This window comes from Lygodium microphyllum, chromosome 10 (assembly GCF_053477565.2).
Source record: "Lygodium microphyllum isolate KBCC chromosome 10, Lygodium_microphyllum_v1.1.10, whole genome shotgun sequence".
NCBI classification, from domain to species: domain Eukaryota; kingdom Viridiplantae; phylum Streptophyta; class Polypodiopsida; order Schizaeales; family Lygodiaceae; genus Lygodium; species Lygodium microphyllum.
The window spans coordinates 101,606,626-101,678,714 of NC_141144.1; the positions used below are offsets into that span (position 1 = coordinate 101,606,626).

The window sequence follows — 72,089 nt, forward strand, 5'->3', positions numbered from 1 at the left end:
TGCTCCCGCCGACACAAATTTTTTTACCCTTGCCCCGTGCCTATGCGCAAGATGGGGGGGCTACCTTGTTTTCTTTTACAATAAAATTATCTTTTATATTTTTATTTTAAAAAAATTCAAACCAATTCATTCCCCTCCCTCCCCTACGGTTTTCCCCCCCATCTCCTTCCTCCTTCTTCTCTCTCCTCTTCTTTCTCTCTCTTTCTTCCTTCTCTCTCCCCGACCCCTCCCTCTCTCTATCTCTCCCTCCCCTACGTCTTCTCCTTCTCCACCTTTTCTCTTCCTCCCGCATTTTCTTCTCTTTCCTCCATCTCCTCCCCCTTCCTTCTTCTCCCTCCTCCTTCTTCCTCTTTCTCCTCCTCCCTCCGTTCATGCGGGCTTGTGCAAGGCTTCATGCGGGAGTCCATGTGGTTTTTTAGGCGTGTTCGTTCATGGACGCACTTGCGGGTTCCTCGCGGTTGTTCACACGCTGCTGTTACATGCAAACTCGGGTACCTCCTGTTATTTTCCAAAAAACCTGAGAAAACACCTAGATACACCTAAAAATACTTTAAAACATTTAAAAAAATCATAAAAATTCCTATAAATCCAATAAAAATCCAAAAATAGCTAAAATTTTCTTTGACAAATTGAAAAGTTTTTTGGATTATTTTCTTGGTCATAATTATAGAAAATTAATTACAAAAAAGAAAAAATATTTAAAATCCTTTTAAAATTAATTAAAAACAAAAAATAATTCTTTAAAAAAAAACAAAAAATCCTACAAATCCATTTACATATTTTTGGCATGTTCCATCCACTGAAAAAGCTATACCGAAGGACAAAATATTATTTCAAGGCCAAAATGCTAAAATTTTTACCTAAATTCATAAAAAATCCATTTTATATTCCAAAAATAAGCTGAAAACTGTTGAAAAATACAACCACATTGTTGAAGCCTAATAGTTCAGTTCTCACTCAGGGTTGATGGTAGAAAGCTCGTTATTAAATTTGTTTTAAAAAAACCATAATAAATAAAAAAAACAACAATAAAAAAACCATAATAATAATAATAATCACAACACAAATCCTAATTACCACTAACCAAACTCAATAGGACCACATTAACCTTGCCTTGATATTTCATTTTTTTTAAAAATCGGGTGTTTATTTTTTTTCCAATTAATGACTTTTACTTTTTTGTTGGACTCATTGCAACTTGGGACTAATCCATGCGCCCTCAGTTTCTTGCATACACACCCCTGCCAAGTATTTATTTTTTATATTTCATGCTTTATTTATTTTTGGTCACCCCATAACCAGTGTTAATTGTTAAAATGAACTTTAATCACCCACTTTTCCATGTGCCCTTGCGCCAAACACACATTTTTCTAATAAATTAAAATGAACTAGCCATTCACTTAGCACACGGTTCATGTGCTACAGACACATCTAAGTTTATTTTAAAATGAGCCTGCCGTCACAAGTGCACGCACTACACAAAAAGTGCTAAATGCACACTTAATTTTTAATCAATGAATTTGCATTTAGAGACCTCAGTCTGAGTATCGGAGTTCGGGTTTCATTTAAAGTACCAATTCACCCTAATAATTTGTAATTAAAATTTTAAGAAGAAACCATCATTTTCTTATTAAGGTTTAACACCTTATAAAATTTCACCCATTTTTAAATAATTTTTGAAAACAAACCATTCATTAAACCTAATTTCCCTCACTGCACTTATTCCCCTTTTCAATAAAAGCGCTTCGTGGGTTGGGCACATGCCGTCTTTCGAGTGGTAGTTGCTTATCGCAGTTTTGGTCATGTTATGAGAGGGTTGTTGTTGTATTATGGTTTGGTTTCTATGATACGATTACGGGTATGATCTGTAGTTTTCTTTTTTGCTTGATACGGGGATTTAGGGTGTTTGTATGTCTTGCATCACATGAAGCTTTCGGTCGCATATGTGTAGAGGTCATACTGATGTTACAAGATAGATTTTCATGCAGTAGAAATCCCTTTTCTGTGGTGTCTCTCTTGGGGCTCCAAATATCCGACCTCTTAAATGAATCATATATTCCCTCATTAATCACGTTCAGGCAGCCAAATTCGGAGGGTTTTTTCTTCTAAACTTCCTCTAATTAGCAACTTAATCATTTTCTTACAAGTGTCATTTTAAAATGTTTTTGACCCTAATGGCAAGCCAGGAGCTTGTGACAAAGTATAGAAATGTGAGAGATTCACCAGCGAGTGTTAGCTCTAGCAGGCAGAAATTAGACAAGACCAGACAGAGAGAGAGAGAGCGCGCTAAAAGAGAACCTTACACTGAGTGAGCTTCTAACGAAGTGACTACTTGCTAGCACAGTAGCAAAGTAGAGTGCAATAGCTCTTGCAACTTCACTGCTTGCAGGATTAGGAGTTACCCAGGGCTCCAAGAGCCAATCTAAAATCCATGTAGTTGCAAAGCGGCTAGATAAATACCAGCCAAACAATGATCCCTACATGTTCGAGCAGGTCTGTGAAGCTAATGGCCTCATCGATCTCGCTTAGCAAATCACAAGCCTTCTGCCTATGCTTAGGTAATAAGGGAGGGACTTGGTATACTAGCTTAGATGCTGTAGAGTGCAATAACTTCAATAGCCTCAAGAATCTCTTCATTAAGAGATTTTCAGAGGCTAGGTACTCAGACAACTTGATTGTACGGCTCATGAACGTGAAATAGAGAGATAAGAAAAAGTACACTTGGGCCTGATCTTTTGCTTGACATTAAAACTCTCTCGGAGTTTCTAGGGTTAGGCTCTTCTCAACTTAAGCTCCTGGAGGTTATCTCCTTGAGCTGGTCATCCACCTTAATGGCCTCTTCAAGAACCCTAGTTAGTGTGTCTCATTGCAAGCTTGAGTTGCCTGCCAAGGCCTTGTAGAGTTCTTCATTCCATATCCCGTTGCTCAACCACCTTCTCAGGGTTCCTGTGCATCTTGTCTTCATGAAAGACTACATCACGAGCACTCACATAATATTTGCACTGAAATATATACATAGTTTGGGTCCTTAAGTACATGACAATACTCTCAGCTTGCTTAGAGTTCGACCTATCTCCCAAACTATTTGAACTACGTCTTGTGCATGATAAAGAAGACTAGCACTACCCCTAGGGAGAGACCACCTATGACATATTTTCAATTGCAAGTATTGAAGACTCCAACGAAAGTGTTGTTCGCTCTTCATCGACACCCAACTCTGAATTCTTATCCTTTATCATCCTACAAGCCCGCTAAGAATCGTCATGTGCAGAATCCCGAACAAACCAACACTTGTGCTGGCCATCAGTGCAATCCCCAACAAAGAACAGCCCTACCACCAAATCCAACAACCCTACCACCAGCCACCTAGGCCACCAACGTGCCCCCAATGACCTTCCTCCACACCACCACCAACACTCCTCCACGGTAACCACAGATGTCCCTTCCACCCACGTCTTCAGTGCATGCCAAAGCCTACTACCTACGATGGTGAGTGCCATGGGACTGGCACTCGTCTAGGAGGGGGGTAATGTTAACCGTCAGACGAACAAGGTGGAAAATATGGAAAAGCTAAAGCAGAAGACAAAGGCCAAGGCAAAGTGAAACGGAAGACGAAGGCGCGCCAAGAAAAATCTAGAAATATAAGAAGCCTAGAAAAGTCCTAAATAAGGGAAAAAGGCGCACAAAGAAAAGCGTAAGTCAATACTTTTGTAAAAGAGCACAAGCGCATCATGATTTAATTTAAGGAGCGCCAGGCTCTCACCTGTGCAATTTGTAAAGGTAGACGGGCGGTGGAAAGAAAGCTAGGAAGATAGAAGGACAATGGGAAAAAGGGCCTAGGCCATGGCCGGCCATGTAAAAAAAGGGGATAAGGGGATGACCGCCCAAAAGGGATTTAGGCTTTTGTATATAAAGTTGAAAAGTGAATGAGAAGCTCATTCTTGTGTGTGGCCAAAAGTGGCTCTCTTCTTCTTCTTCTTCTTCTTGTTCTTGCTTGCTTGAGCTTGTGCTTGAGAGAGGGAGTGTGAGAGTGTGAGGGGGTGAGTGTGTGAGGGTGAGGGACCGGGGAGGAGAAGCTCTCCATCTTCCCCTCTCTTCTTCTCTTCTCTTCTCTTATCTTATCTTGCTCGCGGCTATGGAGCTTGGAGCATGGAGCTTGAGGATGGAGCTTGTTTGAAGCTTGCACTTGGATCGTGGAGCTACCGAAGTGCGTGAGAGAGGAGGCAACGCATATCAGCATCAAGGTAAGCTCACTACACTCGTAGGATTGACGGCGCGTCAGCTAGGTAAGAGATAGCCATTAGTGCTCGGCTTAGAACGCTTGAAACGATAAGCGGTCCCTAGGTCTTGGTGGTTAAGCGAAAGCTCCCACATGCATCTATGTAACCAATGAGTTTCAAGGCCTTATTCTTTGCATAGAACAACCCATGATCTACACTGGACTTTACATACCGCATAATCCGTCTAAAAACATCCAAGTGTGGCTTTCCGAGCTTTTGCATGAACAGACTTATAAGCCCAACAACATAACCCAAATCAGGTCTTGTGATGGTCAAGTAGATCAAGCTTCCAATCATCTGCCTGTACATAGTGATATCATCAATTTCAGCTCCAATGTTTATGTCTAACTTAACATTCTGATCCGGAGGTGTATCAAGAGGTTTACATTTAGCCATGCCATATTTTTTCAGCATTTCCATGGCATAATGTTTTTGCATCAGCCATATACCATTATCTGCCTTTATCACCTCAATGCCCAAGAAGAATTTCAGCTCACCTAAATCCTTCATATCAAATTCTGATTTCAGCATACTCATGACATTCTATATTCCAAAGTCATCATCACCTGTGAATATCAAATCATCCACATAAATAACCAGCATTACCAATCCTCTATCTCTCTTTTTCGTGAACAGACTATGATCAGCCCTACCAACCATAAAACCCAAACTCTGCAAGTAACTATTGATCCTTGCATACCATGCTCTAGGAGCCTATTTCAGCCCATACAAAGCTTTCTTCAGTTTATAGACATTATGCGGAAACTTAGGGTGTGCATACCCTTCAGGCTAATCCATGTAAACATCCTCTTCCAAGTCACCATTTAGGAAAGCATTCTTAACATCCATATGCTACAATTTCCAGCCTTTTGCAGTAGCCAATGCAATCATTGTTCGTATGGTTGCCAACTTGGCAATAGGGCTGAAAGTTTCTTCGTAGTTGAGCATATCCTTTGGCGACTAGCCTGGCTTTGTACCTCTCTACACTGCCATCCGACTTGCATTTAATCCTATAAACCCATTTGCAGCCAATAGTCTTTTTCCTATCTAGCAATGGAATAAGATCCCAAGTAGTATTGTCAACCAAGGCAGCCATTTCCTCATCCATTGATGTGCACCAATTCTTATCCATCACTACTTCACCATAAGTGGCAGGTTCCTTAACTTCCATAACCTTCATCATATAAGGATAATGCTTCGCAGAGTAACCACTATAAGTCAATCTATCCACAAGATACCTAACCCTCTGCAGGAGCATCTGAGTTATGGTGCACTACTAGATTCCCCTCTCTCATGAGGCAGAATGTACCTGCTTTGCCGAGTACCATGTGTATACATAGTAGGAATACGAAGTTCGCTGTCAAGGCTATCAGTCGAGTCATAGCTTGAAGTCATCATGCCAAGTGTATCATCTGATACTTTTTCTTTACCTTTGTTGTCCATCATGTCATATCTCCCCCTCACTAACATAGTGGTGTCAGTGGACGATGAGCCAAAGCTCCGCAATCTCCTGGTCCATGGAGATACAAGGGATGAGACAGTTGTAGTACTAGGACCTGGCAATGTAGTACTCTGTTGCAAACCACTTGGTAGAAGCATGTGCAGAAGACATGTCAAATGGTACTACTATAGGTGATGTATACCAAGTAGCCATCTCATCAAATATAACATTCCTACTCACAAGTGGTTCGGGAGTGGAGGGATCAAAACATTTATATGTATTCTTCACTTGCGCATAACCAATAAATACACACTTATGTGCTTTCAGATCTCCAACTTCTTCCTCTTTTCATCAGGAATACGAGCATAAGCAAGACAACCAAATACTTTCATGTGACTGACATCAGGCTTGTAGCCATATAGCTTCTGAAAGGGTGTCATATCATTAATTCTTGCATTGGGAGTCATGTTTAAAATGTACATGTCTATCATAACAGCCTCAACCCGATAATAAAGCAACTGATTCTTCTCATTCATCATAACACAGGCAGCTTCCATCAATACCCTATTTTTTCGTTCAACTATTCTATTCTGTTGTGGAGTGTAGCTGCATGTAAGCTGCCTACGAATACCGTTTTCACCCAAAAAACTTTCAAACTCATTTGATACATACTCCCCACTACTATTAGATCTCAGACAAGAGATGTAGCAATCAAATTCTTTTTCAACCTACTTCTTGAACTACTGAAAAACAACAAATACCTCATCCTTTTCTTTCAATATATAAACCCAAGTATAGTGGCTAAAGTCATCTATGAAGGTCACATAGCATTTAGAGCCTCCCATAGATGCATTATGGGCTGGCCCCCACACATCATAATGGACTAACTGCAAGGTCTCGTACTGTTGTGTACATGCTTGAAAAAAGGCATGACAAAAGGCAATCGTGACTGTTTACCAAATTGACAGGCATCACATACATGACCAATATCAGTGTAGGTAAATTTCGGTAAGCTAGTAACAAGCTATCTCTTCTACATCAATTTCACTTGCTGAATATTTGCATGCCCCACTTTCTTATGCCATATTTCTAGGTCCTTGACTGTGCCTGAACAATGGGCAAACATTGTTGATTTCACCTATGGTAAAGTGGCATCTAATGTAAACATCATCTGCACTCGTTTAGTAGCCCTGTTCTACACGTAAGTCATGGCAAACAACCTATCTGTGGAATCATCCTCTGTAGTATGGTTGTACAATGCATAATGTCCATGTTGCTTGCCCTTTTGATTGCCCTGCTTTTTCCAACAGTCCTTGGCAATGTGTTTGTACTTGCCATAGTTAATGACAATCCTTATCCTTCTTAGGATTGTCAGAGACACACTGTGGCTACCAGGAGCCTCTGCCCCTAAAGCTAGATCTCCCCCTCGCTCTAAAATTGCCACCTCCTCGTGCATTTGCACCATGCTAGGCATTACTGCCATAAGACACATTCTGTGGTGCTCCTCTGCCACAAGCAAATCCCCTACCATGGCTACCACGGCCGTGTTGATTCGAGTAAAAGACAACATCCTTACTCTTAAAGCTACTAGAACCAATAGCCAATCCCAGTTTGACTTCCTCATGAAAGAGCGATGCCACAAGCTCATTAAAATCAAGTATTTCAGCCCACATAGATATGGAAGTATCAAAGGATTTATATTTAGTCCCTAAGCCATTTAATGTAAATGCAACCATGTTTTCATCCTCCACATGTGTGCCAATGGACACCAACTGGCATAGTCCTGAATAGACCTACCTTTTCTGTCCATCTTATTGAATTTCTGCTTCAGCTGTATCTTATGAGCACTAGTCATTGTACCATAATAGCGCACCAAAATGTTCCAAGCATCTACTGGTGACCTGCAGATCATTATCTGCATCACCATTGCATATAAGATACACAAAGATAACCAGTGTAACACCCTTCAAGCTCCTTCCATCCAAGCTCTGTGTGCCCGTCTCTGATTAGCTATAGAATTCCTCTCTAGGAGCTTGGGTTCAGCTTCAACACCTGTTACCAAATCCCAATATGCTTTTCCTATCAGGAAGTTCTCCATGTGGAACTTCCATATAGCATAGTTGTTGCTGTCAAGTTTCTCACCCACTATCTGGGTTATGCTACATGTTTTGTCTGCATTTGCCATGCTGCAAACACTGTTTGACTTCCTGCAAACCAAGGTCTCTTAACTGATCAATTTGAGCCTTCCAATTCAATGAAAGTTTTCAGTAGCAACCCTTTTTTCAAATCAGTGTATTTTAGTCCATAAACATGTCAAAGAAATCCATAAATAAGTGACATGGGATGTAGGTACATTAGTCAATACATAGATCATGTAGTTGCTACTTTAAACTCTATGATATTCAACCTCACTGCTAGTAGATATACATCCAGTCTGAAATCTGCAAGCTGTAAATGACCAGCAGTTCTTTCATAGCCAAAATAGAGATGTATACATGTCATACACGCTCCAAAACATCCAAGACATTTGCTATTACATGCAGGAGTCCATAATAATCATAGAAGCACAGTTCAGTTCATGTACAACAAATACAAGTGTCAAATGTCCTGCTTGAGGTTGCAGTCAGCCAATGCACAGCTCAACCAAGGTTTATTCCAGCTCAAAAGATCCTCAAACCACTTCATACATGTACTACTATGTGTAGGGGTCAATACATGACCATGCTGACATCCATAGATATTTTGTCTTCAAGAGCCAATACCAGAGAGTACATTTACTGTTTGTAACCAATATATTAAGAACTTCCAAATTTGAGTATTTGGATTACAAAATCTTAGCTCAAAGGCATAATTTATGTATGCTTCAATGGAGCCAAGAATGCATGTCATATGCCTTCAATGCTTCAAGCATGTCCAAATACATGCTGCCCTATCAGTATTAATAATAGATCTAACCTTATTTTAGTTTTGTACAACTGTCCCATAGTTCATAACTAAGCTCCCAGGCAAGCATTAGAGCTCCAGGTTTGACGGCCGAATGGTCATAACATGTTACTTAACATCCACACTTCATGTGGCAAGAGCATCTTTGGATATTAGCAAGCTTCCATGAGTTACATAGTTTCAAATATGAGCTGTCATTATTTCCAGGACAGCAGTGAGACTGATATAAATTCATCTAGATCTACACTCAATTGCATCATTGTCATGCCCAAATGTATACTTAGAAGCTCAAGTCCATCAGTAAACATCCATGACATTAAGCATGACCTTTGTGAATCATTGTATGCTGAAAGAACATGCGCAAAATTTCAGGAAAAAACAAGCGCAATATTTTTGCCATCACACTATCCACTGATTTCATTTTTTAAACTACAGCACAATGATTTTATTAATCTTTTCAATTGCCACTTGATATGCCACACATAAACTGTATATAGTCAACATCAAAGCTGTCCATTCTTGCATGTTGAGTGCAGGCACAACCTCTTACCAGTTCGCGCTAAACTCTAGGAGATAAAAGCAACTCCTTTCTACTTTCTTCTTTTTGTCAATGCTCATCCATCCTCCATGTGACATTTCACCCAAGTAGGTAGCCTCAATAAGCTCCACTAAGCATAGAACTCAACATTCTCTGATGCCCTTGTTTTTTTCTTGAGCTATGGCTGTTAGCACTTTCAAGCTCACAGGAATTTCATGGTTCATGGCTCTGATACCATGTTCAAAAATGAGACACAGATCGAGAAGATCAACCGAGAGCTAAGTCATGCTCTCATTCTTCTTCCATCATTCAATTGTTATTCTAAACTTACTAAAGAGTAAGTCATACACTAGGTTTCACTAACCATGACTAACTTTGGTTAGGTTACACCAACTAACCCGACTTATTAAATGTCCCACACATGTATAGCTGGACACAGCTAAGATACTGTCGGTCACACACAAGATAATGAGATTGATGTCTCAACCCCACACACACACACACACACACACACACACACACACACACACACACATAGAGGTGTTATGTGAGTCGAGAAGCTAGAGGGTGTACTGCACACAAAGGGGGGGGGGGGAGAGAGTGTGTGTGTGGATAGGATAGGATAAGCAAAAAGAGAAAAAGTGGTGTGGCATTTCTAATATGAGAGGAAACTTTCAAATTTCAAATTCATAGGTTTTGTGTAAGAAATTTTTTGCACAAGGCATCCATAGGTAATTTAGAGTGTCATTATTACATTCGCACTCATATTTTTGTCATAAATTCTATGCTTCAATCACATAATCCATTCATCTGAGGATGATATGGAGATGCAAATGTTTGATTTATGTCGAGGCATTTTGTAATAGTCTGCATTACTCGTGACTGAAAATTAGAGGCCTGATTAGAGAACAATGTCTTTGGACAAGCATCTCGAGATAATGTCTTCAATAAGAACTTTGCTATGGATTGAGATGTTGCATCCAAAATGGCTCTAACATTGAACCATTTAGATACTCAGTCAAGACAATGATATATTTGTTTCCAACTTTTGACTAAGGTAAAGGTCCAATGTAATCCCATGCAACTAATTCAAAAGGTTTTGAAACTTGAATCGGCTACAACAATCCTTGAGTTTTGCATGTCGGCTGTTCAATGGCCACACATTTGTTACAAGTTGGTAATACTTCATGAATGGTAGCACACACATGTGGCCAAAAGAATTGTTGTTTTAACAAGTTTAAACATTTTTGGAATCCTAAATGACCTTAAAGTGGGTGTTCATGAAAATAAGCCACATAGCTTCTTTGTAAACCAGATGGTATAACTATTTGATAGTTTTCGACATCTAAATAGTATAAAACCTTTGACTTGATGATATATTAATGGGCTATAGCAAAACCCCCTTGTCTAAGTTTCTAGATTAAATTTCAAATATCATCAGCTGCCTATAACCTAGCCATCTTTTCTTCGTCGATATCCAAGCAACAATGTTGAGTTTGTTGAAGTTCATAAACACGAGACAAGGAGTTCACTACCAGATTTGTCTTACCTGACAAGTATGTTATGTTGAACTCATAATCTTGTAAAGTTAGGATCCATCATAAGAGACATCTTGGGGGATGTTTCTTTTGCATCATAGTGTCAATGGGTTGATGATATGTTTTCTATTGTAAAATTGGATCCATGAACACGTGGACATAGCTTTTGTACAACATAGACTATGGCAAGTAGCTCCGTTTGTATTATGAAATAATTTCTTTTTTATTTTGTCAAACTTCACCTTATGAAATAAATTTGTGCTAATTGGTCACCATCATATTTTGCATTAATACAACGCCTAGTCATGTGTTAGAGGTGTCTATTGTTAAGTTGAAAGACTTTTGAATGCTTGGAAAATTTAGCATTATAGAATATCTTATTATATGCTCGAGTTGCTTAAAAGATCCTCCAAGTATGTTTCATCTTCTTCTTTAGGAGATCTTGTAGTGGACTAGTGATAGAGGCTAAGTGATCAACAAATTTTCCCAAGAAATTTAAAAGTCCAAGAAATCGTTGAAGTATTTTTGCAGGATCAATACATACTCCATCCGATGAGGTCATATATCTAAGGAACTCCAACCAACACTGTGACCACTTTCATTTTTTTATTTGAAGTTTGAGGTTGAAATGTTGCAATCATCTCAATACTTCGCGTAATACTTGTAGATGTGTCTCCCAATTTTTTCTATTATTGAGACAATAAGCTCAACATGTGTGGAAATTAATGATGGACCACTTAGTTATATGGGTCTGCACATCTACACATAGCATGTCGGTGGTCATTTTGACTCTTACATGGTCATTGATTTATCACTTATTATATTTTTTTTGTTACACCTATCTATAGCTTGCATACTTATAACACTAGTTGATTAGTATAGTCCATTATGTGCTATTTGACTTAGTAGGCCACTTTCCTTTTTATTATACCTTATCAATACTTTGTGTACATTGAAAAGCATATGTAAGAAGAAGAAGAAGAAGAAGAAATCAGCAAAAAAATGTTTTGGCCTCCATCTCTCTTCTTGTGTTCTTAAGTGAGCTTCCTCTTGTGTGTATGGTATGTGTTTGGCATAGCAACTCAAGCAAGTCTCTCCACCATGCAATTTGTAACATGGTATCAATGTTGCACCACTTATAGAGGTTGGTTTTAGAGACTGAAGTAAAGGAGAAGAAGCAAGGATTCGAGCAAGCAAGAAACACATAAGAAGCTCTCCCACTATTTCTCTTAGATAGTATCTCTAGGAGACACCGAAAGTAAAGTAGATCAAAAATCTTAAATTGTTGTGAGATTTGGTGTGTGAGCCATCTAAGGCCATTTTGGGCCCTGTTTTAGATTCATGAGGTTGTGGATAATAGTTTTAGGGTATACTCCGATTTTAGTTGTGTTAACCAAATGTGAATACACAGGTTACAGATTTTGAATCTGGAAGTTTTAGGGTGTTTGCTAATAAGCAAACACAAGTTTTACATGCAAACATGTTAGAAATTACATGTACTATTGAGCAATCAATGAAAAAGGATACTTGGTGTGTTGCTGTGCACTTGTTGTGAAAGGTTGTAGAACACTTGCTTGCCATTTTATATCAATTTTGTGGTAATGACAAAGAATAATAGAAAACCCGTCATTGATGAGTTGGACAATAATAACTACCCGTCATGGAAGTGCTTTACAACAAACTTCCTTATTTGGAAAAGGCTTCTTTGAGTTTGTTTCAGGTGAAGAAAAGGAGCCAGAGCTAAGTGAACCTATGACTGTAGATGAATTAAAGATGTGGAAAGAATGGAATGCAAAAGATATTAAGGTGATGTTGGCTATCTAAGTCATTGATAACACTATACTGGGACATATTAGAAATGTAGAAAGTTCACATGTAACATGGACCACATTTGAGAATATGTTTTTTGTGAGTACAAAGACATGGAGGATTTAACTCAACCAAGAGTTGAATACTTTGAAGAAGGGAAAAATGTCTATCAATGAGCATGTCTTGAAGGTGAGAAGCATTGCAAATGCTTTGGCAATGATTGATGTAATGCTTAATGAGGATGATTTGGTATTATCTACTTTGGATAGCCTTAATAATGAAAAGGATTGGAATCATTTGTTACTTTTGTGTATGTGTGGAAGCCATTTCTAGAATTTAATGAGTTAATCCATCTCATGATCACCACTGAAGAAATCAACATGTAGGGTGAATCACTAAAAAAAAGTGGTGAATAGATCCAAGCATTCTACTCTAGTTCAAAAAGGAGACATTTCATGTTCTCTATAAGAAATCGTGGTATGGAACATGCTGGTGATAACCAACAAAACATGTTTAATCAATAATTTGGTGATATGTAGGTTTTAGGAGGTCGTGCCAACTTTGACGATAGGGGGAGCTCTAGATGACGAGGTGGATGGCAGAACAAAGGTTTTAGCAATTCTTGTATTGTCATTATTGTGCCAAAATAGGTCATATTGTAGCCCATTATTATGCTAAAAAGGATGATACCTGCATTAGTAAATTGCAACAAGAAAACTATGCATTGTCTTCATGATAGAATGAAGACAAAAATGAGTATTTGTTTGTTATGTAGTATATAATGAATGCTATTATAGAAAAGACGACATATGATGATATATGGTATGTTGATTCAAGTGCATCTAATCATATGACTAGCCATGCTAAATGGTTTATAGAGATACATGATTTACAAAATCTATGTTATGTACAGATAATGGCCCCTCATGACCAAAAGAATACAACAATCTGCCTGGAATAGCCCTCCTATAGCACATAACTCCTTGAGTCAATTTATAATCATAATTAACATTCAATTTTTAGGACTGATATGCAAACATACAATATACATTATGATCATTCACAGAATATCACTCTCTTGAAAAATATCCATCAGATTATTCTTGAATAGATAGCTCATCATAGGCAGCATTAAATTTCAAGAAAAAAAATAGAATGATAGAATTAGACAATATCAACCCTAAGTGGGTGCTATCTTGAAGATCTTTGCATTTCACATGATGATAGATATGAAAAGATACAATTGAAGTAATCAAGATAGTCACCACCTTTCAGGTGAGTCACATGATATATAAGGGTAACTACACATATAAATGCTTTTAGGTGAGTCACATGACATATAGGGGTCACTACACAAATATTGATTCTAAGCACCTAGATGCATACAAAAATACTAAGGTAAAAGTACTAAAGTAATGGTGTAATCTGAGGCCTAACATGATGATTCATGTCACTCAATTTTACACATCAAAAAAGTTCCTCTTGTCCTTGGATGATACGTGTGTAAAGCATGTTAGTTTGATAAACATGCAAGACAACCTTTTTCATATGATAGAGATGTGAGAAAAAATATACTTAATATTATGCATATAAATATTTGGGGATCTATGCAAAACATATCTCTTGGTGGTGACAAATATTTTATCACGTTTGTTGATGATTGTTTAAGGAAGCTCTGGGTGTATTTCATGAAGGAAAAGAGTGATGTGTTTGAGCAATTCAAAACTTTCAAGGTTACTATTGAAATAGAAATAGGTTCAAAAGTTAAGTACTTGAGGTCAGATGGAATGGGAGAATACCTATCTAATGAGTTCAATGACTTCTTGAGGTCTCATGGGATAAAGAGACAATTTACTTGTAGGTAGTTGCATGGGCATTGATGGCTAAAAAGAATTTACCAAAATATTTTTGGTCTGAAGATGTTCATACCGCTATCTATATTATGAATATAATTCCTACAACAGACAGCTACATTTTATGGAATGACCCTCAAAGAATGCTTTATAAGCAAGAAGCCCAATGTGTCACACTTGAAAGTGTTTGGTTGTATTGCATATGTTCATATGCTAGATGAGCTACAAAAGAAGCTTGACCCAATAGCTAAAAAATGTATTTTCATTGGATAAATTTTAGAGCAAAAAGGGTATTGCTATTATAACCCTGTTAGAGGTGAGTTCAGAGTGAGTAGGGATGTTAACTTTTATGAGGTAAGTAGTTAATATGTACCTAGTGGTGATGCATTAGATGATAATGATGATGATGATCATGATAGTTATATGCCAAAAGAAAAGCAATAAGAAAAGCAATAATCATTAAGCCTTAGTGGACTAGAAACATCATCTGATACTATATCTACAGTTAGCCCTCGGTCTGGGAGACAAAGGAGCAGTTCCAAATCTTCACATGAATCTACTACTAGTGATGTAGGTAAAGACAAAGGAAAAAAGGATGTGTCTGATGATAATAATAAATCTACTAGTCATTTGGGGTTTGATGTAGATTCCATTGATTCAAAGAGTTTGGATAATGATCTTGGTATTCCTCTAGTCAAGACACTAGGTGTACAAAGAGCACATGGTAATGTAAAAGGCCCATTCGAGTGATCCAATGGTATGCAGGTCTAGCAAGTCAGATACCCTATTAAAGATTTTGTTTTGAAGGTTATGTAGCTTATCATTATACTTATATGGTAAAGATGGTTGAGGATGTTGAGCCCACTTATTTTGAGGATGTTGTTGGTCATGCTCATTGGGATGCAACAATGAATGACGAGATGGCTACATTAGAGGCCAATAAGACTTGGGATCTACTACCATTGCCTAAGGGTAGGAAAGCTATTGGTTGTAAGTGGCTCTACAAAATTATGCATAATTCAAATGGTTCTATATTATGGGGTATAAGGCTAGGATGGTTGCAAAATACTATGCTCAAATATATGACATAGATTACGAAGAAACATTTAGTCCAATTGCTAAGATGGAAATTATCAGATATGTGATTAGTTTAGCAGCATCCAAAGGTTGTAGGTTATAACAAATGTGTGTAAAGAATGCCTTCTTGCATAGTGAATTGCAAGAAGAGGTGTATATGGAGCAACCAATAGGTTATGAGGATTTAGAGTATCCCACATGTGCACATAGGTTAAAGCAGGCACTCTATGGGCTAAAGCAAATACCTAGAGTATGGTTTGACAAAATCTAAGAGTATCTTGTCAACATGGGCTTTTATGTTTCTGATGTTGATTACTCACTTCATGTGAGAAAGGAAGATGCAGGTTTGGTCATCATAGTCATCTATATGGATAACTTGATTATTACAGGTGACAATGATAGTGGGATTGTTGGAGTAAATGACCTTTTGAAGAAGAAGTTTGAGATGAAGGATTTGCATGAGTTGGGGTACTTTCTTGGTATTGAGGTGATAAGATGTGATGATAGTATATGGCTGTCCCAAAGGTGGTATGGCTTGGATATGTTATCCAAGTATGATATGACAGCATGTAAGACTCTTTTAGTGCCATTGGAGCAAAATGTGAAGTTGAGTGTTGATGTTAGAGATGAGATAAAAGACCCTACTATGTTCAAGGAGGATAGTAGAGAGTTTAATCTACATGATGATTACAAGGCCAGGCGCTTGACTATACTATTGGCCATATTAATCGACTTATGCATGTGCTTAGAAAGCCTCATTTGGTTGTAGTTAGATGCATATTGAGATATATGAAGTTCACTTTATATTATGGACTTTTTTATGAGGTAGGTAAGGATACACAAGCGTTAGGATAAATGGATGTAAATTGAACCAGTATCATGTCTGATAAAACATCTACTAGCAAATTCATGTTTTCCTTTAGTAGTATAATAATTACCTGGAGTAGCAAAAAGCAATCTGCAGTTGCTTTATCGAGTCCAGAGGCTAAGTACAGAGGTGTTGCTATGGCAACATGTGAGGTAGTATGGTTGTAGAAGTTATTGGGTGATTTGGATATACAAGTAGATGGTATAGTTATCATTCTTTGTGAAAACATGAGTAGCATACAGTTGGCTAGGAACCATGTGTTCCATGCTAGGACAAAAAACATTGAAGGGTATTACCACTTTGTGAGAGAGAAGGTACTTATAAGTGAGATTAACTTAGTATATGTAAACACACAAAATCAAATAGTTGACATCTTCATGAAGGCATTGAGTCGAGAGAAGCTTTGAAAGATTTGAAGTTTACTTGGAGTTACAGAGATGTAGTTGAGCTTGAGGGAGAGCATTGAAATGACAAGCTCAACATGTGTAGATATTGATGATGGACCGCCTGGTTAGATAGGTTCACATGTCTACACTTAGCATGTCGGTAGTTATTATGAATCTTATATGGTTACTAACTTATCACTTATTGTATTTAATTTGTTACATCTATCTACAGTTAGTGTAATTATAGCGCTAGTTAATTAGTATAGTTCGTTATGTAGTGCTTGACTCAGTTGGCCACTTTTCTTTATGTTGTATCTTGACTATACTTTGTACAAATTGAAAAGCATGTGGAAGAAAAAGAAGAAGAAATCAGCAAGAAAACATTTTGGCCTCCATCTCTCTTCTTTTTGTTCTTGAATGAGCTTTCTCTCATATGTATAGTGTGTGTTTGCCGTAGTAGCTCAAGTAAGTCTCTCCCCTATGCAATTCATCCAATCTTAGCATGGAAAACACATAGTGCACTATAACTTTACCTAAACTTCGAAAATTAATACTGCAATATTCGCTAGAACTCTTCTTGACGAGGTGGAGCTTTGCTGCCCATGGGCTTTGAGAGGGTTGAATTACACCCTTCTACAACATGTTTGCTACTACTTCTTATATAGGTTGGTTCTTCTTTGGACTATGGCATCTTTGAGTGGATTTGATAGGATATATGCCTTGCATTTGGATCTCATGCTTGATTGGAGCTATTGTGACTAAGAATTGTCTAGTTTTTGGTTGTAATCTAGGGTATTCCTATTATAGTTTGAGATAGCTTTTCTGTCCAAGGATGTAGTCATTTGCATTTGTTGAAGAAACCTTTTCTTTTTGGTCTATTCAAAACTAATATTTGGAACTTTTGGTACTTGAAGTGTGCAACTCCCAAAGTCCAACTTAGCGTTAAACATATCAAACCAATCACAACCAAGGGTTATATGAAATAATGGTTGAGGTAATACAAAATGTTCAAATCTAAATTTCTTTCCTGCAATTTCTAAGTTGACAATATTGATGGTGTCACTTTTGTACACGTTTGAATGGTCACCAAAGAGAATGACAATAGGGGTTGCCTTCTTAATTGGCACGTTGTTAAGTAGTTACAAACTATGATGGTTGATGGAAGAAAATGAGCTACTAGAGTCTAATAAAATTTTCATCCATTTATTATGAATTTTAGTAGTTAGAGTGCTCACAAATTTTTTCTTGAGGCAAACGAGGCCTATGTGTGTGAGTGATCTGCTTCAAGAGGATACCTGCTCATTCTTTTCCTTGCACTTCTCTTAGGGAAGCACTGTCTTTCTCAAAAATTGGCACAGTTTGAAAATTTTTAAAATATATTGTTGTCTCTTAGGTTTTCTATAGTGCCTAATAGCATGTCTATAGATGTTACAACTAAAACATCTTGGTTGCCCTTGAGCATCTCTTTTAGGTAGATGTTTTTGAGCATTCTAAACGTCAATATCCATGGGAATAATTTCCATTTCTACTTTGCTTGAAGTCTTTTTGAAGTACATGATGTCGGCTCCTTCGATCCTTTGAGTGATCTTTACGGCCTTGGTAAGATTGGGTGGACCTTGATTTTGAACTAAACACCCCCCCCCCCCCCCCCCCCCCCCTGCCGCCCTCCTCCCCCCCCTTCCCCCTCCAAATCATGATGCAAGCATGGCCATTAAAAGTATAGGTTCACATCTTTCGACATTTTGGGACCAATTTGTAATAAAAGTTGTTTTAATTTGATAATGAATTTAGAGACTGGCTCATGTTGTAACTATCGACAATCAGTCAATTGAATCAAAGCGCACTTGGCCATGTGTTTATGTGCGAAATGATTAATAATTTGCTTCATAAATATGGTCCAATCATGTTTTTTAATGGTATGGGCTTGTTGTATGTATAAGTCCTTCGAGGACAATTGGGATCTCCACGGTCTTTTGGACGTCGGCCCATTCATGTGGGGCGATAGCGTTGATGTTTGCGTGGCTTTTTTACCCTACCAAGTGCTTTGCGTCACCGCCGAGAGAGACGGGGAGAGATGAAGGCGTCTGTTTTTGAAGAGGTCTGTTGCGTGTTAGCTTGCAATCCTATCGAGGTTGCTCGAGCCAGGTTCCCGGAAGTCTCCTTGGACACTTTGCTCGCCATCCAATCGCAGGAGCAAACCCGCAAGCTGCGAATAAACCACCACAAGCTTCGCCAACCTCACCTCGTCCAACAATACATCACCAGGTACGCCTGAGTGCATCTACCATGTTTCACAATCTGAGCTTCTGGTAGGCATGAGTATTGACAAAGAACAGCAGTAGCTCACGTTGATCCAAGGGCTCGTATCATGAAGCAAAAATGAGTATCTCGTACAGAAGATATTTATATCAATTTTTAAGAGAATGGTGTAGCTAAGAGAAGTGGATCATGGCCAGTTTTTGGCCCTTGCCCCATCTCATGGCTTGATTTTGGAGTTAAGAGTCAATACTTGACCTTCCATTGTCTCTTGCTTAGGTGTATCGATAGAATTGTGTTCTTTCATAGTAAAGTGCACTTCCATGAATTTGGACGGTGGTTTTTGTTGGAAACGGCTCAAAATGCTTGAAATTTCTCATCATGTGAATGGTGTTGCATTAATCCAATTGGGCCAAATTCTTGTGCAAATTGTTGTCGTGTGTAGGTGGGTGTATCATGTGTGTTTGCTGATTTAATACCTTATCTGTTTTGACAGAGGATCCAGCTCTATTTAGAGCATGATGCTATGTCAGGACGTGTAGCAAGCATAGCATACATCAAGCTATCCACAATTGAAGCATATGGAATCTTGGCTATTTTAGCCTTTTTATCATCAAATGTAGGACTGTCCTCTGTACGAGTTTCACATATGGAGGCAATGGTACATTAATTGCTTTCCCCCTCTCCATATTGAAATGTTGCAAAATCTTGGATAGATACTCTTGCTGTGATAGATAAAGAAAACCTTTTGATTTGTCCCTAAGTATAGGCATACTAAGGATATGATTTGCTTCACCAAGATCCTCTATATCAAGATTGGTATGTAGGTTCTGCTTCAATGTGTCTAACACATAAACATCCCTACTACCAATAAGCATATCATCCATATATAAAATCAATATAATAAGTCTGCCATCTGTCACCTTCTTGGTATACAAGTAGTGATTCACTTGACTTCTCTTAAATCCTTGAGATTGCATGAATATATCAAACTTATGGTATCATTTACATAGTGCTTGTGTGATATTAATGTGACATTAAAAGTGATATTTAATGTCACATTAAGGTCATAAATATGGAATGTGACATTAAAAGTGACATTTAATGTCACATTAAGGTAAATCTAGGGGAACATGCACGAAAATGACCGTTCGGGCTCTTGGGCGCCCGAACGGGGTTAAGGGGAGCCTATAGAGTAAGAGAGTCCAGGAATAGTAGGACTCCAGGAAGTTGATGGCTGGCAAAGAAATCCTAGTAGGAGGGCCAGCATAGATCTAGGCGTGGTTGGGAGGAGAAGAGATACTCGTGCTCAGAAGTTTTTTGAGGGCTCTCTCTCTGTCTTTACGAATCCATCAAACATTGGTACCAGAGCCTATGGCTCAACGATCAGATCCGTCGACTATCAGAAATCGTCAGTTGCTCGTCAGATAATCAGTCGCCTGCCAGGTCGCCAACGTCTCGCAAAGTCGTGTGAGTACCAGGCGCCGTGAAAACGTGACGGCGCGACGGGCCGTGAAGAAAAACAAAGGTAAGAAACGCCACGTCACATCGCGTGAGTACCAGGCGCCGTGAAGAAAAACGAAAGGGAGAAGCGCCACGTCACATTAATGTGACCCGTTACGTTACGGGCAGAGAAAAGAAAAGCGTGGGGTCGCGAGGACCAGACCAGGCGTGGGACCAGACCAGGCGTGGAGTCGCCAGCATCAGACGTGGGGTCACGAGAAAACGTGACTCTGTCACGACTGCTGTTGACGGGTAATTGTGACTGCTCCTGAGATGGACATGACTGCGACTGCTGTGAGAGGGGCATAAGAATATCATATACGACTGAAGTCAGGAAATTGGATTTCCGGCATGATTATTTCACTGTTCTAATCCGGGAAGATACAATCTGTTTCTTACTCTTTGAGTTTCTTTTCGAATCAATAGCCACTATCTGCCATTAAAAATCAGGGAAGTACTTTACTTGTATGCAAATTTCTTATTTTTGCTTTTCAATTCCAGTGTATTAATGGTAGAAAAAGGGAAAGAAAGGGTAATGGAAAGGTCTAGTTCTGGGGATCAACCTATGGTAGATCCCCATGAACCAGACATACAAGAAGAACAATGGGAATAATTTTTTGCCACGCGAGAGCAATTCGATGATCTTACTGCTCGTGTGCAAACTCAGGGGGTTCAAATGGAATTTTTAACCCAAACACTTACTGAAATAAAATCTCAATTAACTTTATTGTTGGAAAGAGATAAAAATAAGATAGAAACCTCGGATGTCCCATCTTCATCGAAAGATTTAGATGTGACTATGCGAGATCCTAAGGAACCCCAGACTTACCATAAATTGAGGGATAATCCAGTTTTAAAGGATATGAAACCACCTCAATTTTACGGGGAGGAAAAAGATAGGAATAAAGACACAATCTTTAATTTCCTCCAAAAATGGGAAGATTTACATAAATTGAAAAATACCCCACCACATCTCCAAGCACTGGAGGCTAGTTTAACTTTGGGGCCCAAAGCATATAAGTGGTGGCGAACTTTAAAGGAGGCGAATAAAATACCTGAAACTTGGGCTCAATTTGAATCCGTCTTTTTAAAATAATTTCTTCCTGAAAATGAAATGGAAAGAAATTGGGAAGATTGGGATTATGTCAGACAAAAGGGACGACCCCTACTGACATATCTGGAGGAATATCGTGAGATAATCCTCAAACTGGAAGGAATTGATGAATTCCAAAAAACAAGAGGATTCATTAGGGGACTGGATAAAGCCTGTAAAAAGGAAGTAAAACGGAGTTTACCTAAGACGCTGGAAGAGGCAATTAAATTTGCATTAATTTATGAAGATAGTACGCGTCCAGGTACACTCACTAGTCTCACCGATACGGAGCCCAAGTCTAAGGAATTGGAAACCTCAAAATTTGTGGGCAAATTTAAAAGAAAAATGCCATTTTTCAAGGGTAAAAAACAACCTTTTGAAAAGAAACCATATATGAGGCCAAAGTTAAGTCCTGATGACTTTGATAAGGCCAAAAAAGAAAAGTTGTGTTTCAATTGCCTATCCCCTAACCATGCTGCTTGGAATTGCCCTCAAAAGAAAAAGGGGGAAGACAGGAAAAGATAAGGACAAGGGCAAGGAAAAAGAAAAACAAATCCATGTAGTGCAGACCTTAGAATTAAAGGGCCATGAAAAGTATAAATCTTTAGAGGTCTTGCACATGGATGTACAACATAAGTGTTGTATGTCAACTTCTATGTGGCAGCCTACTTTTGGGCCACATGATTTACTTAGAGTACATGGATTGATAGCTGGAAAACGGGTTAGAGTCATGATTGATGACTCTGCCACACATAATTTTATAAATTATGCACTTGTCAAAAAATTGAAACTTCCCCAACAAAACAGTGAGCATCAATATGTTGTTCGTATGATGCAAGGCCAAGACAATAAAATATGGGATACAATGGTATCCAATTTGGAAATCGAGATTCAAGGATATAAAGATAAGCTTGATTTCCAAATAATGAACATGGAAAGAGTTGATATTGCTCTAGGGAGGGAGTGGCTATGGGGATTGGAACCATCCTTAAAACGTAGCTATCACCATAATACACTGGAATTTGAAAGGGATGGTAAGACTTTTGTCATTCAAGGTGAACATGAAGTATCTGATAATCCTTTGCTGTGTTCTACTGAAGTTCAGAAGCTGATAAAGAAGGAAATTTGTGAGGTATATATGCTATGGTCTCTTCCTGTACAGAATACTTTTACTTTCTGTAATATTAAGCAACAATTTTCTTATGTTTGTGAGTTGAATGTTAATAATGAATTGAACAGTTTGTTAGATGATTTTAAAGATGTGTTTCCTTCTGATTTACCAAGTGGCCTTCCACCAGATAGGGGTGATATAAATCACCCAATTGATATAAATAAGGATACACACCCAAATTCAAAACCACTGTATAGGTTAAGTGAAACACAGCATCAAGAAGTTGAAAAACAAATTAAGGATTACATGGATAAAGGGTTTATTCAACCCAGTAATTCACCTTGGGCTTCACCAATTTTATTGGTAAAGAAAAATGATGGTTCTATGCGACTTTGTGTTGACTATAGAGCACTTAATAAAATAACGGTGAAGAATAAATTTCCTATGCCCAGAATGGAAGATCTTTTTGATCAATTGCAAGGGGCAAAATTCTTCACAAAGATAGATTTAAGATCAGGCTATCACCAAATAAGAATTAAGGCACAAGATGTTTCTAAGACGGCATTTCGTACTAGATACGGGCATTATGATTTTTTGGTGATGCCTTTTGGCCTCACCAATGCACCAGCTACCTTTATGAAGCTGATGAATAGTGTTTTACGGCCCTATCTAGGACATTTTGTAGTAGTCTTCTTGGATGATATCTTGATCTTTAGTAAATTAAGAGAAGAACATTTGGAACACTTACAATTAGTATTCCAACTGTCAAGAACACATTCCCTTTATGCGAAGAAAACTAAATGTGAATTCTTTGCACAAGAGGTCAAATATCTAGGGCATATTATCTCGAAAGAGGGAATCAACATGGATCCAGAAAAAGTAAGGGCAATTATTGAATGGCCACCTCCAAGGAACCTGGAAGAGTTGCAGATCTTCCTAGGTTTATCTGGATTTTATCGTAGATTCATTCGAGATTATGCCAAAATAGCTGTTCCAATGACAGACCAACTTAAAGGGAAAGGGAAAAGTTTTAATTGGGGAACAGACCAAAATGAAAGTTTTCAAAAACTTAAGGTAGCTATTGCTACAGCTCCAGTATTATTAATAGTGGATCCCAACAAACCATTTGTGGTTGAAGCTGATGCTAGTGATAAGGCAATAGGCGCGGTCTTATTACAAGAAGGTCGACGAGTTGCTTTTGAAAGCAAGAAATTAGATCGTGCAAAACAGAACTACTCTGTTTATGAGAGGGAGCTGTATGCAATAGTACATGCAATGAAGAAATGGAGGCACTATTTGTATGGTGCCAAACTTTTGATTTTATCGGATCATGAAAGCATTAAGTGGCTTAATGATCAACAAGATTTACACGGGCGTAAAGCCAGATGGGCCGAACTCCTCCAAGAGTTCGACTATGAGATCAGATATAGAAAAGGAAAGTATAATATAGTAGCTGATGCACTCAGCAGAATGCCCATCATTAATGAATTGAGTTTTACTCAGTTCACTTCCAACTTGCTTGAATCTTTAAAAGGGAAATGCCAGGTTGATCCGGCATATTCCAACATATGGGAAGCAATAAAAAATGGGGATCCAACTGAAAGTGCTTCTACTGAGGAAGGAATATCTGAGGATGTTCAACACGGAAATGGAGCATTAGGGGCTGCTCAAACTGGATTCAAGTGGAAGAATTTTACCATTGATAATGGTTATTTACTCTACAAGGGTAGGGTATGTGTCCCGAAAGATATAGAAATAAGGCGCCAGATACTCTTTGAGTGTCATGATACCCCTAGTGCAGGACATCCAGGAGTTAATAAGACTTATAGTCTTATTAAAAGGCAGTTCTATTGGCCTGGAATGAATAAGGACATCCTTGACTATGTGGTCAAATGTAATAAATGCTAGGTTAATAAAGCTGAAAAATTAAAAAAGGGAGGACTTCTCCATCCATTAGAAATTCCTTCGGGAAAATGGGAGAGTATCTCCATGGACTTTATTGTTGCTTTACCTAGAACACAGAGGGGGCACGACTCTGTGTGGGTGATTGTGGATAGGTTAACCAAAATGGCTAGGTTCATTCCAACTTCAACTGATGTTAAAACACCAGAATTGGCTAGATTGTTCGTAGAGAACATATACCGATTATATGGCCTTCCGGCAAATATAGTTTCTGATCGGGATAGAAAATTTGATAGCCATTTTTGGCGTGCGGTATTTAGGAAATTGGATACTAAACTTAGCATGAGTACGGCGGATCACCCGCAAACAGATGGGCAAACAGAAAGGGTTAACCAAATTCTTGAAGATATGCTTAGGGCATATGTAAGTAAAAGGCAAACTAATTGGGAAGAGTATTTACCGATAGCAGAGTTTGCATATAACAGTGCCAAGCACTCTTCCACTGGATATAGTCCATTTATGTTAATGTTTGGGTTTCAGCCCAGAGCTCCTTTTGCAGTAGGACTGCATAAGGAAAAGGTTCAGGCAGCTAAAGATTTTTTGGAGGATATGAATAGTATGTTAAAATTTGCTCAAGAAAATATTAAAAAAGCTCAAAATAGAGCTAGAGCATATGCAGATCCTCACCGAAGAGACATCTCCTTTGAAGAAGGAGAATTGGTCTATCTTAAGATGCCTGAACAAACTAAAACTATGAAAAAGGGACACTGTCCAAAGCTTTCACCAAGGTATTGTGGTCCTTTCATAATACTTAAAAGGGTGGGAGAATTGGCTTACAAGCTCCAACTACCTGCTGGTAGTAAAATACATCCAGTTTTTCATGTAAGTAAATTAAGGAAGAAGCTGGGTGATTTGGATAATCTAATCTTAAATGATGATATTGAGGAGTTATTCTATGACCAATCTAATCCACATGAACCAGAAAAAATATTAAATGTTCGTAATAGGCGAACGAGGAATACTATTTATCAAGAATGTTTGGTTAAGTGGAAAGATTGTTCAGAAGAAAGCTCAACATGGGAGCGAGTAAGTACTTTAAAGAAAAGGTTTCCCGATTTACAGTTAGACCTTCCAAGTATCGTTTTCGAGGACGAAACCGATTCTTAAGGGGAAGGAAATGTGACATTAATGTGACATTAAAAGTGATATTTAATGTCACATTAAGGTCATAAATATGGAATGTGACATTAAAAGTGACATTTAATGTCACATTAAGGTAAATCTAGGGGAACATGCACGAGAATGACCATCCGGGCTCTTGGGCGCCCGAACGGGGTTAAGGGGAGCCTAGAGAGTAAGAGAGTCCAGGAATAGTAGGACTCCAGGAAGTTGACGGCTGGCAAAGAAATCCGAGTAGGAGGGCCAGCATAGATCTAGGCGTGGTTGGGAGGAGAAGAGATACTCGTGCTCAGAAGTTTTTTGAGGGCTCTCTCTCTGTTTGTACGAATCCATCAAACAGCTTGTTTCAGCCCATACAAGCTTTTGTTGAGTTTACATATCATCTTTTCTTGCTTCTTAGCTACAAAATCTTCTAGTTGTTACATATATATGTCCTCATGCAGATCACCATGTAAGAAAGCAGTCTTTACATTCATCTATATGAGTTCCATATCCTCATATGCAACCAAATCCAATATGGTTCGTAAAATAGTCATTTTGACTACATGAGAAAATGTTTTATCAAAGCCAATCCCATGTTTTTGTTTATACCCTTTGGCAACAAGTCATGGTTTGTACTTTGGTGAGGAACCAAAGGTGACCTTCATCTTGTTAAAATATCTAGTTGTTTGGTATTATAGGTCGATCTATGGACCCAATGATCAGTGTTTGCTGGCTATTCAGCCTGCAAATTTGCATTAACAGCTTGCTGTTTAAAAGGTTCAACATGTTATCTTGCCTGTTCCGACTGTTCTAGTGGCACATTTTCTTACTGAAACTGTGGTATATCATTGGTAACTTCTTGCTAATCAATTTCAGCATCATTCCCTACATTTGTAGGGTCATTTACAGCAGGTATTTACTACTATAGAGTGGACACTCTTTGTTGTCCTATATGTTTTACTTCCTCTATCTTTTTGGGCTGTTTATGTATGCGATTTTCTCGGAAGATTACATCATTGTTGTGTACAATTTTCATTTTTTCGGGATCCCATAACTTATACCCCTTTTCTCCCTCGTCACCATATTCTAGAAAAATGCATTTACAGGATCTTGGCTCCAATTTGCTACATTGTTCTTTGCGTATGTACACAAATGTCTCGCAACTAAATACTCTTTAGTGTGTATACAAATGTGGCTTGCTCGACTACACTTCTTGAGGGACTCTTCTCCCCAAAGACTTGTTTGGTGATTGATTTATCAAGTGTATGGCTGTTGTAACAGCCTCTACCCAAAATTCATGATGTAATATAGCATGAGACAGCATGGTACGGACCTTCTCTTGAATAGTCCTGTTCATATGCTTTGCAACACCATTTTGGGGCAGATTATAAGTAGTGAGCTCCCTTTTTATCCCTTTGTTGTCACAAAAGGCTTGAAAGGATTTGGACACATATTCCCCACCATTGCTAGAGTGAAGACACTTTAATATCTTGTTGGTCATATTTTCAGTAAGTGCAAGGAATTTTTTTAACTTATCCAAAGTCTCGCTTTACGATGGATCGGATAAACCTATACTTTGCATGTGGCATCATCAATGAAAGTAATAAAATGTTTCTTTTTCCCTAGAGACAACCATGGCATCTCACATACATTTAATGTACCAACACTAAGGGTGAAGATTTTAGTGAAAGAGACTTTTTATGTGATATTTGAGTATGCTTGCCAAAAATACAATGATCACAATGGTCGAAATCAGCATACCTTAAACACAGTAAATAATCCAAACGAGAAAGCACTTTCATTCTAGTTTGACTCATGTGCCCTAACCAACTACGCCACAAATACATACTTGGCTGCTTGATTATGGTGACAACATGATCATGCATACTAGATACATGTAATGGATACAGAGTATCACTTTTAGAGCCTTTAGTAACAATTCTAGAGCCCTTACATATCTTCCATTTGCCATCCCCAGTGGTATGATAGCCTTCTAATCATGTAGTTGTGCTGTGCTTATCAAACTCTTCTTGAGCTAGGATACATGCCTTATACTATGGAGAGTGAACACTGAACCATGTTGAAATGCCAACTGCACGCTGCCAATCCTTGCAATGTCACATGCATAGTTGTCCCCCAAGTGGACAACACTATGTCTACCACCACTGAAGTTAGAGAGCCACTCACGATGTGGTGTTACATGGAATGAGGCACCTAAATCAAGAATCCAGGTGTGCATGTCATCATCAGAATCTGCAATCAAAGATTGTGCACTAAAAGAAGAAGCAAAGAGTACATCATTGCTATTGTCACTCTCACAATTGACTACATTGACTTTCTCTATCTTCATGCTGCTCTTCTTTGCATGTTGGCTGTTCTCTTTCTCATCTTTGTTATCATTAGTGTTTTTGCCTTTGCCCTTTCCTTAACAGTGCATTGGAAGACTTGTTTGTTGAAATATTTTGCCTATTGAGCTCCTCGTGAGTAAAGAGCTCTCAATATGTGAAGATAACACATAGCATTAGAATTACTCATTGCTGTCCTAAAAGTGTTCCAACTTTTAGGCAAAGCGCATAGCAAAAAGGTTGCCTTCAACTTCTCATCAATGTGAAATTCCAAAGCAATCAGTTGGTTGAAAATAGAGTTAAACTCATTCAAATGTACAGACATGGCTGTACCTTCCTTCATAGCAAGGTCCATCAAAATTTTCGACCAAGAAACCTTGTTGACTACTCTTTTCTGAGCATATAACTCCTCAAGCCATTGCTACATATCATAAGCAGGTTTTAGTTTCTCTATGTTGAAAGCTCTATGGTGAAGCATGCAAGCTCATCTAACTCATTCCACTCGTCTAGATCCATGGTTGGTGGTTTTACTCCTTTTGTCTTTACAGGCTTCACTTATTTCTTCTGCACCAAGACATTATAGCATTGCTTTTGCCATATAGCAAAGTTGTGTGCACCCTCAAGCTTCTTGATGTGAAAAAGATTATTGCTATCATTGTTGCCAGCCATGATTTACAACTCGAATGTGACTCAAAAGTCAACAAATGTGAGCCAAAATGTCACACAAATGACTAAGGTACGAAGCAAGTACCAATCAACAATGAAAATTCAAGTAATTGTAGAAATTTCAGATTTGCAAATCAATATTCAGAGGTATGAAACGTGTACTACAGCACACCGTAAGCAATTATAGTTGTATCAGGGGCTAATACATCAATTGCATGAGAAAGCCCTAAATTTTAGTTGCAAATTTTGCGCCAAATACATCCACAGGCACAAATTGACTCTCATGGTCAAAAGCCCCAAAATTTCTCCGCTCAAATTACTCAAATGACATTAAACATAACTCTCGAGTAGATTATACAAGCCGAATTTGCCAAATTTTCACAAATTTTGCAAAAGCCCAAAATTTTTCTAGGATGCTACGTGCTCAATTTGCATAGAAATTGCATTGCAAGTACATACCAAGACTAAATTTGACCCAAACTTTGCAAATTTTGCAAAAGCCCCAAATTGTACGGGGTCCAATGTGTCAAAATTCCAAGAATTGTACATGTTCTACTACAATTTCTGCATGTATGTGAAAAGCTCCAATTTTTGAGACTCGAGAGTGTGCAAGAATCCACAAATTTTACTCAATTGAGTAGAATCTTTACGTATACATGAAAATCCCCAAATTTTGGAGTAAGTGTGTTATGCGACTCAAAAGATGAAGAGAACCCAAGAGAATACAGTCTGACACTCAAAGGGCACGAGATCCTTTTTTCCTCCCAGCCTTGCCTAGTTATTGCTAGCAACTCTCATCGTAATCCGATTGCCAGCCGTCATTTGTTGGTGAGTCCTACTATTCCTGGATTCTCTTTAATTCTAGGCTCCCCTAAACCCCGTTCGGGCGCCCAAGGCCCCGGACGGTCATCCCTCGTGCGTGTTTCCCGTAATTTACCTTATTAATATAACATTTCCTTCCCCTTAAGAATTGGTTTCGTCCTCGAAAACGATACTTGGAAGGTCTAACTGTAAATTGGGAAAGCTTTTCCTCAGGGTACTTACTTGCTCCCATGTTGAGCTTTCTTCTGAACAATCTTTCCACTTAACCAAACATTCTTGATAAATAGTTTTCCTTGTTCGTCTGTTACGAACATTTAATATTCTTTCTGGTTCATGTGGATTAGATTGGTCATCTAATAGCTCCTCAATGTTATCATTTAAGATTGGATTATCCAAATCACCCAGCTTCTTCCTTAACTTACTTACATGAAAAACTGGATGTATTTTACTACCAGTAGGTAGTTGGAGCTTGTAAGCCAGTTCTCCCACCTTTTTAAGTATTGTGAAAGGACCACAATACCTGGGTGAAAGTTTTGGACATCGTCCCGTTTTCATGGTTTTGGTTTGTTCAGGCACCTTAAGATAGACCAATTTGTTAGAGATCAGTCGCCTAGTCGGATTGTAGCCAGGCTGTACAGTCGGACTGCCATGTGGCAGTCCGACCTGGTACAATATAGTCGGCTGCATTTAATGTAGCCGACAGGCAGTTATTTGGCGCCGAGTTCTTGGCTATTTATAGCCGTGATTTCCAGTAGTCTCCCACATTCTTCTGCTCGCAGATTACAGGCTGGAGGCTCGCACAGATTCCGTCTCTGTTCGTAGATTTCAGACAGGAGATCGTGCAGACTGCAGCGGACTTCGAGGTGAACGGCAGGTTGCATCGTCAAGGTGGAGACACGCAGTCCAGCGCACTGCGCCCGTGTATATATTTGCATATCTTTGTATACAGCACACTTTATACAGTAGATCTTCATCTTCCACTGTCTCTTTCTCTCTCTTCTCTCTCTCTCTGTGTTCTCTCTCTCTCAGTCCTACGCTTCCGCACCGTTGCACTCTGACATGGTATCAAAGCAGTGTTGAAGGGTTGACTGAGTGCAGAACCAACCTGAAGAGGAGTTTCCATCGCGACACAAGGCTGCATTTTCAGCGTTTGAGGGCAGGCAGGAGGGCTGCGCCTCGGAACAAGGCTGAAGCGAGCGTGGGCGCACGGGAAAGGAGTCTAGGTGGTGGATTTGCTGCTGTTTACTGCTGTTTGACGAGGAGGAAGTTTGAGTTTTCAGCTTTCAAGTGCAGGTTTTGCTTTTTCATCGCCTCCGGCGGGTGAAGAAGTTTTGGGACGCGGAAGAGCCCTAGCAGGCTGAGCTTTCACAATCAGAGGGGGCTGCTTTTGTGTTTGTGAAGGCATTACAGGTGAAGATGTCTACAGAGATTGACTTGGAGTTCCAGACGATTATGGACCGGAAGGTGCCTGTCTTACCGGCTCTTCCTGTAGATTAGAAGCTCGATGGCGACAACTATCGCATCTGGCGCGTGATGATGTTAGCCATCCTTGAGTCCTATGATTTGGCGGAGCTTGTACAGGAGGAGATCGACCGGCCCTCGGTGAAAGATGAGTCCAAACTCTCTTCCGATGCTCGTGCGGAGTTGGCCAAGGCACAGTCTCACTGGGACAAACTGAATGCCAGGATTTGTTCCTTTCTTTTTCTGTCTTGTACTACAGCCGTGATAGCCCACATCGAGCACTTGACGGTGGCTCGGGAGATATGACTGGAGCTTGATCAGATGTATAACCGGATGACCCTTATGAAGCGGGTTTCTTTGGAGGTGCAGATGCGGACCTTGTCCGTGAACAAGTCTTCTTCGTTGCGGGAGCACATCAACAAGCTTAGACAGCTTCAGATGCAGGTTCAGAATGCGGGAAAGCCGATTTCCTCCGAAGACATAGCGATCGCACTCTTGTCCCAGTTGCCGCCACGATTCGGTGCTTTCTACTCTGCCCTCATTGCTTCGGGGCAAGAGTCAATTCTTCGGTGGGAAGAGTTGGTTCCTATGGTCTTGGACCAAGAGGAACAACTGAAGGGACAGAATGCTTCCAAGTCGGAGGCACTGACAGGTCAAGCCTCTCAGAAGAAAGGGAAGGACCCAAAGAAGAAGAAGAGGGATAACAAGTCAAAGAAGGACAAGGACAAGGACAAAGAATCCACATGCCATATTTGTGGAAAGACCAGCCATTGGAAGAAGGATTGCCCTGACAAAGACAAGGACACCAACAAGGACACGAAGGATTCTGGAGCGGTGGCTGCACCCTCATCAGCTGCGTTTCTTCATCTAGCTGTCATTGAGGACTCTACACCGAATGCTTCTGATGCTGCGATGACAGCTCCTCAAGCTCGAGAGTGGATCGTAGACAGTGGTGCCTCTCGGCACATGACTCCATCAGATGGTGTTGCCCAGTTGCGACCCTCGCGTGGGCAGATTCTCATTGGAGATAGCTCTTCGGTGTTTATTGCAGGACGGGGTGAGATGCAGCTTATTCCAGATGGACATGGTGGTACCCATACCTCAGAGGTCTTGCATGTACCAGGTTTAGGGTATCATCTACTGTCAGTTCATAAGATTTGTTCCCTTGGACTTTTGGTGGAGTTTGATAGTGATTCGGTGCGAGTCCTTGATCGTGGGTCAAGGAAGGTTCTCTCATCCGGATATGAGGAGAACGGCATCTACAAATTGAAGTCTTCCATCGCCCTCTCTACTCTTCTTCTTACCTCTCAGACACAGTTAGAGCTATGGCATGCTTGGTTTGGTCACCTCAACTATGATTATCTTCGGAGGGTGTCACGTGGACAACTTGTTCGAGGGTTGCCGGACATAGTGGTGAGCCAACAGCCATGCGTCTCCTGCATTCGTGGGAAACAGCATAGGAATGCGATTCCCAACAAAGCTTCGCGGCGGTCTACTTCACCGATGGAGCTTGTATCTACAGATTTTTGTGGCCCTATGAGGAACGAGTCCTTACGAGGGAGCTCGTACTTCATGTTGATTGTAGATGACTACAGCAGGATGACATGGGCCTATTTCTTGGCATTGAAGTCAGAAGCTTTCTCCCACTTCAAGGATTGGCTTCTCTTTGAGGAGGACCGATCAGTCCGGAGATTGAAGACCTTGCGATCTGATAAGGGTGGTGAATTTCTAATGAGTTTGCTCGTTTTTGTGCAGATAAAGGTATTCACGAGGAGTTTGCTAACACCAACACTCCTCAAGAAAATGGCATTCTTGAACGGAAGAACCGAAGTGTTATCGAGATGGCGCGCACCATGATGGAGCACCGACAGACACCTCAGTTTCTGTGGGCCGAGGCTGTGGCTACTGCAGTCCACATCCTTAACCGATCCCCCACTTCGGCCGTTGATGGGATGACACCTTTTGAGGCCTACTTTGGGACTAAGCCCGATGTTTCTGATTTTAGGGTCTTTGGGTGTGATGCCTATGTTCATATTCCCAAGACTCATCATGATAAATTTGAAGCAGCTTTCCGAAGACAGGTGTTTGTTGGCTACAGCTCTTAGTCCCAAGGCTATCGTTTGTATGATCCCGTCAAGCGGGATGTGTACACCAGTCGAGATGTGCGGTTCGTGGAGGTTCCGGCCATAGCAGCGGGTGAGGAGCATCCTGTTCTTGGAGATCCAGGGGAGAGTTGGGCTCCCGCGACAGTTTCTTTGGAGCCCGCGCCTTTTGATTCTGATTCTGTTTCTGACACAAAGTCTACTGTTCCATCGGTCACCCCTGAGGAGTTACCACCGGTGGATATCCCAAAGTCTTCAGCTGATGGAGAGAGAGGAGGAAAGGTCCGGCCTCCTCCTCGTTGGGCCCGTGACACACTCCGTGATTCATGGATCGAGGGGGTCCCTGAGGAGTGGGGACTGCAGGATGGTCCGCGGCGGTCACGAAGGCACTAGGCACATTCTACGGAGCTTGTTTGCTCTAACTATTGTTTGATGACCCGTGTTATGCGGGATCGAGAGCCCACCTCCGTGAAGGAGGCTTTATAGTCCGCACCATGGAAGAAAGCTATGGAAGTCGAGTTGGAGGCTATTGAGAGGAATGGCACTTGGTCACTTGTGCCACACCCCCTGAATAAGAAGGTGATTGGCGTCAAATGGGTCTTCAAGACCAAGTACCTTAGTGATGGTTCTTTGGACAAGCACAACGCTCGCCTTGTTGCTAAAGGTTTTGCGCAGCGCCCAGGGATTGATTGTCATGACACTTTTGCCCCCATTGCTCGTATGGTGACTATTCGAGTTGTTCTTGCCTTGGCTGGCCATAGGAGATGGCCTGTCTACCAGTTGGATGTGAAGTCGGCCTTTCTCAATGGTGATTTGAAGGAGGAGATCTATGTCGAGCAGCCTCCTGGCTTTGGATCTTCAGATGGGAAAGTCTACAGGTTGAAGAAGGCCTTGTATGGCCTCAAGCAGGCTCCACGTGCATGGAACGAGAAGATTGATTCGTTCCTTCAGTCACAGTTGAGATATCGGCATTCCAAGGCCGATCCACAGCTTTATGTACACACTTCCAAGGCTGGTTGTGTGCTTTTTGTGTTGTATGTTGATGATTTGATTGTCACAGGTGATCATGCACAGAAGGTCCAAGAGACGAAGGCAGCTTTACATCGGACGTTCGAGATGACGGATTTGGGTCTACTCCATTTCTTCTTGGGCCATGAGATTTATCAGTCTTAGAGGGGGATCTTCATCTCTCAGCAGAGATATGTACAGGAGCTCTTGGTTTCTTTTGCGATGGAGGATTGTCGGACCATTTCTACTCCTATGGATCCGAACTGGAAGGCCACTTCCCATTCAGCTTCTCCCATGGCGGATGCTTCCCGCTATCGTCAGTTGATTGGATCATTGATTTGGCTCCTCAACACTCGTGTTGATCTTTGTTTTGCTGTTGGGCTCTTGGTGGGGTTCATGAGTGAACCTCAGACGGTGCATTGGCAGGCTGCCCAGAGCATACTTCGGTATTTGAGGGGGACGTCTGATTTAGGGATTCATTATCCAGCAGGCACAGGTGGTTCAGATCTTGTTCTTGCAAGATGGAGCGACTCGGATTGGGCCGGTGATGTGGACCATAGGCGGTCTACTACAGGTTACTGTTTTACCTTGGGTGCAGGTGTTATATCATGGAGTAGCAAGAAGCAGCCCATGGTAGTCTTTTACCACATGTGAGGCTGTGTGGCTTCGGAGATTGTTGGAGGAGCTTGGCTGCCCCCAGACTTGTCCCTTTGCTGCAGTGCGATAATGAGAGTTGCATTGCCTTGGCACGGAATCCTTTTTTTAATGCTCGGACGAAGCACATAGAGATCCAGTACCACTTTATCAGAGAGAAGCTTCTGGATGAGACCATCACCGTGGAGTACTGCAAGACGGAGGTTAATCTTGCAGATTTGTTTACGAAGGCGCTTCCCCAGGCTCTACTTTGGAGACATGCCAGATCCCTCAGGCTTCTGCCCCGCCCAGGCTCTGAGAGGGGGTGTTAGAGATTAGTTGCCTAGTCGGACTGTAGCCAGGCTGTACAGTCGGCTGCATTTAATGCAGCCGCCGACAGGCAGTTATTTGGTGCCCAGTTCCTGGCTATTTATAGCCGTGATTTCCAGCAGTCTCCCACATTCTTCTGCTCGCAGATTACAGGCTGGAGGCTCGCGCAGATTCCGTCTCTGTTCGCAGATTTTAGACAGGAGATCGTGCAGACTGCAACGGACTTCAAGGTGAACAGCAGGTTGCATTGTCAAGGTGGAGACACGCAGTCCAGCGCACTGCGCCCGTGTATATATCTGCATATCTTTGTATACAGCACACTTTATGCAGCAGATCTTCATCTTCCACTGTCTCTTTCTCTCTCCTCTCTCTCTGCGTTCTCTCTCTCTCAGTCCTACGCTTCAGCACCGCTGCACTCTGACACAATTCTCCTTCTTCAAAGGTGAGGATCTGCATATGCTCTAGCTCGATTTTGAGCTTTTTAAATATTTTATTGAGCAAATTTTAACATACTATTCATATCCTCCAAAAAATCCTTAGCTGCCTGAACCTTTTTCTTATGCAGTCCTACTGCATGAGGAGCTCTGGGCTGAAACCCATACATTAACATAAATGGACTATATCCAGTGGAAGAGTGCTTGGCACTATTATATGCAAACTCTGCTATCGGTAGATACTCTTCCCAATTAGTTTGCCTTTTACTTACATATGCCCTAAGCATATCTTCAAGGATTTGGTTAACCCTTTCAGTTTGCCCATCAGTTTGCAGGTGATCCGCCGTACTCATGCTAAGTTTAGTATCCAACTTCCTAAATACCGCACGCCAAAATTGACTATTAAATTTTCTATCCCGATCAGAAACTATATTTGCCGGAAGGCCATACAATCAGTATATGTTCTCTACGAACAATCTAGCCAATTCTGGTGTTTTAACATCAGTTGAAGTTGGAATGAACCTAGCCATTTTGGTTAACCTATCCACAATCACCCACACAGAGTCGTGCCCCCTCTGTGTTCTGGGTAATGCAACAATAAAATCCATGGAGATACTCTCCCATTTTCCTGAAGGAATCTCTAGTGGATGGAGAAGTCCTCCCATTTTCAATCTTTTAGCTTTATTAACCTGGCATTTATTACATTTGACCACATAGTCAAGGACGTCCTTATTCATTCCAGGCCAATAGAACTGCCTTTTAATAAGACTATAAGTCTTATTAACTCCTCGATGTCCCGCGCTAGGGGTATCATGACACTCAAAGAGTATCTAGTGCCTTATTTCTGTATCTTTCGGGACAGATACCCTACCCTTGTAGAGTAAATAACCATTATCAATGGTAAAATTCTTCCACTTGAATGCGGTTTGAGCAACCCCTGATGCTCCATTTCCTTGTTGAACATTCTCAGATATTCCTTCCTCAGTAGAAGCACTTTCATTTGGATCCCCATTTTTTATTACTTCCCATATGTTGGAATATGCTGGATCAACTTGGCATTTCCCTTTTAAAGATTTAAGCAAGTTGGAAGTGAACTGAGTAAAACTCAATTCATTTATGATGGGCATTCTGCTGAGTGCATCAGCTACTATATTATACTTTCCTTTTCTATATCTTATTTCATAGTCGAACTCTTGGAGGAGTTCGGTCCATCTGGCTTTACGCCCGTGTAAATCCGGTTGATCATTAAGCCACTTAATGCTTTCATGATCCGATAAAATCAAAAGTTTGGTACCATACGGATAGTGCCTCCATTTCTTCATTGCATGTACTATTGCATACAGCTCCCTCTCATAAACAGAATAATTCTGTTTTGCATGGTCTAATTTCTTGCTTTCAAAAGCAACTGGTCGACCTTCTTGTAATAAGACCGCGTCTATCTCCTTATCACTAGCATCAGCTTCAACCACAAATGGTTTATTGGGATCCATAATAAATAGTACTGGAGCTGTAGCAATAGCTACCTTAAGTTTTTGAAAACTTTCATTTTGGTCTGTTCCCCAATTAAAGCTCTTTCCTTTCCCTTTAAGTTGGTCTGTCATTGGAACAGCTATTTTGGCATAATCTCGAATGAATCTACGATAAAATCCAGATAAACCTAGGAAGATCTGCAGCTTTTCCAGGTTCCTTGGAGATGGCCATTCAATAATTGCCCTTACTTTTTCTGGATCCATCTTGATTCTCTCTTTCGAGATAATATGCCCCAAATATTTGACCTCTTGTGCGAAGAATTCACATTTAGTTTTCTTCGCATAAAGGGAATGTGTTCTTAACAGTTGGAATACCAATTGTAAGTGTTCCAAATGTTCTTCTCTTGATTTACTAAAGATCAAGATATCATCCAAGAAGACTACTACAAAATGTCCTAGATAGGGCTGTAAGACACTATTCATCAGCTTCATAAAGGTAGCTGGTGCATTAATGAGGCCAAAAGGCATCACCAAAAAATCATAATGCCCGTATCTAGTACGAAATGCTGTCTTAGGAACATCTTGTGCCTTAATTCTTACTGGTGATAGCCTGATCTTAAATTTATCTTTGTGAAGAATTTTGCCCCTTGTAATTGATTAAAAAGATCTTCCATTCTGGGCATAGGAAATTTATTTTTCACCGTTATTTTATTAAGTGCTCTATAATCAACACAAAGTCACATAGAACAATTTTTTTTCTTTACTAATAAAATTGGCGAAGCCCAAGGTGAATTACTGGGTTGTATAAACCCTTTATCAAGGTAATCCTTAATTGTCTTTCAACTTCTTGGTGCTGCGTTTCACTTAACTTATAAGGTGGTTTAGAAATAGGGTGAGTATCCTTATTTGTGTCAATTGGGTGATTTATATCACCCCTATCTGGTGGAAGGCCACTTGGTAAATCAGAAGGAAACACATATTTAAAGTCATCTAACAAACTACTTAATTCGTTATTTACATTCAACTCACAAACATAAGAAAATTGTTGCTTTATATTACAGAAAGTAAAAGTGTTTTGTACAGGAAGAGACCATAACATGTGTACCTCACAAACTTCCTTCTTTATCAGCTTCTGAACCTCAGTGGAACACAACAAAGGATTATCAGATACTTCATGTTCACCTTGAATGACAAAAGTCTTACCATCCCTTTCATATTCCAGTGTATTATGATGATAACTATGTTTTAAGGATGGTTCCAATCCCCATAGCCACTCCCTCCCTAGAGCAATATCGGCTCTTTCCATGTTCATAATTTGGAAATCAAGTTTATCTTTATATCCTTGAATCTCAATTTCCAAATTGGATACCATTGTATCCCATATTTTATTATCTTGACCTTGCATCATACGAACAACATATTGATGCCCACTCTTTTGTTGGGAAAGTTTCAATTTTTTGACAAGTGCATAATTTATGAAATTGTGGGTAGCAGAGTCATCAATCATGACTCTAACCCTCTTTCCAGCTATCAATCCATGCACTCTAACTAAATCATGTGGCCCAAAGGTAGGCTGCCACATAGAAGTTGACATACAACACTTCTGTTGTACATCCATGTGCAAGACCTCTAAAGATTTATACCTTTCATGCCCCTTTAATTCTAAGGTCTGCACTACATGGATTTGTTTTTCCTTTCCCTTGCCCTTGTCCTTATCCTTTCCTTTGTCTTCTCCCTTTTTCCTTTGAGGGCAATTTCAAGCAGCATGGTTAGGGGATAGGCAATTGAAACACAGCTTTTCTTTTTTGGCCTTATCAAAGTCATCTGGACTTAACTTTGGCCTTACATATTGTTTCTTTTCAAAAGGTTGTTTTTTACCCTTAAAAAATGGCATTTTCCTTTCAAATTTGCCCACAAATTTTGAGGTTTCCAATTCCTTAGACTTGGGCTCCGTATCAGTGAGACTAGTGAGTGTACCTGGACGCGTACTATCTTCATTGATTAATGCAAATTTAATTGCCTCTTCCAACGTCTTAGGTGAATTCCTTTTTACTTCCTTTTTACAGGCCTTATCTAGTTCCCTAATGAATCCTCTTGTCTTTTGAAATTCATCTATTCCTTCCAATTTTGAGGATTATCTCACGATATTCCTTCAAATATGTTAGCAGGGGTCTTCCCTTTTGTCTGACATAATCCCAATCTTCCCAATTTCTTTCCATTTAATTTTCGAGAAGGAATTCTTTCAAAAAGATGGATTCAAATTGAGCCCAAGTTTCAGGTATTTTATTTGCCTCCTTTAAAGTTCGCTACCATTTATACGCTTTTGGCCCCAAAGTTAAACTGGCCTCTAGTGCTTGGAGATGTGGTGGAGTATTTTTAAGTTTATGTAAATCTTCCCATTTTTGGAGAAAATTAAAGATAGTGTGTTTATTTCTATCTTTTTCCTCCTCGTGAAACTGAGGGGGTTTCATATATTTTAGAATTGGATTATCCCCCAACTTGTGGTGGGGTTCTTTAGGATCTCGCATAGTCACATCTAAATTTTTCGATGAAGATGGGATATCCGAGGTTTCTATCTTATTTTTATCCCTTTCTAGTAATAAAGTTAATTGAGATTTTATTTCAGTGAGTGTTTGAGTTAAAAATTCCATTTGAACCCCTTGTGGCTGCACACGAGCAGTTAGATCATCAAATTGTTCTCGTGTGGCAAAGAATTCTTCCCACTGTTCTTCTTGCATCTCCGTTTCATGGGGATCTACCATAGGGTGGTCCCCAGAACTAGAACCTTCCATTACTCCTTCTTTCCCTTTTTCTGCCATTAATACACTGGAATTTGAAAGCAAAGATAAGAAATTTGCATACAAAGTAAAGTACTTCCCTGGTTATAATGACAGGGCAGCTGTTGTTGGATTTAGCCCGAAGAGTGAGGAACAATTTTTATCTTCCGAACTAAGCCGGTCACGCGGGAAATGGAGCTTATTGGCAAAAACGGCTAGTATTTAGTCCCCTTCTTAATGATCACGCAGACCATCAATACACCTTTCCTGAATTTGTTCTGTGCCCAACCTGTACTTGTCATACAAGTGCAGTCGGGGCTGGCGACAGAGATATCAGACAGTAGAGGATAGTGTGCAGTCAGCTGGTCACAGAGAGACCAGAGGGTAGCATCGATTTTATTTGTTTGCGCCTCACGGAATACACGTGATCTAGGATATGGCGTTAGACGTGAAGGGCAGCTTCTTTTCGCCGAATGATAAGTGACGTGGCGAAAATAAACCTCACGTCAAATTTCGTATGACGTGTCATAAGGGCGCCGGGGAAGAACAACTTCACGGGTAAACGGAGCAAGACCCGTCGGCTCTTGAAGACAGAATGATCCGACGACTTCTCAAGAAGGAGAATCCAACGTCTGCGCCTGCTCTGATACCAATGTTATGCGACTCAAAAGATGAAGAGAACCCAAGAGAATACAGTCCGACACTCAAAGGGCACGAGATCCTTTTTTTCTCCCAGCCTTGCCTAGTTATTGCTAGCAACTCTCATCGTAATCCTATTGCCAGCCGTCATTTGTTGGTGAGTCCTACTATTCCTGGACTCTCTTTAATTCTAGGCTCCCCTAAATCCCGTTTGGGCGCCCAAGGCCCCGGACGGTCATCCCTCGTGCCTGTTTCCCGTAATTTACTTTATTAATATAACAAAGTGTGTGTCAAATCTCTGAGATTTGTTAGACTGTGCCTATGCGCGCGTGATAGCCTATAGAATTTAACAAGCATGAATCGTTGAAAAAAAACATAATTTTTTTGCCAAAAAAAACATTGACTAATGGGATGATTTGCACAACTTGTGGTGACTTGCCAAGGTGTCACTTGACTACCCGCCGAACTTGTGCTTGATTGCAATTGTTCGGTTAATGTGGCTTGTTGTGTGTTGCCTACCTGTTGAGGCCATCGAATGACTTGCCTATCGCTTGTCTGATGATGTGGCATGCAATTTGCGTGTCGCCACTTGCCTGCTTGATGTGACTTGCTGCGTGCACTTGACTGTTGGACAATCTTATGACCTAACTCAGAATGTTTACTTTTGGACAGATTACTTGCGGTGTCATAGCTCAGACAAGCTCTGGAAGCTTCTTGAGATGGCCTTCAGCTCTAATACCAATTTGTGGTGGCCTACGCGGAATGAAGGTTCGATGTTTAGCAATGGTAATGGCAATGGCGGAGAGAGAGAGAGAGAGAGAGAGAGAGAGAGAGCGCAGGAGAGAGAGAGAGAGTGAGATGCATGGTGTGTAGATGTACCACCCTTATGTTTTTTGATAATTACATGTAAAGGACTAAAGTACAAGTGCTAAGGGTGTTTTCACATCTGAGCACGTATAAAAGGCACGGCGACCCTTTATTCCCAATAAAATGTGTTCTATGTTTATTAGTTTGTGCTTTGTCGTACGATTGGTTTTGTGTTTTGTGCATTTAGAGCATTTCTTCACACTCCCTTTTGGGCCATAGAGTTTATTCTACACCGGGTTTCAGATTTTTATGCTCAAGGCAATAAGATGTATATGATATGCACTAGGTCCTATCAAGCAAAAGGAGGATTGTCAGGCGCCGTGGCCTCCTCGTGACCACCACAATGCGCTACGGTGGTTGTTTCTACTTCTAGGGTTTCAAAAATGCCACCTTGATAACTTGCGGCTCTGCACTCTACTCCTGTGAGAGACAATGATTGTTTTATACCATCCCCTTGAGAGTCTGCTCCTTCAAGAGAGATAGTGGCTATTCGACACCTATTATTTCGGCTCCACAGTCCGCTCCATTAAGAGACGCCTGTTGCCTAACCTTATCTAAGCATAAGTCTCACCTTTCCCCACCCTTGACTATTCAGATTCAAGAGGCCACCTTTGGGAGTTCTTTGATATATTCGATACCCCAGATACCTTCTTTGGCACGATCGGTGGCACTTCCTTTGTTATTAGATGACTTGGAGTTTGTGATCCATGAATCTTTAGATTCCCTATCTCTCGACAGCGGGGATGCACACTCTTTGCCCTCAGAGGCGCTTCTACTTCTTCTTCGGCTTTAGAGGAGGCCCTTGCATCTCCACCCTCAAAGGGGGCACCCACTCATCATGAAGTATTTTACCCACCATTTACTCTTTTGGGATGGTTGTCTTCAAGCAATCATTTCTCCTATTGATGCCCAAGATCTTCAGAGACCACTTAGATTGGGGCCTTGGAGGTCCAGCCACGACTTGGTGATGAGGCCTTTGTATTCCTTCTAACATGGAGTTACAAAGCTAGTGGCTTCTTAGGTTGTACAGTTCATCACATCTACTGTTCCTTCCTATAGGTTACCTTTTAGGTGGAAGTATTGGATCTCTGGGATCCTCTATGTCTTCTTTGTATCTCTCTTCGCTCCTCTCTTTATCCCTTTTTGGGCTTGAGAGGGGGTGTTGAGAAACTGGTTCTTAAGTTTCCACACTTCAGTTACGATTTCACACTTATAGCCCTAGAAAGGGATGGTGTTCACATTTTGGTCATTTCATCAGTGGGCGCCCACTCAATGGTGCGTCACACTAGACAGCTTAGGCGTATAAATAGGCCGTCACTTTATTCATTCTTCACTACTTTAGTCATTTTTCATTCCTCTTCTTCCATCACTCCAACATTCTTCCTTCTCTCTCTTGCCTATCCACTGCCTTCACACCGCTTCAGGTGGACATTGTGGTTCGTGGTGGGCATCTCTCTCTCCCCTCCAGCATGGCGACCATCTCTCTTACCTTGGCATCAGTTCTACATAGTTGGCGACCATATCCACCCATCAAGTGTCAGTTCTACACACTTAGCGTCACCTTTAGACCTTGTGTTTTATCTTGGAGTATTCCCTCAGTCTGGCATTAGTCACAGTCACCTGGCGGGACATTATACCTTGCGTTTGCTGATCAAGGGCATCAAGCATTAGCTTCCTCCCACCCAACATCATTTAGCATCTTGCGTTTGGTAGCTCCCATCACTATGGTGACTTTCCTCCCCACAGGTGCCATCATCTGGAGGCTGCAGCCTTGTAGCTTTTGGGATTTGCATTTACTACCTAGTCCATCTTCTTGGCGTTTGAGGATTGCACTTCGCTCCTCAGCAGCTGGTGATCATCTTCCATATCTCCAATGGCCTCAAAGGATTGCAGTTTGCTCCCTCGATAGCTGTCCTTTACCTTCTAGTGATTACTTCGATAGCCCATTGCCCTGAGGACTGTGCTTTGTTCCCTTCACTACGCAAATTCCCACAGGTGCTACCCCCTAAGTTAGGCAGGATAGTGCAGTCATATTTTGAGCTTCGGCTTCGCTGTATTAGCTTTTCTTCTCAAAGCATGATTTAGTGCATCATCACCGTGTTCTTCTTGTGTTTTGGAGTTTCTTTTCTCTCTTTGTGTACACACTTTGTGTTTCTCCCCGCAAACCCTACCATCTCTCTGGTCTCTTGGTCATTTTCTGACAGGCAACAGGTACATGCAACAATATGTAGTTGGGAGAGTGTAGTTTGATGCTGGGCGGCTTGTACTGCAGCAAAACATAGGCTAATTACTGATATCTGTGAGGTTGGACAGCAGGCCGGCTTGCTGAATTGAAAATGCATAAGCAATCAAGTCACTGGTTAAGGGAAGGTCGCCTAGACTGTGGGGCAACAACTGGAGAAGAGAGTAGGTGAAGCAAGTAGCAGCTGTAGACAGGGTGCCTGGGGCTGAAGAAGACATGGCAGCAGTCAGTTGAGGCGTGGACAGCCACTGGATGAAGAGGGCTGATGGCTTGAGCACATGGTGTTGGGTGTAAAGGCCCTTACGCTAATTACGCTACTCCCGTGAATATATTTATTTACATATGTGAACACACCCTTGCGGGTGTAAGTGTACCGTACCCTAAGTATAAATACATTCTTTTATTCTTTGTGTGTATCACATTGGTAAACACTCATCTCTTGACTCTCCACTCTCTCTCTCCACTGCATTGCTGAATATACCTCGATTGATGTGCACACTACTTGATTTCTTCCTCTCACGTCCACCAAACTGATATCAGACCATTGGCAAGAGTGTGCATGCTTCCTGAGGACTAGATGGGTCAGTCTCTGCATGTGAGTGTGAGCCAACAGGCAGTTGAGCTCAATCGGTGGTCTGTCTGACTAGTTTGCAGCAGGCGTGACCAGTTGGAGGTCAATTTCTGACTAGGCGACAACATTTTACAAGCTATCGGCACCAGGTGATGAACAGGGTCTGCAGGCGGTGACAGGCACGTGGCAGGCGATAAGACTTGCGTGGCCAGTCGACAGCAGGGAACATCAGTTGCAGGGCATGAACAGCAGCGGGCGGTGCATTCTAGCAGGCGACGGCTGCTGGTCGGCAGCACGTGCGTTAGTTTTTATTCGTTTGTTTTCTTATTTTATTATTTTCTACAGTCTGTCCTTTGCTCATTGGCAGGGGTTCACGTGCGCAAGCACATGGCTCAGATCTGTGCAAATTTACGGCTGAAAGTTTGGGGCTTTTCCTAGATTTGATGTTGGGCATGCAGAACAGTGACATCTGACCCAGAAATTGCAGACATTGTGCACATTTGCTTGCAAAAATTTTGGGGCTTTTCTTATACAAGTGAAATTTTGCTCAGTTGAGCCAATTTCACTGAGATTTGTGCACATTTGAACCTCAAAATTTGGGGATTTTTCAGAATTTGTGAAATTTCCACAACATTTACCTGTATTTGATAATGGGATGATGAACTAATGCAATTGGGGCAACTTTATTGCACAATTTTTGGGGCTTTTCGTATCGCTGATGCATTTTGAGCCAATTTGTGCTTTGATAGTGAAATTACAGCAGATTCACTGTTGAGTGGGAGAAATTTGGACTTGGGATGTTTCAAATGTTGTAAAAGTGTAGCTTCTCTTGGTACATGTATTGCTGAATGCTCATTATGCAGTGAAACAGTGGTACATACAGCACTTGGGTTATTGCGTTTGGGCGTTATGGTGATGTATTATTGAAGTGGGAGCTGTCATTTATGTATATGTATTAGATTTGATTCATGTACATGTTGTAATCAGCTCTTGGGGCTGAAATTGCACCAAAATATCTGCTTCTTGGACACCTTTTGGAAGTACAAGTGTGTGTACTTGCTGTTATATTCAGCAACCTTGCCATTTGGCTGAAAGTATTCAACGTTTTATTGCAATCTTTTATTGTTGAAGATGGCTGGCAGTGCATCTATATCTGACACAAAGAATCTTTTTGAGATTCATAACTTTGATGGAAATGGCTTTGATATTTGGAAAGATTGTATGCAAGGTATACTTTCTCCCGAAGGATTGTGATGATAGCCGTGATAGCTCACATCGAGCACTTGACAGTGGCTCGAGAGATATGGTTGGAGCTCAACTAGATGTATAACCGGATGACCCTGATGAAAAGGGTTTCTTTGGAGGTGCAGATGCGGACCTTGTCCGTGAATAAGTCTTCTTTGCTTCAAGAACGCATCAACAAGCTTCGGCAACTTCAGATGTAGGTTCAAAATGCGGGGAAGCCTATTTTCTTTGAAGACATGGCGATCACTTTATTGTCCCAGTTGCCACTACGATTGGGTACCTTTTATTTCGCTCTTATTGCATTAGGGCGGGAGTCGACTCTTTGGTGGGAAGAGCTGGTTCCTATGGTCTTGGACCAAGAGGAACAGTTGAAGGGATAGAATGCTTCCAAATCAGAGGCTTTGGTTGGTCAAGCCTCTGAGAAGAAGGAGAAGGACCAAAAGAAGAATAAGGAGGACACCAAATCCAAGGACAAGGAGAAGAAATCGCCATGCTATATTTGTGGTAAGACCGGTCATTGGAAGAAGGATTGCCTCGACAAGGATAAGGACACCAAGAAGAAGGACCTGAAGGATTTTGGAATGGTGGCTGCACTCTCATTAGCTGCTTTTCTACACTTAGCAGTCACCGAGGACTCCACACTGAAGACTTTTAATGCTGCGATGACAGCTCCCTAGGCTTGAGAGTGGAACGTAGACAGTAGTGCCTCATGACATATGACTCCTTCTCGTGTTGGTGTTACCCATTTGCGACCTTCATGTGGGCAAATTCTCATTGGAGACAGCTCTTTCGTGTCTATTGCTGTGCGGGGTGAGATGCAGCTGATTCCAGATGGACCTGGTGGTACCCACACTTCCGAGATGTTGCATGCGCCGTTCTTGGGGTATCATTTACTTTCGGTCCATAAGATTTGTTCTCTTGGTTTCTTGGTGGAGTTTAATAGTGATGTTGTTCAAGTTTTTGATCGTGGATCAAGAAAGATTATTTCTTTAGGATATGAGGAGAACGGCATCTACAAATTGAAGTCTTCTACAACTTTTACCTCTCTTCATCTTACCTCTCAGACACAGTTTGAGCTATGGCATGCTCAGTTTGGCCTCTTGAACTATGAGTACCTTCGGAAGGTGTCGCAAGGATCGTTTGTCCGAGGTTTGCCAGACATAGTGGTGAGCCAACAGCCATGTGTCTCTTGTATTCGTGGAAAATTGCATCAGATGTGATTCCCAACAAAGCTTTGCGGCGGTCTACTTTACCTATGGAGCTTGTATCTACGGATCTTTGTGGCCCTATGAGGACCGAGTCCCTGAAGGGGAGCTTGTACTTCATGTTGATCGTAGATGACTATAACAGGATGACATGGGCCTATTTTTTGACGTTGAAGTCAGAGGCTTTCTCCCACTTCAAGGATTGGCTTCTCTTTGAGGAGAACCGATTTGGTCGGAGACTGAAGACCTTGCGCTTAGACAAGGGTGGTGTATTTGTATCTAATGAGTTTGCTCGTTTTTGTGCAGATAGGGGCATTCACCAGGAGTTTGCTAACACCAACACTCCTCAAGAGAATGGCATTTTGGAGCGGAAGAACTGAAGTGTGATCAAGATGACGCACACCATGATGCCAGGCACATTCTATAAAGCTTGTTTGCTCTAACTATTGTTTGATGACCCATGTTATACAGGATTGAGAGCCCACTTCTGTGAAGGATGCTTTGCAGTTTGACCATTGGCGGAAGGCTATGGAAGCCGAGTTGGAGGCTATTAAGAGGAATGACACTTGGTACCTTGTGCCTCGTTCCTCTCACAATAAGGTGATTGGCGTCAAGTGGGTCTTTAAGACTTAAGTATCTTAGCGATGGTTCTTTGGACAAGCACAAGGCTCGCCTTGTTGCTAAAGGTTTTGCTCAGTGCCCGGCATTGACTTCCATGATACTTTTGGCTCCACTACTCGTATGGCGACTATTTGAGCTGTTCTTGCCTTGGCTGGCCATAGAAGATGGCTTGTCTATCAGTTGGATGTGAAGTTGGCCTTTCTCAATGGTGACTTGCAGGAGGAGATCTATGTAGAGCAGCCTCATGGCTTTGGATCCTGGGATGGGAAAGTTTATAGATTGAAGAAGGCCTTGTATGGCCTCAAGCAGGCTTTGCATGCATGGAACGAGAAGATGAACTTGTTTCTTCAGTCAAAGTTGGGATATCGGCGCTCCAAGGCCGATCTGTAGCTTTATGTGCACACTTTTAAGGCACGTCGTGTGTTGTTTGTATTATATGTTGATGATTTGATTCTTATAGGTGACCATGCACAGAAGGTCCAAGTGACCAAGACAGCTTTACATCAGACGTTCGAGATGAGGGATTTGGGGCTTTTTCATTTCTTCTTGTGTCACGAGATTTATTAGTCTCAGAGGGGGATTTTCATCTCTCAGCAAAGATACATTTAGAAGCTCTTGGTGTCGTTTGAGATGGAGACTTATCAGACCATTTCTACTCCTATGGATCCGAACTTGGAAGGCCACTTTACACTCAGATTCTCCGTTGACGGATGCTTCCCGCTACTGTCAGTTGATTGGATCCTTGATTTGGCTACTCAACACTTGTATTGATCTTGATTTTTGCTGTTGGTCTTTTGGCGGGTTTCCTGAGTGAACCCAAACATGTGCATTGGTACGCTGCCCTGAGGATTCTTCGGTATTTGAGGGGAACCTCTGACTTATACTTCAGATCTTGTTCTTGTAGGTTGGAGCGACTTGGATTGGGCTGGCGATGTGGACCATCGGCGGTCTACTACATGCTACTGTTTTACCTTGGGTACATGTGTTATCTCTTGGAGTAGCAAGAAGTAGCCCACAATAGCCATTTTTTCTATTGAGGTGGAGTATCGTGCCGCGTCTTCCACGACGTGTGAGGTTGTGTGGCTTCGGAGATTATTGGAGAAACTTGGTTGCTCCCAAACTCGTCCTACTCTTCTGCTGTGCGACAATGAGAGTTGCATTGCCTTGGTACGGAATCCTGTATTTCATGCCTGGACGAAGCACATTGAGATCCAGTATCACTTCATTTGGGAGAAGCTTCTGGATGGGACCATTGATGTGGAGTACTGCAAGACGAAGGATAATCTTGCAGATTTGTTCATGAAGGCGCTTCCCCAGGCTATTCTTCGGAGACATGTCAGATCCCTCAGTCTTTTGCCCTGTCTAGAATCTGAGAGGGAGTGTTAGAGGTATCATTTCTTGGACAGCTCTGCTGCAGCAGGCAGTACGGATAGTGTAGGAGGAGCCACGTCAGCAGTTGCAGTGCTGTCGGACCAGTTGCCATGTGGCACAGCAACAGTCGGACAGTTTTTATGCAGTCGGCTGCATTAAATGCAGCTGACTTGATTTTGGCCATTTTTTTGTGCTATTTTTCTGCTATTTATAGCAGTCCTCTAGCACATTGGTCACTTGCATCTACAGAGACAGCCTGCTGAGATTGACAGCACGTGGGCTGACGGAGATTGAGGTCCTCAAGGTGGAGATATACGAAGATATTTTCTCTGCACTTGTGTATATTTCTGTATTTCTATACAACATTCTACATTGCAGATTTTCTACGTTTCACTGTCTCCTTTTCTCTCTCTCTCTTCTCTTTGTGTTCACTCTCTCTCAGTCTTTGTCCCATGCTTCCGCATCGTTGCACTCTAACACCAAAAGGGTTTACAAGCACTTTCTTCATTTAAAAGAGTTGATGTGAAAACTCAAAGCTTGACTTTTGTGATGACTGTGTTTTTGGAAAACATATAAAGAGTTCATACTCTCATAGAGCCTCTATGAAGGCATGTATCTTGGATTTAGTCCATTTGATGTATGTACCATGCCAATAAAAACTCATAGTGGTTTTCGTTATTTTATGTCTTTTATTGATGATCATTCTAGAAAGCTATGGGTTTATTTGCTTAGGCAAACAAGTGAGGCATTGGATGCCTTTAAAACGTTTTATGCATTTGTTAGTATTCAAAAGGGTTTAAAATTAAAATGCATAAGAACAAATATAGAGGAGAGTATGTATCTAAATAATTCAATAAGTTTTGTGATGTCAATGGGATTAAACAGGAGTTTACATCTTTTTATAATCCGTTATCTAATGGTGACACTGAGCGAATGAATCGCACTTTATGTGAGAAGATTTGGTGCATGCTGTCCACAGCTAATCCACCACAATCTTTTGGGGAGAGGCACTTAAAACCGTGGTGTATATTTGTTACTGATCTCCATATCATGCACTTGAAAGTGGCATCCCTGAAGAGGTTTAGTCTGGCAAACCTGCTTCATATGACCACTTAAGGCCCTTTTGCTGTGAATGCTATGTACATGTACCTGTTGATAGTAGAACCAAACTTGACATAAAATCCCATAGAGGCAACTTCATGGGTTATGGAGATGAAGGTGAAATGAGCCCTAGAGTTTGGGTTCCAAGTATAAAAAAGGTGCTACGCAGCCAAGATGTAGTATTTAAAGAGTCAAAGCTGCTGAAAAATGCCACATCTAGTGATTTGGACAAAAAGAAAGTGAAATTTCAGCATGATCAGTCACTTGAACAACCATCAGCCCCACTGAAAATTCGGCTCTATCATTTGATGCTGGTTATGATAATCAGCATATCATCATTGAGCCAGATGAAAATGGGCAGCAAAGGGATGCTGAAAATTAGCTTGGGCAACAAAATCAGTATGTTGAAAATGAATCACAGCAGCCTGAAAATGTAGTTCATCAACCAAATAATGAGGTCATTGACATTCCTTTGGATGTGGATCCATTGCCTAATAATGCAGATCATTGGGTGAGGAGGTCTACACGTGTCTGGAGACCTATACACAGTTTGATCCCTCTTTGGACTGTATTTTACTCACAGATGAGGGTGAGCCTCTCACATTAAAAGAGGCATTATCATGTGAGTTAAAGAAAAAGTAGAAGCTAGCTATGCAAGAAGAAATAAAGTCATTGTATCAGAATGATACTTGGGATTTAGTTCCATTGCCCAAGGATAGGAAAGCCATTCCTAACTAATGGGTCTATAAAATTAAGTATGTGAATGGCAAACCCAAATACAAAGCCAGGCTTGTGTCTAAGAGCTATACATAGAAAGAGGGGATTGACTTTCAGGAAGTCTTTTCACCTATTGTCAAAATGACCACTCTTTGGGTATTTTTTGCTATCGTAGTATCTATGGATCTTGAACTTGATCAGATGGATGCTAAAAATGCATTCCTGTATGGTGATTTAGAAAAAGAGTTGTACATGAAATAGCCAGAAGGCTTTGTTATACCTGGAAAGGAGCACTTGGTGCGTAGGCTTAAGAGAAGCTTGTACAGTTTAAAATAGACTCCTAGACAGTAGTATAAAAAGTTTGATGCTTTCATGCTCTCACATGGGTTTAAAAGAAGCAATGCATATCATGCTTGTATATAAAAAAGACCGATGATGGGCTTTGTTATACCAAGGAAAGGAGCACTTGGTGTGTAGGCTTAAGAGAAGCTTGTATAGTTTAAAATAGGCTCCTAGACAGTGGTATAAAAAGTTTGATGCCTTCATGCTCTCACATGGGTTTCGAAGAAGCGATGCAGATCACTGCTTGTATATAAAGAAGGTTGATGATGGAAGTCTTATAATACTTGTGCTTTATGTGGATGATATGCTTGTTGGTGGTAAGCATAAAATCCAGGTTAATGGACTGAAAATACAATTGCATTCATTCTCTTCCATGAAGGACTTGGGTGCAGCTGAACACATTTTGGTCATGCATGTGACAAGAGATAGAGAGTAGCAGCTCTTATTTCTCTCACAAGAAAAGTACATCAGCAAAGTACGTGATTGTTTCTCTATGGTAGATGCTAAGCCACTTGGTGTTTCTTTACCACCATGCCTTAAGCTTAGCAAAGAAGATTACCCAAAAGATGATAAGGTAGCAAGCTCTATGAAGGATGTTCCTTATGCTTTAGCTTATGGGTCACTCATGTATGCTATGGTTGCCACTAGACTTGCCATTGCTCATGCAGTGGGAGTTGTGAGCAGGTTTATGTTAAATCCTAGCAAAGCACATCGGGAAGCAGTGAAATGCATCTTCTGGTACCTTAAGGGCACACAAAGAAAATGTATTTGCTATGGAAAGGGTACGCTAGATCTGCAGGGGTATTGTGATGCAAACATGGCAGGTGACTTGGATACTCACAAGTCTACTAGTGGGTACATATTTACTTTGATTGGTGGGGCTATTTCTTGGTGCTCTAGATTGCAAAAGATAGTAGCACTTTCTACCACTGAGGTTGAATATATTTCAGCTAGCCACTGAAGCTTGGTAAAAACTTGTTTGGCTTGGTCGTTTGGTCAAGGATTTTGGACTGCCCACCAAAACACCTGTAATTGGATGTGATAGCTAGAGTGCTATATGATTGGCCAAGAATGCCATGTTTCATGCGAGTACCAAACATATTGATGTGTGGTATCACTTTATGAGACAGATTTTGGATGATGATCTAGTCACACTGATTAAGACTGCAGATTTTCTGACTAAAAGTCTTTCAAAGGCTCAACATGAGCATTGCATTCGGCTAGTGGAAGTTGGTTAAAGGTTCGTTTAGGACCTTCAAGTGGGAGGTTGTTGGGTGTAAATACCCTTATGCTACTTATGCTACTCTTGTGTATATATTTATTTACACATGTGAACACCCCCTTGCGGGTGTAAGTGTACCGTATGGTAAGTATAAATACATTCTTTTATTCTTTGTGTGTACCACATTGGTACGCACCCATCTCTCGACTCTCTCTCTCTGCACTGCACTGCACTGCTGAATACCCCTCGATTGATGTGCACACTACCTGAGTTCTTCCTCTTACACCCACCACATGGAACCTGCAAAATAAGGGCTGTAAATGACATAGCGTATACTCTATTTATACATTAGGAGCCAACCAAAAATAGGGGAGTTTGCTTATGGGATATTGAAACACACCAAGTGCATTTGAGTTTGGGGCTGTTTAATGAGCCAATGAAAGTTTGATATGTAATGTGGCTTTTTAGCTTAACAACCTAGGGGGTTTGGGTGATGCTACTAAGGAAAGCTGTTCGAGTGACTACCAAATGTCACCTCCCCTGGCTTGGGTGCATTACAGTTTTGAAGGGCCACTTCTTGTGTAGGTGTTGAAGGTGCACTAGAAGATGAGATGACTACTTGGAATGCTATATTTTATGAACATTGGGCAGGAGGAGGGTGGGCGATGTCAAAGACATCATTTAGAAGCCATTGGAATGCTATATTTTATGAACAATGGGCGGTAGGAGGGTGGTCGATGTCAAAGACAGCATATAGAAGCCAAAATGCAGCACTTGTGATGATGTCTCCTCCTTGATTTATCTTTGGTCCTTCTCTTTTGGCAATGATACCATGTGAGAGGGGAGAAGGGAAGTAGGAACACAAACACAAAATGAAGAGAAAGGTAGAGATAAGATGAACACAAGAGAATGAAGGAGCACCTTGATCTAATACTGATACATGGCTGCAGATAATCAGCCCTTGTAGGTGTAGAGGTGTGTCAATGAGAGTGCCAGATCGGGGGGCAAGATTTGGAAAGATACAAGTGATGTAACGATGATGTGAGGTGATGGCAATGATGAGTAGCTGGAGCCAGATGGAAGCAGCCTACATAGGTGATGAAGTTGGAGGATGGCCAACCTGTTGCTGAAGCTGCTGACTGGCTGCGAAAAACTGGATGATTGCAGATGTCTGACTTGCTGCCAATGCAATGAACATGAAATTGTAGAATGCTCAGTGGAATTAATGATACAAGAGGGTGAATACACACAAAGGGGCCTGGAATGTCTGTGTTTCATGAACCCTTGGCAGAGGTGAGACAAGAGTGATGTTGAGGTCAGCTCTGAGAGTGTGTTGTACTTGTGATGGATCCCAAAATGCAGCGGCAATACTCCATTGGGGTTGATAATAATGTGGGGAGTGGCAGAGGGAGCAAAGTGCAGTCCTCTGATGAGCAATATGTATCTGAGGGACTTTAGGTAGGAAAACACAAGTGTGCTGGCTGAAATGACAGCTCCATGAACAGTCAATGGCGAGGTTGAATATTCAAGATTTGTTAGAAACAATCAGCATCTACAAAAGAAATTTCTTAATCTTAAGTGAATGTGCATAAAAGAATCAAGCAATACTTTGCCGACACAAACTTTAACGTAATTGAAAGAACATAGAAATATCATACTTGCATTTATACAATGAAAGGTTCATGAACCATATATTACAACCTAGTTCATATGATGCAATCACTACAACATTTAACAACATGAGGAAGCAACCAACTTAGCGATAACAAGTGTCTATAGAAATCCAACCTTCAATAGCAATGATTTCCTCAAACATATTAGAAACAAAACAGAAACTAGAAATAGAACAAATCCTACATTTAGAATATATATCTTGAAACAAAACAAAATAACCAAAATGTTGACATCCCTGTAGTATTTTATTCCAATTACACTACTTGCATTCTCATTCTAACATCAAACCAAACTATCTCTTCTTACATATAGCTTTTATTCTGGTATTACAAGAAGCCAGCAAAGAGATAACATCCAAAGGGCAATGCTCATGTGCACTCTGGGTTTTCTTTGGAAAAGTGAATGATTTGTATAGTGAACATCAAGTGTTGCAGTGTACTAAGTTTTTAATGTCATGGCAGGTATATAAAAGGAGAAGATATTATGGAGATTAGCAGTTGTTATGATATAAATCCCTGCCTCTTGTCTCGAATCCTCCTAGAGCATCTCTTTGGTTTATCCAAACAGCAGATTACTGACTGCATGAGAGACCCTGGTCGCCTTCCCAAAGATCAAATATGTGAAGTTTCTGAAAACCTTCACAATCTTTATCCAGATTTGTTTGCTCGGTCAGTTTTGATGGGTGGCTATCCTAATGAATCAGGACCATCACATGTTTCATTGAATAAATTGCAAAAAGATCTGTATACATGCATGGACAATGACACTGCTGCTTCCCCTTACATTGAATTGATCCGACGAGTTGCTGGAATTGAGTAAGTTGTAATTCCTGTATTATTTTTGTCCATACGACAATTTGTTCTCTGCTATACTAAATCTCTCTGAATTTATGTATGAGCATACCAGCTTGTTTAGGTGTAGGTTGATATGAGTTGGATTACATCCGATTTGATGAAGACTCCAGGCTGTAGCAAATATGCTGGTTCAATTTTTGTTTAGGTATGAGGCATATCTTTGCAGTCAGCTTCAAGCACTTGGAATACCCTTTCAAACAGAAAATGTGCTCAGGGCAGCGGGTTTCAGCAAGACACCTGATGTAAAGCTTGAGGTACCCATTGGTGTCCAGGGTAGAGTTGTCAATTGGATTGACAGCAAGGCTTCATTTGGAGATGCGTATAACCACAAGAATCAAGCTGAGCAACAGTTCCAAAGGTCAGCTTCTTTTCTAGGTCTTCAACATTTTAATACCGTAGAGTTGGTAATAGGAATGAGAAAAATTGTGCATAAGGAATTGCGACTATAGGTCATGTAAATATGTGCAGATGCAATGAGTCTTTTGTCTTCACCCAGGTAGCTTAAATGTTTGCAGTTGTCCACCTGGGCAAAGTAACCAAGAGAACCTTGTATCCTGATGTAATTTACTGGCAGCTTTGGAAGGGGTGTACAAGGCTTTTGACACCCTTCTTCAGTTATGATGATGTTTATGCTTCCGAGCTAACTTGCTTAGTGAGATGAACAATGGTCACCTAGGTATTGGCTGCGGGATTAGATGAGGCTAGATCCAACTCTATTTTGGGATAATGGAGACTTCCATTGTTCTTTTGCCAAACATCCCCCAAGCTTACTGTATGTGCAGAATCCAGGGTCCCTTGGGTTAAATAAAGAGACATATTACAGACTTCTCATTGGAAATTCAGAGCAGGCCAATTGTCACTAGGGATTGGGAGGTCTAGATATTCCTTCTGTTGGCAAGTGGCAGTTTGTCAAGGTGTTAAGACAGGAACTTGTCATTCTTGAATGTGGATCTTGTTTTAACGTTCTTGTTTTGATATGCGAGTGTTTATTGTAACGTGCAATGAAAATGTGCAGGTACGTGAACAGGTTTGGGTCAGGGATGGTGATCTACTGGTTTGGCTTTATTGAAGAACTTAATAATCACGCTGATGTACTCTTGGTAGACAGATTTCCTGCAAAAGATGATATATTCTGCCTACCGAGTCTTAATGTTCAAGCAAGACCGTAAGCACATGCAATGCTGCTTACATTTTTTTCAAGAAAATTGAGAGCGATGCTACACGCACACCCCCCACCAAAACCAACCCCCCCACCCACATAACAAGCCCACGCTCTTCTCCTATTGCTGTATTTTTTTGGGTTTCATGTACTGTAGACTGCCAGGTTTCTTCTTCTGTATTGGTAGCAAAATACTTTAAAGGTTCATGGACCTAATGTTGCTGTTAGCCAATGTAACAATGCTTGTTATTCATGATTGTAACAAGGTTGTTATTCAAAGCCTAAATGAATGTTCTGGACTGAGCATTGTTACGATTAACAATTTTTAATGGTGCTCAATTCTGCTATTGCCTTGTGGTGAGACACACATATGCTGGGCTCTGCTGTACACATACTTTGGATCTCTGGTTGCACGTCTTATTTGGATGTTGGCGGACTATATGTCTGCCTCCTTGTTGAGATATTTGAAATATAAACAAGTGTGATATAAGGAAGAATTTGGGTGAGAAGTGGACCTAAGGTTAAGGGCACTCTAAACCCTAGCCAAAAGGCGTGTAAAAAGAGGCTAATGTTGCCTCTAGCACTTGAGCAAGGACATCCAACTGTATGCATGAGCGACTACTCAGCAAGGGTCTTGCGTGTGCGTGCACACACTCTTTCTTATTTTCATGCCTTATCTTCTCATCGAGAAGTGTGCTTCACTTTCATCGATTCAGTTTTTATCATGGTATCAGAGCTCAACTCTGATCCACAGCTGTCTCAGAGCCACTTGCCAAAGTTAGGGAAGAACTATCTTCACCATCGCCATCTTATTCTCTCTCTCAAGAGTGGCTAAACTTGGAGGGCGTGAGGAGAATAGAGGCAGGATTTTATGGTGCCATCAATTGGAGACATCTTTATCAGCAAAAGGTGCGGCATCTTGGCATTTGACACCCGTGGAATTCCATGTGAGCAGGCTAGCATTGCCAAAAAAACGACCTGCAAATGTCGACCTGATTTGATGCTTCATGCTCTCCATAGAAGGTATATCTTTGGGGCTATGTTAGGGTTCTCAAATGTCTCATAGTGGGGCATCTCTTAAAGGGTTTTGGGAAATTTCACTTCTATTGGTTGGTGTTAGTAAAACACTCGGATAGTGGATTCGGGCAACCATAGCCAAGGGCTTGAAAGCTTAAATTTCTTAATGTATCTCATGTTTTCTTCTTATAAGTCAAGTTTGGTTTCTCTTGCACTTCATTTGGGGCTTGTTTGAAAGATTTTTTACTCTTCATTCCCAAGCGTCCGTCAATAGCTCCATGGGCCTCCAAGTGTTCATTAGTGTGCAACTCAATGGGTCTCTGAACAACTGAATACATAGAGCTTGAAAAGTGGTATTGAGTGGCCAAATCTATCAAGATGAGGTTCATAAGCCTTCTTGCTAAGCTAGTGCAGTGTCAAAGCAATGCAATTGCATTTAACTCTCTACTCTTCAATGCTATTAGGAGTCATGTTTGTCATGCCTTGTCATCTCTTGCCTGTGAGCCTCGCCTTAGTTTGAGTTGGATGATGAGTTTAGGAGCTTTGACATGTGCCACTTGTTTTTACAGAGAAGGTAGCTTATTCTAAGGCAGTCATTTTATTCCCTTTCAATGCATTTTCTTCTCCAATCGAGATTTTGTGTGCATTTCTAGGTAGGTTTTGGATATATTAGTCTGCCTCACCTGTTGGACATTGTCCACATTTGTTGGGATTTTTTTGTGCATGTTTGGCGTTTTTACGAGTATTGAACCTTAGTCGGCAATATTTTAGGCCCAAGATATCACATCGGCTAGATTTAGGAGAGTGACTATTTATAGCCACCTTCCACTCAATTGGCAGATCATCTCCTATTCTTCCCTTGCAGGTTATGTAGTTGCGCACTCTTGACTCTGCTATCTTTCTTCATCTCGTGTTGTCATCATCAGCCTAAGTTGGTGCCCTCGCTGATGCTGTGGCTTGGGTGTAAGGATTGATGAGTCACGTATTTAGCATTTCTTCCTTATTCTGTGTAGATTGTTTTTCTTCTCTTCTTGTAATTTCTCTGATCCTTTGTCTTTGTGTTCGTTTTTCCTTTTTGTTGTGCATTTACATGTTATCATCACCTAAGAGAGATACAAAGTTGATTTCTTGTGGATTAAACCACCCCAGACTGTTAGACGGCCATAACCACATCAACGTTTTATTGAAAATGTAGCCTTCTGCTTGGAGGTGACAACTTTTTTGTACCAAGGGACAATATTTCTCCCCCAAGCAGACTCTCTATATCAACTTGTGATCTTGTAGTTGTTTCCTTCTATTTCGGGGTTATTGTCTACAACCAAAACATAGATTTCTTGTGGGTATCTTGCAGGATATTGAAGATGTCTTACAACTAGTTTCTTAGCTTTGATGATATAGGTGAGGAGCCTTCTCAACACTCCTTTGAACGATGGTAAGATTATTGTGGGGATTGTGAAGAATGGATGCTACCTAGCGTGTTTGTTTGGGAACCCTCTCCTCTCCATTCTCTCCATGTTTTATAGAAGGCTCATTCTACCAGCCTCCATATGCCATCCATGGAATCCTCGATACATGTGTCCGTACTCTCTTCTTTACCCAAAGAAGATTGGCTTGATGGTTTAAACTACTCGCTTTGATTGTGCAAGGTGGAGTTTATCCTTGATACCTTCGATGTTTTGGGAGTTTGCTACCCACCCTATTCCTTGTTCATTGGAGTATCCCATTGTCGGATCATCGATGGATCATGTGGTCTTATGGGATCGGCTCAACCCTAAAGCCTGATCTTTCCTCTTTATAAGCTTACATGATTTTGTCCTAGTGCATGTGCGCATGTTGAAGACAATAGCGGAAGTGTGGACAAAGATTGCTTCTTTGTACCATTAGAAGACATTTTTCCACTAGATTATTTTCAAGAAGAAATTACAGATGCTTGCTATTGATGATTCTCCTTTCATGAAGGATCATTTTAGCAGGTTGTAGGATATGCGAGATGAGCTTGCATCCCTTGGTAGGATGATCTCTTCAAAGGATATAGGCATGATTCTTTTGACTTAGTTGCCATCTCCTTAGTTCGATGTCTTCTACACTAGTCTTTTTACATGGAGGACACATGAGAAGTTTCTATGGGAGGAGCTTGTCCCACTTGTTTTGGAGCATAATGAGTGCACTAAAGAGGTTACCAATGGATTGACCTTTACCAAAGATTTTGTCGTAGGTTTGAAAGGGGGAAAGAAATGGAAGTTAAAGGCTAAACAAGAGGAGAGTTCTTCAGGCTTTGACTCTGACTTGGAGCAACTTAAATGTCCACATTGTGGGAAGGGGACACATCCAGAGGAGGAATGTTGAAAGTATCCTTACTTTTGTCTGAGAGTGAAGGATAGAGCTAAAACATTGGAGTGTTCTACCTCTACTCCAGCAGTTACCCATGAGTTAGTGTTCCTTTATATTGTTGAGTTGGAGGAGCCTTCTTTTGTGGTTGCCTTGTCTTCTGAGCAGCCTTGGTTGGTTGATAGTGAAGCTTTTAGTCATATGAATCCACGAGGTGATTTGTTGCAGGATCTACCTTCTTTTTAGGGTTTAGTAATTGTTGGTGACATTGTATCGGTGCCTATTAGTGGTGTTGGCACTTTATCTTTGTTTCTTGGCTGCGTGTTGAGCTCCCTTTCATAGGCTCTTTATGCTTTGGACTTGGGGCTTTTCACTCCTCTCACTTTATGGCCTTATTAGGCTTGGTACCTGGTCGTCTTCACCAAGTAGGCATTTGTATTGAGGACTCTTCTACAGATGTTGTTATCATGACATATTGGCAGGAGAGCGGATTTTACAGGCTCCATTCCCCTTCTTTTATGTAGGGTCCTTTGAGGCAGTTATTTATTGCTACACCCGTTCTTGCTTATGTAGCATCTATTCCATAGGTTCCTTCCCATCACCCACCCTCTCCTTCGGTGGTTTCCTTCGTGTACCCTCCATCCCTTTTGGAGGGGGACGATCTTGATGATGTGGCTATGGATTTCCCGGCCCCTAGTGCTTCAAAGGGGTTTCCTAGGATTGTAAGGAGCTTCTTCATTGGTAGTCTTCATCAGCAAACTTCATTAACATTGGTATTTCTCTTGCTACCCCAGGATCTGTCTCTCTCTCTTGGCCTTCCACCACATCCAGGACCTGAGAGGGGGTGTTAGCAATCATGTTTGTCATGCCTTGTCATCTCTTGCTTATGAGCCTCAGTTTGAGTCAAATAAGGACTTTAGGAGCTCTAACCTGTCTGTCACTTGTTTTGACAGAGGAGGTAGCTCATTCTAAAGTAGTCATTTTATTGTCTTTCAGTGCATTTTCTCCTACGATCGGGATTTTGTGTGCATTTCTTGGGCAATTTCTGCATACATCAATTTGTCTCACCTATTGGACATTGTCCACATTTGTCAAGATTTTTCTATGTCCATTTGGCATTTTTTACTAGCATTGAATATTGGTTGACTAGCATTAAATGGTGATCGACCATATTTTAGGCCTTAGATATCAAGTCGACCAGATTTGGGAGTGTTTGGCTATTTATAGCCACCGCACACTCATTTGGCAGGCCATCTTTCATTCTTCCCTTGTAGGTTTTGTAGGTGCACACTATGACTCCATCTTTCTCCATCTCCAATGTTGTCGTTGTCATCATCACCCTCATTGACGCTATGGATTGCATGTAGGGACTGATCAGTCCTCTTGTATTTAGCATTTGTTGCTTGTTCAGTGCAGATTTCTTTTTTCTTTTCTTGTAGTATCTCTTTGTTTCTTTGTCTTTGTGTTCGTGTTTCTTTTTCGTTGTGCACTCTCACAAATGCAATATATAAATATTATATCTCAGCCTCATAAACTCATTATTTTGATAGGGCGCATTTAAATTAAAAAATCAAAGGTCACTAATCATAATTTTGTATTTCTTTTGTAATTCTCATATGTTATTATTTCTGCCCCATTAGCATATTGTAAGAGGACTAGACACTATTGTTCAAATAGTAACAATGCCCTCTCACAAATGCAATGTATAAACATCATTGTGAATTATATCTCAGCCTCATAAACTCATTATTTGATAGGGCCCATTTAAATTAAAAAATCAAAGGTCACTAATCATCATTTTTTATTTCTTTTGTAATTCTCATATTTTATTCTTTGTGCCATTGGCATATTGTAAGAGGACTAGACACTATTGTTCAAAGAGTAAGATCTTCCTCAGTGGGGTTGAAGACGACAGTAAGTCTCAAATCAAGAAATTGATGGTGAAAGTTTCTTATTAAGTACAAAATGATGAAAACAGGGTATTAAAGGATAATCTTTCCCACTTGAACAATGTTGAGGAAGATGAGAGGGCTTCATTAGCTTAATCCATCATAATGTTACATTTGGATGAGTCTGTCATACATTATGTGGATAAATTGCTATATGGACCTTAAGTGCTTAATCAATCATAATGCTACATTTGGATGAGTCTCTCATACTCATTGTGGATCAACTCTCCATTGCAAAAGCCAAGTGGGATGAGTTGAAAATGTTACATGGACCTAAAGGGAAAAATTCTAAGATATCACTACAGATGAGACTTCTTTAGCTTATAGTTTAAGCAAGAAGAAGGTTTAGGAAAATTTCTCTCTTGCATGAAGGGATTGTTGGCAGAATTAGCATAAGCATCAATCAATGAGAAAGATGCAATTGCAATTTTGTTAAAATCAATCAAAAACATGTATCCTATGCTTGTAATAACCCTTATTAATATTTCAAACCTCACTTTTGAAGTAGTATCATGTCTAGATGAGGAGAAAACTCAATCAAACTCAACTGAGGCATCTACATTAGCACCAACAGAGCAAGTATTCATGGCCCAAGCAACAACAAGATGATACATTGTTTGGTCATAAAAAAGAATACACAATAAATAATTGTTGAAGAAATACCTCAATAAGAAGAAATGCAACAAATGCAAAGAAAATGGATATATAACTAGTTAAGGTCCACACTATTCCAAGGACAAGTAAGTAAATTTTCTCCATGCATCTATATTTACTAGAATCTTGTTATGAAAGCATACCTCTTGGTAATCCTTGTAAGCCCAAATTGTAAAAGCAATTCACTATGTATTTAGGGAGGGATTTTAACCATGTAAATTCAATGCCACACTCATGGCATCGAAGAGACGTATTGAGATATTCGACCTATAAACAAGGGTGATATATGACTCTCTCTCTCTCTCTCTCTCTCTCTCTCTCTCTCTCTCTCTCTCTCTCTCTCTCTCTCTCTCTCTCTCTCTCTCTCTCTCTCTCTCTCTCTCTCTCTCTCTCTCACGTAACAGGCCTTGAGTTAAAGTGTAGTAGAACTTGAAATTTTAGATTAAATTTGGTACTTAAAAAAGAAACAATGAACATAAAAACAATGGAGATAGTTGCTCTTGTAGAGAGCTACGTATATTTTCATGTAGTTATAAAGATAAATTGGTCAAAAGACCTTGCATCCCTTGTTGGATTTCTTTAATTTTGGTTTGATAAAAATCATAGAGAGGAGATAAAACTTGGAATGCTTCAAACATGGTAGCATGTGACCATTATCTATCTACATGGGGATGACCTTGATCTCTACATCACATCCCAAAAACATGATCTCAGAAGTATAGGACAACACTTTTAATCAACACAACTAATGGTATGCAACCTAGATCTGGTACCACAACTTATAGGTCTTGGCAAGTAGCTAATGTTTCTAATAGCTTGCAAGAATAGCCTTCATGATGGCCAAGACAATTCTATAATTAATCAAAACAATGTTCATCTACCGTTTGAATCAAGAGCTTGCCATGATTTCTTTCAAAACAACATTGTTTATCCTCAAACTCCGCTTCAATTGTTGCTTGGATCACCTCAATAGCATCTACATAGCTTCATTTAGTAAATTGAGCCTTGATTAATGCCTTTGACAATCTCGTTTGCATCTGCACAACTTTGCTTAAAATAGAGCTAGTATCAACTTGATTTGGATAGCTATGACCTTTGACTACATAACCATGAGTACTCAGAGCAGTTGCAATCATATTATTTGAGTACCAATGCCTTCTTGTTGAACAACCATCCAGGACTTAGACTAGCAAATACTATATTTGAACAAGGGCACACCAGTGCGTGCAAGAGCATTGCCTTTTTGAGAGAGAGAGAGAGAGCATGTGTATGTGTGTGTGAAAACCCTTTTTCTTTAATTTTCTTTCTTGAAAAGCAAAATATCCACACATTTCAAGGCTAAGTAAACCAATTAATTGAATTTAACAATGGGCAATTTTTTGGGGACTTGCACCACCTTATCACTGCACCATCATATAATCATATGCCCTAAAGGACAATGCTAACAAACTATAATTGTATTTGATGTTGTAGATTTTTCCTTGCTCAAAATTATTTCCACCTTTGTACATGGAACCTTAATACATAGCATTAAAAGTTAAAAATGGTAAATTTTAACTTGGATAAATTTAATTCTCTTGCTACCATCTTAGAATGCTATGTTAGTGTGAGACCATCATTTTCACGATATGATCATGTTTACAGTTAGATGAATCATGTTGGAAACCTCTGTCAGTGGGCTAATTCCTCCTTGCTATGTGCATTGTTCAACAATATCTACCATCTCTCATAATGGTACCCTCAGGGGGTTTTCGAGTGATGTCCCAAAAATAACATCTGATATGGCTTGCATTCAAAAAACTATGCAAGTTTTATGTGTAAAGTATATTTTTATTGAAAATTCTCATTCTTGATCTAACATTGGCTCTAAATACTTCAATGTTAGATTGACTATCATGCACATCTTTCATCTCATTACCCTCCTCTATTGTTAAAAATTAGGGTTACACCTTGACACAATAGATTTAGATTTCTCTACAAAGACGATACACATTTAAACGACTTGCAAAATTACTTCTTGTATGACATTATCTCTAGTAAAGAATTGCAAACATCCTTGATTACATGGATGTCAAAAATATTAGTACCAACAAATAAATGAAATGATAACAATAAAATAAATAATAAATTCTAGAAAGACATTGATAGAGTAAGGATGATAGACTAGTGTAGATACCCTTTCCATCATGTGTCCAAATCACTTACAATTCTCTTATTTGAAAAATTTTCAAGCTAAAAATTCGTTGAAAATTTTCCTAAAAAATACCAACATTACAAGTACATTTAATCTATCCAAGGGGTAGTTGATTATGAATCAAACAAATAATTCTAAAAGTTTCATGTGTCTAGAACACATGATTGAGGTGCCGATCCTAGCCATACTAATAGTCTACAATATAATTGATGAAGTCATAGAAGATCATTAAGTGACTTATGGAGGATCCATAGACCATGCTTGTGATCAGTAATTGAACAAAAAAAGAAAAAGGCTCAAACCTTGCCTCAATTGCACTTGAATGAGTACTTTCAATGGTAGTCTCCAGTCAAAGGGATTCAACGTAAAATTGTAAATCGTGATGTGAATATGCTAAGTCACCTTCTTGCATGCACTCCACATCCATAGGTGAATAATTTTAGAACACTCACTAGCAATTGATGTGCAACTTTAATTTCAAACTTTATTCCCTATGTGCTTTTGATTGAGAATAAGAATGTCATTGAGCTCTTTGACCTTTGATTGAACCTCATCAAAGACTCCATCAAGCACCCTTAGAAGGTCTAAGCATGACTTATGATGAACATTGTGAATCTTACACAAAGGAGCTTTCTTATCGAATCAGGTATATTTCAACTATCCACACTCTTTGATCCTATGAGAAGTGCATACCTTGATACATCTAGTGCTTCTATTCCTCAAGGAAAAGTGAATCCAAACTATTTTATAAAGAGAACTCACATTGTAGCACATTATACTAGATATAAGGCACACTTGTATCATACCTTTCTACTATTAAAGGGTCTTTCCATCTTAAACATGGATTCGTAAACTTATTTTGATAGGAGTAAGGCTATATCCAAGCATGCCTCTACCTTGAACCATCTGCTATATGGAACTTGTCTCTTTGAGAAATAAAAGAGCTACTTTTGCATGAAACTAGAAGCATGCTTGCCACGAGTCTAGTATTGTCTCCTCTTAAAGCCTTAGTGTTGTTTCCCATGCACACGACATCCCATCAAAAATGGTTTCAAACTTAGGCAATGTACTTTAGCATAATAATGTGTACTTTTCCTCTCCAAGAGCTCAAAACATCCTAGACCACCACAATGAGAGTTAATGGTTCCCATATTTGCTGCATGGGATCTTTGACATGGAATATGAAAATGGGGTATGCTCTATCTTGTGGAAGAGTTAATGCTTTGTCTATAGAATGGTAAGTGATAATAGACTTCTTAGTCAGTGGACTTCTCTACCTTGTTTATTGTCATGGTAATAGGAGTTAGTCAAGTGAAGTCTTGGGAGTTAATGACCATGTGGCTTTGAGTAGTGATTTAGTAGTCACTTAAATGACGTGTTTTGTGGGCTATGTGGTGGAAAATGAAGTGTGAGATCAAGAAGACTATTCAACACAGATTTAGGGTTGCCAATAGGGCTAATTGGGTGGCTGCTGTCTAGTGTGGCCACAAAGGTGAAGGTGATGTCATGCTAACTAGGAGAGGACATAGGGGAAAGGTGGGGGAAAGAGCCAAAGAAAGTAAGTGGACTAGAGGCTCATGAATAAGAAAGAACAGAGGAGTGTATGGGGAATATTTTGAACTTGGGAAAATAAGGGAGGAGAAGCCAACAAGATATCCTTGAAGATCTTTATCTCTTACAAGGTCTTTAGTGATCTAACACTTGATTCTTGGTCATGAACATCAAGGGAACCTTCATTAATCTCATCAAAGAAGAGTTTTGATGGGTTTATTGTCTTCATGTGGACTGTTTTGGCCTATGAATAACAATCAAGAATAGGGCAACAAGCTAAAATGGGAGATTTTATGCTCAAATAGGGCTTCTCTTGAGTTTTACCACTTGATTATTGATCTCTATCTTTGGAAGACATAGTATAGATAACAAAGATATAGCTTTTCTTGAATTTTGGGTAGCATCTATACCATGTTTTGATGCTGTAATACAATTATAATTACAGTACTGAAGTGCTTTTGAAGGCCTATAGAGGATATTTAAGGGATTTATGCATCCCAATTCACGTGTCTTATCTAGGTGGTGCCACCTATCACCTTCCATAAGTAGATTGATGTATGCATGGGATTTTCAGGTATTGCCTATAACTTTTGGATTATGCTCAACAAATATTATTAATGTATTAGTGTGTATATTGAGACAAAGTCTCAGGTTGTGTTGGGATATTGTCCCAAGTGTTTGCATGTGCCTTTGTCTTGGGAATATCTATAAGATTTATCAAATGTATTGCATATTGACTACTCTATTGAGTCATATGAAACAAAGTCACTCGGTTTCATCCCTATGTATCTCCATTAAATCTTCCAAATTCTAAATTCTCTTTCTTTTATCTTGTTCTAGCTCTCAATCTCCCTACATCGTTTTGTCTCTTATCCCTGTGATAAACCTTCAACCCTACATGCTCTGACATTGGTGAACTTGATGTGAAGGTAAGTGGAAGTAGTGTAATCATGGGGGATTCATTAGGTGTTGGTTTAGGAGACATTATGTAGCAAATGGTCATGTTATTGCAATTAGAGCAGCATGGCTAACAACAACAAAGAAGGTAGGATTTTGAAAAACTTGATGTTGCAACTGTGCATGCTTTGTAGTATATGTGACATGAGAGAATGTATCAGCCTATCTATGGGTTAATGCACACAATATGATTTTTCATGGGGTTTCTTAATATGCATGGAGATAGTATTCATGTTGTGCATGCATTGTAAGAACAATTGGCTGAATTGTGTTGAAGAGATGTTGATTGGGCTGTCTTTAAGGTCTCTAAGAGGATTTTTTCCTCAAAGACATATGATTATTTACATGGAAGACATTTACAGATTGGGTGGAAAAACCTAACAAGGGTCTTGCTGTTATCTATAGCCTTGTTGCATGAATTTTGAAGCCGCTATGATCAATTGGATGTGAATGACTAGGAGTGATTGGAAAGTCAAAAAGTGGAGTTGTTCTTGAAAGTTGCTAACCATCATTTGTAGGAGAAATTGATTGATCAAATAGAAGATGAAACCTCATAAATCGGGTTGAAATTTGAGTGTGCACATGTCACCGATGTTGTAAATATGATTGTGAAGTGAGAAAGGACGAGACTACAATTTCTATGAAAAGTCCTGAAGTTGTAGCAACACCATCTACATCTATGGCTAAATAACCCATTATGCCTACTAGTTTGACCCAAAAAGGAGATGCTATGAATGAATTGGTGAAAAGCTTGTATGACTTGCACTTAAATATGACATACCTTCACTCAAAGATTGTAAAATTGGATGAGAAAGTGGAAGAGAAGGGGCAGGCAATAGCCCAAAGGCCTATTAGAGAAGGGTTTAAGAGATGATGTGTATGATGCGATAACTTACATCATGAAAAGTGGGAGTGTATGGCTTATCGTGATGCAAGAACAAAGAACTTGGTTTTCCCGTCTATGCAGTGATTACAGAGACTCCTCAAAACCCTCCTGCCAGTACGTCCGGAGGAGAAAGCTTGAAGGATTATTTATCCAATTCAGTTGCAAACATAAAAAAGGAGTTGATGGATGTGATTAAAGAGCAACTACAAACGTTGACAGTGAACACCGCGAGCATATCCAACGTTGCAGGAGCAGGAAGAGATGTGATGCGGTCAAATACTTGGTGTGGTAAGTGTCATCAAGCAGGCCATTTAGCCACTGAATGTACACGAAAACCAACCATTCCTGGGGCCTTCTGTTCCTACTGTTTGTGGAAGAACCATATAGAGGACATTTGTTCTCTGAAGGAGATGCATGATAGGAGAAGGAAGGAAGAAGACGCAAGATTCAACTTGCTGGAATCCAAAATGACAACACAAGATATTGGACCCAAGCCTAGAGAGTTTGGTCCTAATTTCGGACCCAGAAGATTTCCTTCTCAAAGTTACAGAGGAAGACAGTCTGGCGGTGGTCAGAGATCAGAAGTGGAATGTTACAGATGTGGAGAAAAGGGACACATCTCACCAAATTGTCCAAATCCTCGAAGGTCAGTGGATTACAAGCCCTTATGCAGTCGATGTAAAGGAGAAGGCCACACTGCAAAAGACTGTCCAAGCCCAGTCCCAGTGAAAAACAGTGCTACTGATAGTCCAGCCAAGGCCCAAGAGCCTACCTCCAATTTAGTGGAATTGGAAGTTGCTGCCATCACGCGTGCAAAGCAGAAGGAACCACCTATCCAGAAAGAAAATAACCCTCCTTCCAGAACAGTGAAGTTCAATCTTCCACCAGAAGAACAGAACAGAACAGAGCCTAACAGTGCCGTACAGAGCCCTACAGTGCCACAGAGAGTTACAGAGACAGTTACAGAGACAGGACCCGAGGTCCAGGATACAGAAGAGGAGGAAGTGCCACAAGTGGCAGAAGAAGTTCCTGTAATTCCTCTGTTGGAAGAAAGAGGGAAAATGAAAATGGGTGTTGCCCCATTCCCTAATCGGTTAGAGAAGCCAGTGGATCCTATTAAGGAATACGATCTGGTCAGAGATCTAGATACCTTTAGACCAAATCTTACATTCCGTCAATTATTGATGTTGTCTCCCAGTTGCCGGAAAAGGTTCAAAAGTATACTGACAAGACGACGTGGCTTAAGGATTGCTCCCTCAATAGCAACAAAGTCCAACAATGCTTCAGAGCCTGTAAAAGAAGTGGATGTGGCTAATGCTTTCCTAGATCCAGGTACTCCAGAGACTGGCGTGTGGATAGAAGGCTGCTTCATTGCAAATGCCCTGATTGATGGTGGTTCATCAGTAAACATTATGACGGATATTACAATGAAGGATTTAGGCCTACAAGGTGTGCAACCAACCCAATGGCTCATCAGACTGGCGGATCAGAGCAGAATCAAGCCTTTGGGCATTATCCCATATGTGAAGACTACAGTGGCTGGAAAAGATTATTGGCTAACCTATTTGGTGGTGAAGCCAAACTCTTATGGTACATCTTATCCTCTGTTACTGGGCAGACCATGGCTTTTTGAAGCTAGAGCAAGGACGGATTGGTTCAAAGGAACCTTGACCTTGGGTAGAGGACCCAACAAAGTGGTGCTGAAACTGTATGGTTCTCAAAAAGGACATGGATCCACCTCCTTGGAATTATCTTCTAACTCCCCTAATGAGGCTACAGATGGAACATCAGCAGATGAAGATGCTGTCAAACAGATACTTCCCAAGCAAACAGTGGCACATTCCTTAACAGTGGATACTGTAAGCCGACTTCCAAAAGATGCAAAGCCGTTATCAATGGGTGAATACTTCCTGCCTGAATCAGGCATGACTTCTGAAATCACTTCTGACAGTGAGATAGAAGCATGGATGTACTGTTCTCCCTGTTACATGGCCACAGCAGAAGCAGAAGCAAAGACAGAGGCAGGAGAGGAAACAGAGAATCTGTTCTTCTGTTACAGAGCTCCTACAGAGGCAGAAGCAGAAGCAGAGGCAGAAGCAGAAGCAGAAGCAGAAGCAGAGACAGAGACAGAAGAGGTTGGATATGAAATGGACGAAGAAGGTTATGAAAGAGAAACGGAAGAGTCTATCCCACCTGAAGAGGATACATTCGAGGAAGAAGTTCCAGAAGCATCAGAAGCAGACGAGCTCATGCTACAGGACAGAATGGCAATGGTACCATTTGGTCTGGTAAATGGATCTTCTTATATGCAAAACCTTTATAAGACGTGGATTAAGAAGAACAAGCCGTCTTTCAGCAGTGGCTCATGCCGTCCTAACCTATCCTTGCCAAAGAAAGATGATGATGATGCACCATGCCAACAAGCACCAGTTCCACCAACCCAACAGGCGTCACAGGGTCCCTGTTATGTGACGTTCCTGGATGTATCATCAGAAGAGGAGTCTTCAAGCCAAGAGGTAATTAGTTTTGAAACCAAACCCGAAACAGCTCTAATCCCATTCCAACGTCTTAAAGAGCAACCTAGGTCTCCACCAAAAGAAGAAGTTGGTTCTAGTGGGACATCAGAAGAGGACACCACTCCCTTGAAGGAGTCGGATCTCTACCCAGAAGCAGTCCGCAGGACCTTCATCTGTGAAGTAGAAGGTGAAAGGCAGTTAACCTTTGTGGATGCTGAAGGCACTGAACGCCACTTGAAGGTGGGTAGCAGCCTCCCAGAAGAGGAGTTGTCAACCTTGTACAACTTGTTGAAAGAAAATTTGGACGTGTTTGCGTGGTCCTACAAAGACCTAAAAGGGATTGATCCCACAATATGTCAACATCATATTGACTTGGAGCCTGATGCCAAGCCAGTACGGCAACGACAGAGGCGAATGAACCCGAATTATTCCACATTGGTGAAAGCGGAGTTGCTCAAGCTTCTGGAAGCCGAGTTCATCTATCCAGTGGCAAATAGTGAATGGGTTTCACCCATCGTGGTTGTACCCAAGAAGAATGGCAAATTGCGAATATGTGTGGATTTCAGAAAGCTTAATTCCAAAACGAAGAAGGATCATTTTACTATCCCTTTCATAGACCAACTGTTGGACACAGTGGCAGGACATGAGCTTTATTCTCTTCTGGATGGATTCAGCGGATACAACCAAGTCCAGATTGCAGAAGAAGACCAATCCAAAACAACCTTCACCACAGAATGGGGGACCTATGCTTACCGAGTGATGCCATTTGGGCTCTGCAATGCCCCTGCTACTTTCCAACGAGTCATGATGGCCGCATTTCAAAATCATCTGCACGACTTTATTGAGGTATATTTAGATGACTTCTGTGTCTATAGCTTGATCTGTGAACACTGGGAACATCTGGAACAATGCTTTGACCGATGCCGGGAGTATGGGATTTCCCTCAACCCCGACAAATGCATCTTTGGGGTCTCTTCTGGAGTCTTGTTGGGCCACATTGTCTCTGCACAAGGGATATCAACAGACCCGGCAAAGATTGAAAAGATCGCAGCCCTGGCAGCACCCACCAACCTCAAACAGTTGAGGGGATTCCTAGGCCATGTGGGTTACTACAGAAGGTTCATAGCCCATTTTGCGACAAAGGCAACTTCCTTGCACAAGCTCCTGAGGAAAGATGCAGAGTTTACTTGGACGGAAGAATGTGACAAAGCCTTCCACACTCTGAAGCAGTGTCTGATAGAGGCACCCATTCTGCAACCTCCTGATTGGACGAAAGAGTTCCATGTACACACTGATGCATCAATTGAAGGTTTAGGTGCTGTCCTCTGCCATAAGGGCTCCTCGAAGTTGGATCAACCGATCTATTATGCAAGCCGGAAAGTCACTGATAGGGAACGGAACTATACAGTGACAGAGCTGGAGTGCTTGGCAATGGTGTTTGCCCTGGAGAAGTTTCGCCATTACCTCCTATCTATCCACTTTAAATTTTATGTGGATCATGAGGCCCTGTCCTTCTTGATGAACAAAGCAGATGTGAAAGGACGAATGATGAGATGGCTCCTTTTATTCCAGGAGTTCGACTTTGAGGTGATTACTAAGCCTGGTCGTTCCCATGTTCTGGCTGATCATCTGTCGCGTATCCCACAAACTGCAGACGAGGAGCAAGATGATCCAGACCTCCCTGATGCTTCCCTATTCTTGGTAGAAACTGTAACTCCCTGGTATGCAGACATTGCCAATCTGCTGGCAACCCAACAGTACCCTCTTGGTATTTCTAGTCGGGAAAGGAAGAAGCTCATGCTAGAATCAGCCCCATACACCCTGTTAGGTGGTGCACTGTACAAGAAAGGCAAAGATGAAGTGCTCCGAAGATGTGTTGCAGGAGATGAGATTGGGATTGTTTTGAAGGCTTGCCATGACGAGCCATGTGGAGGTCACTTTGCAGGAGAAGCTACAGCCAGGAAGGCTCTGCTAGCAGGATATTGGTGGCCTACCATTCACAAGGATGCCTATGATTACTGTAAAATATGTGATGCTTGTCAAAGAATGGGAAAACCCACGAAGACAAGTGCCATGCCATTGCAACCTATCCTTCCGTTGAAGCCGTTTGAGAAGTGGGGCATTGACTTCGTAGGTCCGATCGATCCTCCTACCAGAAGGAAACAGAACAGATACATCCTCGTATGTACGGATTATGTCACAAAGTGGTGTGAAGCTAAAGCCCTAAAGCGGGACGATGGTAACAACGTGGCCCTGTTCATGTACGAGAATATCATCACCCGTTTTGGCAGTCCCTTAGAGCTGGTAAGTGACAGAGGCACTCATTTCCTTAACAAAGTCATGGAAGAGTTGACAGAGTTGTATAAGATCCGCCATCGCAAGTCCACTCCCTATTACCCCA

The 72,089-nt window shown here is 40.7% G+C and overlaps 1 protein-coding gene across 1 annotated transcript; it reads left to right on the plus strand.

The window, feature by feature from the left end:
- The first annotated feature begins 18,680 nt into the window (after nucleotides 1-18,680).
- Nucleotides 18,681-56,022, plus strand: LOC148030359 (uncharacterized). The gene is made up of 4 exons (XM_087686678.1): nucleotides 18,681-18,998; nucleotides 54,085-54,438; nucleotides 54,623-54,835; nucleotides 55,493-56,022. Exons 1-4 carry the CDS (start codon nucleotides 18,808-18,810, stop codon nucleotides 55,644-55,646), a joined length of 912 nt encoding a protein of 303 aa, XP_087542804.1. The 5' UTR covers nucleotides 18,681-18,807; the 3' UTR covers nucleotides 55,647-56,022.
- Nucleotides 56,023-72,089: the final 16,067 nt, after the last annotated feature.

Bases quoted from the DNA above. Each gene is read 5' to 3' on its own strand.
- LOC148030359 (XM_087686678.1), top strand. From the start codon at position 18,808: ATGAAGGCGTCTGTTTTTGAAGAGGTCTGTTGCGTGTTAGCTTGCAAT. The intron at 18,999-54,084 runs GTACGCCTGAGT...ATGTCATGGCAG, and splicing joins GTCCAACAATACATCACCAG to GTATATAAAAGGAGAAGATA. The intron at 54,836-55,492 runs GTCAGCTTCTTT...GAAAATGTGCAG, and splicing joins GCTGAGCAACAGTTCCAAAG to GTACGTGAACAGGTTTGGGT.